General features: G+C 46.6%; 1 protein-coding gene across 2 annotated transcripts; it reads right to left on the bottom strand.

The window, feature by feature from the left end:
* Positions 1–21,392: 21,392 nt before the first annotated feature.
* Positions 21,393–33,442, bottom strand: PITX2 (paired like homeodomain 2). 2 transcript variants are annotated; one of them, XM_082758468.1, is made up of 4 exons: positions 33,336–33,442; positions 31,047–31,102; positions 24,192–24,397; positions 21,393–22,708 (listed from the first exon to the last, which is right to left on the bottom strand). In XM_082758468.1, the coding sequence occupies exons 2-4, from the start codon at positions 31,090–31,092 to the stop codon at positions 22,145–22,147; spliced, it is 816 nt and encodes a 271-aa protein (XP_082614594.1). In that variant the 5' UTR covers positions 31,093–31,102; positions 33,336–33,442; the 3' UTR covers positions 21,393–22,144. The 2 variants fall into 2 exon arrangements, with proteins under 2 accessions (XP_082614594.1, XP_082614595.1); XM_082758469.1 differs by lacking the exon at positions 33,336–33,442 and adding an exon at positions 32,864–32,920.
* Between the last annotated feature and the right edge of the window lie 36,988 nt (positions 33,443–70,430).

The raw sequence follows: 70,430 nt of genomic DNA, 5'->3' as shown, positions 1-70,430 counted from the left end.
TAGTTTGATAGACATGTCCTGATGACACACGTCCTATCCTGGGTGTTGTTTGTTTAACCGTGCCTATTTTCAACATTAACAGCTCTTCACAAGTTATTGAAGAGTTCTTGGCAAAATACTGAAGTATTTTTAAAATTGTTTTAGATGTAGCGCCTTACATAGGAGATTAATGCAACCTATCAAAGACAAATCAGATGGGGAAAATTAGGACAGAAAAGAGTAAGCGCCAGAAAACATATTAGAAAAATAATAGCATTTTTCTATGGGAAAGGTATTGCCCCCCCGAAAAAAAAAACATATATCAAAGTAAAACATAAACTTGTAGTAAAGTAAAAAGTAAATGTAGTAAAAAGTAAAGTAAAAGGTAAAATATTAAAATGTTTACTACTATAATTAGGAGCTATTGCTCAAATACATCTTAACAGGTATCTCGAAAATTATAATCTGTTTTCTGTGTGCACCAGAAAAAAAATGAATATGGTGATCTGGGAAATGTGGTTTGTCTGTGCATTTCCTAATCTCACGGGGTTGTAATAGCTAGAATGATTTTATGGTTAAAAGGATGGAAATAAATAGGATATTCATGCAGAAGCATCATGGAGACAGAAATGAACTTTTTTCCCCCTCGTAAAAGGAAAACAACAACAACAAAAACCATACTCCTTTCTCGAAGACGAGAACATGCAGTGAAAAAGATTTTCCTATTCTCATTTCTCCACAGTGTATTAAGAGCATCCTCTAGTGACGGTAAGCAGTCATTGCATTTAATTATAGCTGCTTTAAGACAGCGTGCTTAACTGTTGGAAATACACCTTAAGAAAATAAAGTTGTCTTAAGGATCTTAGGAATAACACCAGTCATCTATGCAGGCATTTCCAAGTAACACCACGTAAGACTACTTAACCTAGAAAAAATGACAATCGTTAAGCTAAAGTTTGTAATCATGCAAGTCAGATGAATAAACAACAAAAAATAAAATGCCTATAAGATAAGGTTCTATGTTGCTTTTGAAAATTTTGTTTAGCCATTCAATTCCTTAGAAACTGTTCGAAATGCAAGTTATGTTCCAAAAAATGCGGGGCACTACTATAAAGGACCAAGAAGCCAAACACTCAGAACCTCAGACAGTTGTAAAGAACTGGCTTGCACGCCTGTGCTCAACAGGCAAACTGAGCTTGAGAGTGATGGTTTTTACCTCAAGGAGTTGTTTGCAGCCAAAGAAAGTTTTTTAGCAAAAACAGGCAGGTGTTATTTGCAGCGATCAGAAATGCACATAAACTCAGACCATTCTGTGCCAGGTATTTGTTAGCTCTTTCCACTTATATCACCCAATTTCTTAAAAAGATATTACATCTCCTTTCAAGCTTGACTTTCTTTATGAACATAACACGTGTGTGTGTTTCAGGGGGCTTTGGAAAAAAAAGCACCTGCCAATGATGTGACTGGATAACCCACTGCACTCAGCAAAACATGGTGGGGCTGCAGCAGGAGCTGTGCTGCTTGCAGGAACAGCCTCTGGCGTGGCAGAGCCTGGGCTGAGGAGCCGCATCCTCCCCCAGAGGACATCTCCTGTCCAGGACCACGCCACCCAGCTGCCAGTAGCCCTCAACAAAGCGCTTTCAGTCTGAGCTCAGTATTTCCAAAACAGGTTTGTGTTTGTCTTTTTTAATCCATTGCTTTTAAGATTGATATGTTCTTTCATTCCTCGCTGAAAAGAAGTTAAGAAATATTTATTTAACAAACCTTACCACCTGCCTTTAAGTCATTATGTCATTTACAGAAGAACAGCTCAACCATCACTGTCCATGGCTGTTCTCCCACAAGTATGAGTCTGCTTTGACCTCTGAAGAGCCGTTCAGGTGAGCTGAGCTTTGCTGTCAGAAATGGGACCTATGTTCACCACTGTGTTTTCAGCCCTGGCAACTGTGTGAGACTTCTGTGCTGTCATAAAAGGGAGGGTGAAGAGCAAGAGAGAGGCTGGGAGACCAGGACCCGCAGGGGGAAGAGCCCCCAGCCATCATTCACCCATTGCCAGCAGCGCCAGGCAGCTGGCAGGGCCTCGCCATGGTGCCTCGGGGCACTGAAGGAGAAGGGCCCCTCGCTCTGCTCTACAGCAAGGAGGGATGTTGGAGATGAGTTGTGCTGAAGGGCTCATCCTAAAGGAGGGGCGTCGAGTTTGCCCTGTCAGAAAAGCAAGCATGAAGCACGCGGCTGCCAGCACTCTAACATGTCCGCCCTCCCATATCCCTCAGGCCTGCCTCTCCCACCAGGTGGCCTTTCCCTGATGTGGTCCTGGGAGGGCCTGTGGCCTTTTCCAAAACCTTGCTTTATTACCGTTGTGCTGCACAGAATTTTAATTTTTACTCTTTTAAAGAAAAAGCCCCTCCCTGGGAGCATGGCAGAATTTTGGCCTTGCCACTCATGGCAGCGGGCCTCATCTGGTGGCACCTTCTTGACAGGTACCAAAAGGAGAGCTAACTTTGTTTCCTTTCAATGTCTTTTTGCTTCAGGGGTCTTTTGAAGACCCTGCAAAGTTAGTATTTTTTACTTTGAAAGCCACTGGGTGTAGGGAGGTGTCCTGAAGAACTCAGCTCATATTTGGAGCCAGGTCTACTTTAGACTGGATTTTCTTTTTCTAAACAGCCCAGAGCTGAAAGAGGAGAAGGAGATGGTGCTGGCAGTGTTGTTTGTATGAAACTCATCCACAGCAAAAACTTCAGCATTCGGCGAGCTCGTGTGACTCTCCAAAGGTCTGCTGGTTAATTGGCCTGCTCTTTTAGGGAAGGTTTTAACAGTGTAGGAGGCATAAGCCTTTGTAAATAATTTTATCTTAAATGCAGAAGGCCTTATTGAGCAGTCCTTGCTCAGGGAAGGCTCCTTGTAAGCTTGTCTGGAGCAAAAACCAAGCGAGGGGCTGAGGGCTTGCTGGAGCAGCACGGAGGAACTCACCCAGGCCGCCCCCCGCCACGTCTGCCAGGCATCAGTACTACAGCGGTCTCACTAGAGGGAGCAATTTATTTTGAAATATTAGTCAATATTAGCTCAGTGCTTAGCTGGGCCACCAGTGGGTCAAAATTAAGAAGGCTTTTCTGAAGCAAATAGACATTTTAAGATAAAACGACAAGGGGAATGGAGAAATGAAAAGCCAGTTCTAGTTAACAGTCCTGATTTCTGAAACAATGAGTTATGAATGAAAAAAGGTATTTATGCAACATACAGAGATGTTTTTCTGTGTTGCTTTTCCTGCCGAAACATCGACAGTAGAGTTTTTGTCCCTGTTTCCAGTAGAGAACCTTGTTTTCAGGGATTGCAGATCATTTGGGTTGGCACTTACTGTGAAGTTTTGTGCCTTTACTTCAAAACATGCACAGAGCTATTCTCTTTTTTATCATAGGCTGTAAAAGGAAATCAATTCCCAGATGCATCGAGATTTTTAGATGTATTGCTAGCACTCAGGGTCTGTCAACATTTTCACCTTGAATCATTATTTAATGTTGAGTCATAAACACTTTTCGGTAAACATTTATTTAGTGCCTGACAAGGTCTCCCCTCTGAAGCGGGTGGGGGTGGTATTGCTCCAAAAAACAGGATTTTAAAATATTTTTAATGATGTCTTTAGCGGACATGTTCTAAATCTGTCATGATTCAATGCTTGCCTTATTCAAAGTCTATATCTGGGTAAGTTTGTTCTGGACTTGTATGGTGCCTAGCACAGTGAGGTTCTCAGAGACCCGAGGCACCGAGGCGTAAGCAAATAATACAGATTTAATACTGACCGTGTTTATGCAGCCTGACCCCAAGTACCTCTTTGCTCCCGGGTCTTGCTGTCTGCCTTGGCTACACCTTGCCTCTGTGTCAGGACAAAATGTGGGGATGTGGTCTCTCTGCATCTCCAGAATTAAAAACTTTGTGCATCTGGGGGAGTGCAGAAGCTGGCTCTTTGTTTCATGTACTGAGCAAAGAGTCACTGAATACAGAATTTCTGAATGTGTTTGCTTCAGCGTGTTTCGGACGCAGCCTTTAAAAGCCATAAACCTGCCATTCAGTCAGCTGAAGCAGAGCCTTCTCTCTGTGGAGCAGCAGCCGTGTGATAAAATTTGAAGGGCTGGAGTTGAAAAGGTCCACATGTGAGTGGGCGCATTAACATAGCTACCCCCTATGTTGTGTAAAATACGGCATTAGAGCAATGTTATCACTATTAGAAGAAAGTATCAGCACTGAAGTTATGTTTGGTGATGATGGAGGCTCTGTGCTTTACCCAAATAGTGATCAATTTTTATTCTTCAGATCTGAATTGTGCAGCGAACAGACTACAACTACAGCCTCACTGCATTTCAGGAGGCCGTCCACAGGCAGGATGGAGGTATGCGCTCCACACTAGGCGCTAGCAGCATGCTGGTACAGGGAGCATGATGTTATACTTAAGGAAGCTGCGCTTGCGATACAGCAGGATCCTGGATCTAAGGGCCATTTATCACAGCGTAAGGAGCTGAAACAGAGCCTGAGGAAGGGAAGAAGAAAAGAAGGGCAGCGCAATGTTTATCTCCATCACAGCCTAGAAAAATAGCCTTTCTTTTACAGTCATGGACATTTTGCTGTCAAGAGAATCAAATCTCAGTTTTCGCTGGAAGCTTTTAAAAGAATAGCAAACACAAGGAAATGCAGAATTAAGGGCTGCCCCCGAATGTGATTGAATAGTGGGAGAAAATAACTTTTTGTAGTCTTAATCTCTACTAATCCACCATATTTTTAGTCCAGGCTGAGATTTTCTGGTAATACTTCACACACACACACACAAAGTCCTGTTTTTTTCTACTTGCCTTACTCTACAGGTGAATGGAGATTTAATAGATGTGGCGTCAGGCAAGGAGGAAGTAAATCTGACAGACCAAAAGAACGTGACTAATAATCGGTTCATACGGAAAGCCTTTTTGTTAACACTGACGTAACTCCTTTGCTGAGTGAGCAGGGAAAAATCTATTTGGCTCTTTCAGCAGCGCAAGCTTAACTTTAACTACATGAATAATGCCACCAACTGAGTTCAGTGTTAGAAATTTAAAAATATTAGCAGCTTCAGTTAATTGCTCAGGGATCTCCCACTGTTTTGAGAAAATTTCCAGAAAGAAAAATCTGAATACCAAGGGAAGTTTTAAAAAAATTAAATAAAGATGGGCTCAAATTGCCGTCGTGTGTTACCCCCCTCCAGCTTTCCATCATTCCTGGTGACACTAATCACAATGTATATATTTCCATTCTCTTCATTGCATGTGGTCAAACAGTACTGACGTGACCAAACGGTTGGTAGTACATAGGAGAGCATGTCACATGTGAAAATGTCTTTAGCAGCATAGCTCAACTCAGGCAACAGCAACAGCTTGAACTCTGATTTGCTTGATTTCTATTAATGAAAATCCAGAGTGCCTAAAAAAATCAAGTTCTATACGTAAAGTACAAGCATATTTAATATGTAATAAATCCATAACATTTTCTTGTCTATATCATAAGCAACTTCTATTTGGACCAAGGCTTGTTGGGACTAGCAGCAATGTTTACAGGACAAAGTTAGCCCTTAACATAACAAATTTATGATTTTATTCATAATCTAATGTTTCTCATTAATGTGTGTTGCCAGTTCAGTGAAGACTGAGATTCTTAGCATGAAAGACATTTTCATAAAACTTCAGACAGCTCTGTATTTCTGTTAGTTTAAAATGTGTGTTATTGCATGTAGAAACAGAAAAGTTACATTTAAAAAAAATACAGCTTATTGTGTTTTTTACAGTCCTGAATTTAAACACAAATTCTTGCCGTCCCCACACGTGGTTGGGGGGAGAGAGAGGGGTTAAGCTTTCACATTCACCAAACTACACCTAATTCACACGGGCAGAGTGCTCTACAAAACCCACAAAGGCATCAAGTAATCAATTCTTTAGAGGCAAGTGGGTTCATCTATTTCTGTTACAAGAAAAAGTTGTGCTTTGCAGAAAGCCCTTTGCCCTTTGCCATGCGAATTAGCAGTGCACCGCTGGTAATCTAAGTGGATTAAAGAAGGGTAAAGGCTCCTGGCCCATGAAAGCCTGCTCTACAGGTAGATTTTGTACAAGTGGAACTGTGTCGGTTGCGTGGGAGACTTTGGGGGGGGAAGCACTGGGGGGTCTTTTAACTGCATCTACAGCTCCTGGTATCAATTCACTTACAGTGGCAGGAAGGTGCTTGCAATTCATTCCTTTTCCTGGCGAGGAATAATAATACCGGTATGGGGTCTTTATGCGGGTATAATGGCAGACACGACATGGGGGAGAGGGGGAAGGCTGTGCCGCTGCCCTTACGCCCGAGCGGTCGGAGCGATGCAGCTTCTGTGCAGAGCTGGGGCCGAAATGGTGGGTTTCCCAAGAAAGACAAGAGAGGCAGTCTGCAGCTATAACGCACCGGGCTTAAGAGTTTTGCTGGTGAGCATATCTAGGAGCTTGGCATGCGGACTAGATAAATGTTTAAAAATAAGCCTAGTGCCCACGCTGACGAGCTTGTGCCTTCTTGAATATATTTATTTGAAAAAGTAAACGGGTTTATCTGGGAGCCTGCTTCATTTGACTCCGGCTCTCATCAGAGATGTAATGCTGACTTGCCTTTTTCCTTACTCACCTGAATATTTTTGGTATCTGGAACAAAGAAGATAAAGAGGGTTGTACTCTATTAATCACGCTTGTCTTTGTTCTCAAGCTACCTCTCTTCCTTCTATCCCTCCTCCAAGCACACCTCCCTTGCCAAGTCTTTAGCGAAAAAAAGTAATCGCTGCTATATTCTTCCAGGGACTCCAGCACTTACTGGTACAACATGTAATACTTGTGTCTGATTTGTTTTGTTGGTATCTGAATGGGAGCCAGTAGAAAAAAAAAAAAGAAAAAAAAAAATCACATAAAAATGGAATTTTATAAATAACAGATGTGAGCTTTTTTATGAAAAATGTTTGGTTTTGAAAATGTTCAGAGTTTTTAAGGAAAAAAAATCTAATTCTGTTTTCATTTTCTTTTTCTTTCTTTCTTTCTTTTTTTTTTTTTCTTTTGTTCCTGACTCTATTTTCCTGAGGGTAGAGGGTGAATAAAACTTTCCTGGTGAAGAAAAGAAAGGAAAAGTATTGTCTTTGTTTTTAACTTGGTGACATGAGCACAGAGAGGCTAAAGTCAGGAAGTTTCCACAAAACAGGGATAGCTCGGAGGTGACACCCTGTTCTTGGGGTACTCACTGCTACGTGGTACAAATCCTGCTGCTATTATTTACCGGCAACACATCCAGCAATTACTTCCATTGGGTTCAACAGGGCTTCAAGAAAGGATTTTGCAGAAAAATGTGAGGTTCCCTTAGAACCACCACTTCTGCCAGCCTTCAGGAGCTGGATAGCTGACTCCAAAAATTGGGTTCCAAAAACTGGTAGCCTGTCCTGATGTGGGCTGGGGACGTGCCTGGGACCCACATTTGTGCTGTGGAAGTCTAAATCACTCTCAGACCTGAGCATGTAGGCACAGTTCTGGGTACCAAAGGCCTCACAGCAGTCCATCCAGTCCTGATGGGCAAGCCATTCAGCTGAGCTGCTCTCCATGCTCTTTTCCATGCCAATGAGGATGTCCTCTAACTACAAGCGGTGCCCTCACCTGCCCTACCCATGCTGATTGCCCTCTGCTAGTGCTCACAAACTCCAGAGGGGATGCAATCCATTGCGGTCCCTCTTAATGCCATGGAGTCTGGGCTGCCTCCCACGGTCCCCAGCTGGGCACGGCCATCCATCTCAAGCTCTCTGTCATCTTCATGGAGAAAGCGCTCAGCCCTCAATTGCAGCCTGGCCTGGGTATCTTAATCCTCTTGGCACATGCAGCATTACGTGCCCCTTGACCGTGTCTCTCCAGATGCCCACCGCGATCTGCCTCCCTGCTGCGCTCGGCTGGCCTCCTCCCACAAGCAGACGAGTGGCGATGCCGGCGGTCTCTTGGCCGCAAACTCTCCTCAAGATCTTCCAAGCCTGCGCTGGAGAGCTGGGGTTCAAAAGTGCAGTCTCGGGGGCTGTCTGAAGGATTACTGGCTGGGTCCAGAAAGTGAAGCAAGCAGCAGCCCCCAGCTCACCATCATCACGGGGAACCCTCTGGGATGTGCTGCGGCGTTTTGGCTCCGTAACACGTCGATGTGTGTTTCCTACAACAGCCGTAGCCTGATGAGAGCTGGCGGGGGCTACGGCACGTGTAACCTTCAGAGAATTGAGCTGCCCAGCTCTAACGAGGCTCTCCAGAGTACGTCCAAACCAGAATATCACGGTTTTGGCTGACATTATTTAGGAAAGCAAAGGGCATGTTCCTGACACCAGAGTAACCCTGTCAGCAAATTCACGTCCCTGATCCCGAGCACATGCAAGCTAGTGCTCTGCAGTGGGGCGGAGGTGGTTTTCTCCCTTTAGAAAACGAGCCAAATGACAGATTCATTTCATTACCCCTGGAAATAATGGCTGAGCCATTTCTGCTGAATATTTAACCAAAAGATAAATAAATCATCAACCGTAAGATAGACAGCCTTCAGGGATGTTTTTAGGAGGAAGGAAAGCATGGAAAAATGTTGAGTGCCTAAAATAGTCTTTTACAAAAGGAAACTCTGCATTCTTACGGATGCGATGTAGTGCAATGTTTCCCAGTAACCGCGTTTACTATTACAGGCATCTGTGCCACACCTTTTGCCAAAGTACTTCTTCAAGGAAAAGGAAAAATGTTTCCCAAGTAGTGAGTTAAAAATAATCTTGCTCTTCTTAACCCATTAGCAGTTAAGTATGCTTCAGGGTGGGATCTCCCCCCAGCTGCTCAGATCCCTTTGCTCAGAGGACCATCTGCGTGCTGCCTTCCCCTCAGAGACAAATTAAGCTGTCCCTGTCCCATTCTTGTCCTCCCCTTCTCTCAGCTATGGCGAGGGAGTTTTCCAGTCCAGAAACCAACTGAGCTGCAGGTGAAAATACCACTGGCTCCTCTGGTCCTTGGAGGCATCTGAGAGAAGACCCATGGACTGGGTGGACCAGCATCGCCCTTCTCTTCAAGGGGCTTTGAGGGAGCTGTGGCCAGCAGCCCGCTAGGAACGTGGTTCCTGACAGCTATGCCTAATCCACTGCACTATATGATCCCTTAGGATTTGCTGAGCTCCTTGGGGATTACCTGGATTCATTGAGGAAAAGCTTCTCCACAGATCTTCACAATCAGATCTCTTTTTCCTGAATCCTGTCCTGAGGAGGTTCAAGGAGTGGGGGCTCTGGCAGAAGCAGCATCGTTGTGTGAACTAGAAATTGTCGCTGCCTTCTGCATAGGGATGCATTGAGGCAGAAGGTTAAGTGCCATGCTCAGGGCTACAAAGCAACAACATGGTAGAGCAGAAAAAGTAATCTGGCACCCTGACTCCTATTTGTCTGTAGTTTCTATTCTCTCATTCTCTGATGCCTTCAAATCTGTAGTTAACATCACCGTAACGCATTTAGAAATGAAGGGAAAATAAATATTTTTTCCTGTGGGCAGTAAAGATGAGTTGATTTTGCCTAGTTGTAAAATTCAGTTATGTATAAACGATTCTTTATTTTATAATAGCTATTAGAGTGTTTGTTTGCAGGATTTTCTTGGGGTGGAAACTTCAGAAGAAGCATTGCTTTGAGCTAATCATTTAGCAAAGGACAAAGATGCCTTAGATTGCTGACTCGTCCTATAGTTAATGGTTCTCTCAGGCTTTTCTCTGTCAAATGTGGCAACTATGACATCAAATGTTATCTCTGTAAACACATGCCAACTTAAAATAGCACATGGGGGGTGGGAGGGGAGCTCCTTATCCTATATTTTCGCCACGATTATGGTCACCGGCGTGTTCGTCTCACCATGGAAAAAAATAGACTTTGGGATAGCTACGCTTTCCAAAAGTTAATTTTTAAAAACAAATGACTAATCTAACAAACCATTCTGCTTTCAAATTAGCCACCTGAGGGACTCCTCCTCTGAGCATATAAAATATGGAATCCTCATTTCTGGGATGCCAGAGGTGACGCTGTGCTATATTGTTTGCACAGCCTCACCGTGGGCACGGGGACAGCAGGAGCTATTAGAGCTTTTATCCCAAGGACCTTGCGGGACAGCAGACTGGCAGGTCAGAGAACCAGACAGCTTTGTTGATCTGCCACTGATCCGCCGTGTGACCTTGAGCAAGTCTTTTCACTTTTCTCTAGCTCTGCTTCTCCTCCTACAATTTGCCTTATCTATTTAAATGGCAGCCTTTCCGAGCAGGGAATTTCTCACCTTGCCTTGGCTAGCAGTGCTCAGCTGAATGTGAAGCCGCCTTCCTTGGGATTATTGCCTTGCGAAACTAGCACGCTGTGCTACCAATTAGAAGATTTAGTATAAAATCCCAATCAGTTATTTTTTTCAGAGGGATCTCCGTGGTGGTCAGTAAAGTCCCCTTCTCCAGTTATTTCAGCCCTGATGCTCTTCCTATCTAGGAGCTGAAGCTGTGAGGCAGCATCACCAACGCTGCCGCTTTCCAGCGAGATTTTTGGGGGCAGCACAGAGCAGGGCAGGCCATGCTGTGCTGCTGAGCTGCACTCCTCCCAGGAGCAGGTCGAATCCGCTCCCATGCTGGGCTTTATCAAGCAGGACGAGAGGTGCTCCTAATCCTGGCCGTGAGTGAAAGTGTGCCCGGGGAGCCGCCAAGACTTTCCTCTGATGCTGGCAATGGACCTCTGGGCAACGGTGCATGTCTCCAGGATCTATACTCAAAAGCCTCAGATGTTCATTTAGTGGAGCTTTTGTACGTATGGCACCTGTTCCTGGATGTTGGGAAAAGTACAAAGAGAAAACCACACCGAGGTCAGGCTTTTCTTCACTTTTTCTTCACTCCTCACAGCACGTTGTTGGTAGATGTCTCCACGCCAGCAGTCTCCTCAGTCAGGGACTGCCACCGACGGACCAGTGCTGCAGGAAACCTCTGCATTCAGCCTAGATCGATGGTATTAAATGCAGGTCGGAACAGGGAGGCTTTTTGGGGGCTGAACCATGATTTTTGGATGGAAGGTATGCTTCGGTTGAGGGGATAATGTGTGCTGCAGCTAATGTTGACTTTGGCCAAGTGGCTTATTATCCTAACTAGGAGATGTTTGTAAATATGCCCAGAAATATCTAATACATTTCACCAGCCAGGCACAAGCTGTCAGCCTACGGCATATCTATAGCACAGCAGTTTCCTCGGCATTTTTCCTCTAAATTAGACAAATTGCCAGACTGTTTAAGGCAGCAGCACACTGCCCAGACCAGGATTTCTTAACCGAGTCCTGGGAGAAATGCGCCCACCTACCTCACCAGCAAGCTGCGGGTAGCCGAGGCTCACGTCCCAGCAGCATCCTTTTCCCAGCCAAGCACACGCCTCCTCCCTCCATCTGCAAGCTGGGAAGAGTCAGGGTAGGAAAGCTGGGGCTGTGCCTTCCTCTGGCGCGCGCACACGGCAAATCCCAGAGCTTTCTGCCTGCAATCCCCCTGAGTCAGCGAACAGCTGGGTTTCTATCCCAGTCGGGAGGCAGCTCTCGGAGGAACATCTGGCTCCGGTCTCTGTCTTGTCTGCTGCTCCTTCACACATCTACTTCCTTGCAAAGACCTTACTGGGGGGAGCGGGAGGGGAAACCGGCTCGAGGTTCTCTGCACTGCTTAAACAGGACCACCCTGCTGCACTGCAACAAACACAGAAGCAACGCTTCTCTATTTCCTACAAAAATACAGCGCACAAATAAGGTTGATGAGGAGATGCAGTCGCATTTGTCTATTGCCATGCAGCTCCGGCATCTCTGGCACTTAGGGGAAGGTTACGTGCAGGGATGCCGCTCGCCTTCCCTCCAGTTTGAGCTCCCACAGTGTAGAGGAGGGCTGCCTGCGTGGAGAGGGCTGGGTGAAAGCTCAGAGTGTTTTCTGGGGCTGTACGACATGCTGAGCAGGGAAGCTAGCCCAGCCAGCCTCGCAGATGAAGCCCTTGCCTCACGATTTGTCCCAGGAGAAGCTAGTGGCGATCTTTTCAGGGACTCGTACTGCTCAGTGTGAGTAACAGTGGCCGAGTGTCCTCCCCAGCAATTTCCAAATGAGTGCAAACCAAATGAGAGAGGGGAAGAACAAAGGACGCTGCTGTGGGGCAATAGATTTGAGGGAAAAAATTGTGATTTTGTGGTCAGTCAAATATGGAATGTGCTGATGGTTCCTTAAGATTTTTCTAATGGAAAAATCATAAGCTGCAAATAGTTAAATCAGAGTCTCTATTTCTCAGCAAACATCTTAAATTACACATAAAAATCTCTTAAACGCCTCAGCTTAAGGGAGGCCCTGGCTAGCTCGAGATCCTTCGCCTTTTGGGGATTTCGCAGCAGACCACCCACTGGGAAAATGAGAAGTTGGCATCTCCACCACTGTGGCACTTTTTCTGGAGACGAGTCTCCGAAATGCTGCGCTCTTTTCCCCGGGGAGATGAAATGAAAGTGTCTAACTTGGTCTACGTGATTTGACAAAGTAGGGAAGCATAAATCACCCGCGACACGGCTTTCTTTAAACTATTAGGTACTCTATTTACACGCATTTGGACCAAATGTCCTGCTTCACCCTGCTACTTACATGTAATGTAATCAGCCCACACTTGTGCAAATAAGTCTAAAATTTCACGCAGAGACATGCTGTGTGCTGTAGATGCCTTGTCTCAGATAATGAGCGAGTTGTATTAATTATTATAAATCTGTCCCAGCCTATTAAAGTCTTTCCTTAATGATGCTGTAGTGAGGTGGCTGCTTCGTTCTGAGTCAGCTGCTCCTGCAGCTATGCTTACCTTTTTGATCGAAACCTTTTGTGGTGCTTAGTGCAGGTAGGTTATTTCAAGCTGACGGGCCAACAAGCCACTTTGTCTGTAGAGCCTTTTATGAAGATTATGCTCTTACCTGTGTAAAAGCCTGGAGTTGAAAGTGCTAATCTTATGTATGCCAGTAAAAAAAACATTAACTAAAACAAATGCCTGCATTATGCCCAGTAAGTACCCATTGCTAGGTAGAAATTATGGATGCAATGTCCATATAGCGAAATGCTCTTCCTCACCAAGTCAGCCGAGCATTTCACAACCACTCACATGCTTTTATCTTCACACCACGTGGAAAACAATAGTTATTCCAGTTCAGGTGAGAGCAGGCAAAAGTGGTACACGACGGACTACATCTGAACCAGGCTTGCATGCCATATGAATCACACAGTGCTTTCCGGGTGTTTTCCGGGTGCCGATCTGGAAGCATCCCAGATCCATCACCTTAAACACATCTCACTGGCTTCACCTCGTCCTGGTGCCTGAAGCAGGCACCAGCCCTGGCGTCTGGCATTTGGCTGACTCAGCAGATGCACAGCCACTTGGACATCCAGTCTGCTGGGATAAGCTTTAGGAGTTGCTGCTGCGAAGGAGAGGCCAGCAGTCTGCATGTAGGAGGGTCCAGGAGATGTGGTGTGCACACCTGACCCTCTCTTCACGCTGAGGATATGGGGTCACCCCACACTTGCAAGCATCAGGCCCAGCAGCTGGCAAATGTCTTGCTGCATAAGGGACCCAAGCCTGGGGTTGCGCTGCTTGTCCTCAGAGGGAATTGGGGCAGAAGAATTCACTTTTGAGGAAAAGAGAGGTCCCTGCAAGACAGGTCAGTACACTTGCCACTCCTGCAGGAGTGTCTAAACACAGCCTAAAGCATGAAGCGCCCTTTGGGGTCGTGCAGCCTCCCCCAGCAGTGGTGAGGGAGCTGAGCTGCAGAAGAGCACGTTAACCCCAGGGGCCACCCAGCCAGGACCCTGTAGCTAATGCCCTGAGGAGTTAAGTGCTGTCAGAGTAGCGTTATGCACAGAGGACTCTCAGAAGCAGCCTTGAATTCCTCTCTGGGATATCAGTGACTGCTTTCCGTGATTTTATCCTTCCTGCCGGTTTGGCTACGGCCCATGTTGGCAGCCTCAAGCTGGGCGTCTCCTGACGGGCAGAGCTGGGCTTTTCTTTGCCCTGCTGGAGACCGCACCACACCAAGGCCGGCCCCCTGGGCAGGGTCTTTGCAGAGGGAAGGGCCCCACAAATCCCTCTAACACAAACTGTGGCGGGGCTGAACCCCGGGTTTTCATCTCAGGGCCTGCACTGGGCTCTGCGATTCTCCTCATAAAGGTCTGGGTATTCGTGGTGGGCATTCTGCCCACATCTCCCCACACACTCTGCTTTCATGTTTGTATAATCTTAATTTTGCTGTGAGATTACTTGGGTGCCATATAGAGTAACAATAATCAAATGATGAGAATCATCATCACTGTTACAGAAACTGCATCAGGGTCACCAACTCAGTTGCTCCATTTTCCCTTCACAAGGTTATTTTGACCATATTTTTTGAAGAAAGGTAAAGGCTGACATTAAAAAATAATAATTATTTGTAAATCACAATGGATTTGGTGTTATCAGCACAGAATGAGATTCATAATTATCTGTCCTGTCACACAGCGTGCTAAGCTGATCTGGGCAGCATATAGGCTCTTCTTAATATGACCACGCAGTGGCCTCTGTGGCGATGTATTCGACAAAGGTGACAGCCTCTGTGCTAGAGGTCTCACAGGAACCAGAAACAAGACCGCTTTGCCTCTTCCCAAGCTGCTTCACCCTTTCTTCTGACTCCTCCTTTGCCTTTATTTGTCCCACCGGAGGAGAAGAGTGACAGGAGCGCTCCGCGTAACGCGACCTGCTTGCAGCCCAGGCCAGGCTCTGCTCCTCCTCAGCCTGCAGCCATGCTCGGCCTGCTCCTGCCGAGCCCTGTCGGACCCACGAGCCCATGGCTGCCCCTTCTCCCTGCCGAGCAGGAGGAAGGCAGGGCGCTGAGCGCGGCGGCCGTGTAAACACTGCTCGCCGAGGTCCCGGAGCCGCGTTATTTATGTCCCCAGAATTCCCAGCTCCACCGGAGGGGATTTGGGCCGTCTCCAATGGCAGTGTCTGGCCGTCGCAAGAATTAAGCCTCCTATTGTCACAGGGAGAGCTGTTGGAGCTGCGCTCCAGCTTCTGAAGCCTTTTTGTTATGAAGACAGAAAAATGCAACGTTCCCTGTGCCCTAGACAATTAAAAGGAAACACCCTGTAAGACGCTGAGAGCCTGCGACTGTCACTAAGTCAGCCATGAGGCTGCTTCTCAGGGTAATTAATACCCCTTTTTGCTGAAAAAAAAACAAACCCCATGACACCCACGGCTGCCAGTGGGAGCCATTTTGTCCACTCTGTCAGGGGCTGAAGCCTCGCATGGCACCCCAGGTGCCTGGGCCAGAATTTGCAGAAGAGACCAATGCCACCAAGTGTCCCTCTCCATTCCCTCACTTTGACCACAAGGCTATCACTGCCGATGTGTGGGGATGGCTGTCACCCCGATGGCATCATGCCACCATGTTTTGACAGGGCCGTGGCCAGCCACCCCCGCATCGCTTGAGTCCCTGCCCTCATGGCTCAGCCAGCAGTCACAAGCCCCTCAGCCAGGACAAAGGTGTCCCTCAACATCCTCATAAGCCGGGAGAGCAAAGCTCGGCCGAATGCTGGTGTTAACAAAACACGTGGTGCATTTTTATCTCTGGAAAGCTATTTCCTATTTGTAACACTACTTGAAACTGCTTCCAAGTCTTCATTTGATGCTAGCCGTGCTCATAGATTTTATGTGTCTTGTTTTCATTTTCCAAATACGTTTATTAAAAAATGTTCTCAGGGTAACAGTCCTTGTGGTAGGAATTTCTGTTTTGGGGGAAGAATACCAGAGTTGGAGGTTTTTTTGCCAGCAGGATGTGAAAGCTGAAGGAAATAACAATGACTGGGGCTAGAGATTTGTCACAGCGAGTTAGAATGCAAAAATTTACAGTCTGGCCATGAGACAGTCCAGGCTAAAGCCATGAATTTATAGGAAGCATTGCCAAAAGCTGGATATTATTATTTTAATCAAACTCTGTTTTACTTTGCACTAGGAAAAAACAGGAAAAAAAAAAAAAAAAAAAAAAAAAAAAAGTGAATTGCTAGAGATTTGGGCTCTGTGGATAGAGGATAAACTGCAGAAGAGCCACCTCTGTCTCCATGGCTCTTCTCATCCCCACTGAGGGGTGGGAAGCACACACGGCCTTCCCTGGAGACACAACAGGGATCCGGCTGCCCCAAATCTTGGAGGGAGAGTCCCTGCTTGCCTGGCAACTCCTCTCCCACCCCGTGCTGCCAGTTCAGCCTCTGCGGACTTCAAAGGAGTACCATGGGGGCCGGTCCCCTCTCACACCAACATGCCACCCAAGGCATCGCCTCGCTCTTCGTGCCCTGCGTCCAGCAAGGCTGGTGTGGGATTTTGTGCCTGGGAAGACTGGGAATGGCTTTGGAACTAAAGCCTGGGTGCGGGACTTGCAGATCACTGCTCCTCTCCCTGTAATGCAGCCTCGGAAGTGCTCTGTGAGGGTTTGCATAAGGGAAAAGTTTCACGCTTCTTTATGCTTGCATTGTCCCAGTGACCTTAACTGGGGTGTGTGTGCTGTTGATTTTTATTTTATTTTATTTTATTTTATTTTATTTTATTTTATTTTATTTTATTTTATTTTATTTTATTTTAATGGAATGAAAGAAAAGAGTTGCGTTGGCTTTTATCTGTACAGTACAGGGTCTGGATCTGCTGGAAAATTACTTGCGAGACCTCTGGATCTCTATTTGCACAGAAGTAGCCACTTATATTTATTGCTTTACATATGGCCACAATCCAGCAAATCACTCAAGCATGCGAATAACTTTAAGCATGGAAGTAGTCCCCTGCGAGCCCGTGGGACTACCACCGCACTAAATATACACATCAAGTGATGAGCCCGGCTCCACCCTCGTGTTTCCCCGGGCGCTGCCACTGCTCCACACGCACACCCAGCAGGCCGGGGCCTTGCCCAGCGGCTTCCTCCCCGCTTGCCTAAACCTCGGTCACGGCCTTGGGCTGCTGGCGGCATCGATCGCTGCGCGCTCATCGATTTTGACCACTGAGGCTGTGCAACTCCAGATTAAAAAAATAAATAAATCCTTTTTCGTTTTCCCTTTTTTCCTTTTTCCTTTTTTTTTTTTTTAATTTATTTTTTTCCTTTTTTTTTTTTCTTTTCATCCTTTTATAATCTTTTTCTTTTTCTTTTTTTTTTTTTTTTTTCTTTTTTTTTTTTTTCTCTTTCTTTTTTTTTTTTTTTTTTTTATCCTTTTAACCCAGAGAAAACCACCTAACGAATTTGCACCGGGGAGCCCGGCCAAGCCGTATAGGGTCTGACTGCTATATAGGGGCATCTCTTCGTGACCCACACGCACCCAATCGGGCCGAGGGGGATGAGGGGGCAGCCCCTCAGGGCCGTGCCGTGCCGTGCCGGACCGGGGGGCGGCTCTCCCCCTCCCCACGCCCCACCCGGGCCGTGCGGGGCCGGGGTTAAGACCGCAGGAGGGATTTGGGGGGAGGGTGGGAGCGGGGGGATGGGGGTGGCAAATACCCCGTCGCAAGGGCAGGACGCGAAGCGCATACCAAGATTTATAGGTGGACTTTACGGGACGTTTTACTGGAAGCCGGGAGAAGACCCGTTCCTCCCCGCAGCGTGCGGGGCCGCTCCGGCCGGTAGATGTTCACCTCGGGCCGACCGGGTGCAGGGCTGAGAGAAGGGGAAAAACCTCGCCGAGATCTCATGGAAGCAGACAGAGAGGGTTTTAGGGGAGCCCGGTGCGTGTCCGAGTCCGGGTGCGCCCACCGAGCATCCCTCTGGACCGCGGGTGGAGAAGAGCAGGCGGGCTGCTGGGGGCTTTGCTTTGGGGCTTTTAATTTGTTCCTTTAATTTTTCCACCGTCCCTGTCCCCTGTCCCCGTCCCGGTGCCTTGGCCGCGGAGCATCCCCTGCGCTGCCCGGCCGAGCTCCCCAAACCCGACCTCGGAGACCTTCCGAAATAAAAGTGCTAGGAATAAAGGCTTTGCCTGTATTTGGGGAGGATTTTTTTCTACTCCCCTCTATTTTCTTCCTCGAGGAGAAGACGCGGCCGTCCGGAGCGGTTAATTCCGATCCGGGCTCGCAGATAGAAAATTAAAATTTGGCAGCCAGTTAGCCCGGCTTTGGACGGGGCTCCGGAGGTGGAAACCCCTCGTGGGCTGCACTGACCGACCCCCTCGGCCGGGCGCGCAAATTTCAGACGTCCCCCCGCAAAACACGCGTCCCACGGCGGGCGTTGAGCAAGGCAAAGGTGGGCTTCGATCCCAAATCGGCCCCATCCCCATCCCCACCCCTCGGGGGGCTGCTCGGACTCCAGCCCCGCAGCCGCGCATCCCGCGGGACGGGTCCCCGAGCCCTGCCCCGGGCTCCGGTGCGCGCCTCCGTTCCCCCGTTTCCCCGAGGAGGTGGCTTCCCTCCAAAAATGCTGCTGCGTCAATAGCGAGGGGGGTAAAAACTCTTTTATTTCGTAGGTAGAAAAAAAAAAAAAAAAAAAAAAAAAAAAAAGCGCAGGTAGGGCAAGAGCGGGAGGGATTTGGGAAAACACAGGGGCGGCAGGAAAATAAGGCGGAGAGGAGAGAGGGGGAAGGAGGGAGGCAGCGGGCACCGGGGGAACTGCGGCGGGACAGGAGCGGGGCTGCTCCCTGCACACCGCCAGGGTTCAAAGTGCGCCAGGGAGGCGGCCGAAAACAAAAGAGAGCAGCGGGCTCGGCGCCCCGCAGCCCCGCAGCCCCCCGGCTTTGCGGCGGAGGCTGCGCGGGGGTTGCGCAGGGGTTGCGCGCCGGGACGTGGGGATGTGGATTGGGGGCAGACGGCGCAGCGGGAGGCCGGGAGCGGCCTTCCCCGAGGGCCGGGGGGGGTGTCTGGGGGTCTGGGGGGGTTGGGGGATGTAGTTCGAGCCCCCCGCCCCCTGCTTCCCGCAGCGGGCGTTGTGCAGAGTCCCCATTTCGTTGTGTTTTCCACCCCTCCCCTCCAACCTCCGCTCTACGGCCTCCATTGTTCCAGGTTCACACTGCCACCGCTGATAAGGAGGAAAACCCCCGGAAAAAAAAAAAAAAAAAAAAAAAAAAAAAAGGCAAGCAAGAAAGAATGAAAAAAAAAAAAAAAAAACCACCACACAACCCAAGATTTTGATTTACGACCTAATCAAAACATTATATCTTTGGTCAAGTGGCGCAGAAAAATGATGACCCTCAAGGCTTCAGCTAGGGGGAGAAAGAGAAATTCAGATTACACTCGGAGTGATTTATGTCCTCTCTGAGCGGTCACGTTGATTTTTCATCGTTTGAGCCATTACACAGTAGAGTGGAAAACTCTGATCCAATATTTTTTTGGTCCGGAAACGGTACATATATTATTCCAAACATGTATATATATATATATATATATATAAGATATGTATATTCTTCCTCCGTGCGCGCACGTCTTCTAAATATATATACAGGCAGTTTATGGAGCGAGGGGAGGATTATAAATAGCCGATGGCACGGAGAAGAGCGGCGGGGCGAAGGCAAGGAGCCGACACCCCCGGCTTGGGGGGGGCTGCAGGAGGGCACCCGCCTGTCTCCGGCCCGCGGTGTCGTCCCCGGCCCCGGTAGGAGGAGGAGGAGGAGGAGGAGGAAGAGCAGGAGGAGGAGGGGGACATTTTCGCAAGCCCCCGGCACTCACCCTGGCGAGGTGTTGACACGGCGCAGGAAAACCGACGGGAGCGGCGTTCGCCGGGGAGGCGGCGAGGCACGGAGAGGCGGCCTCGGAAGGGGGGGGACACCCCAAATTTCCTCCCCCACCCACCCCCCCCCGCACCCCCCAGCATCGGGGGCTGCAGCTCCAGCGGCACCGCGACCCCGCAGCTCGCACACGGGAAAAGAGCACGGAGAGAGGCGGGGGGCCGGGAAAAATTAAAAAAAAAGAAAAAAAAAAAAGAAAAAAAAAAGAAAAAAAAAAGTAGGAAATAATAAATAAATAAATAGAAGGGAAAACGAGAAGAGAGGAGGTTGGGGACTCCGCTTTTGGGTTGGGGAGAGGTTTCTCTGTGGGCAGCCGCCGGGCCTGACCTCTCCCCCTTTTCCTCTCCCCTCTTTTTTCTCCCCTCTCCGCTCCTCTCCCCGTCCATCCTGGGCCCCCCCGGTGGGCACCCCCCTTCCACCGCCCCTTCCTCCGGGTCTCCCCGGCCTCGGGGGCGAAACCAGCTCCGCAGGGAGGGACGGGGGACAGGGGACAGGGGACAGGGGACGGGGAGGTCCCGCACCCCGCACCCCGCTCCCCGCACCCCATCCGCCCCCGTGCGCCCCGACGGCCCCCGGGAGGCCACGGGGGCTTCGCTCCCGGCCGCCCCCCGCGCACCTCGCCCCGTGCAGTCGCTGCCGGTGTCGCTGCCGGTGTCGATGTCGCTGCCGGTGGTGGTGGCGGTGGTGGTGGCGGTGGCGATGTCCCTGCGGCCGCCCCCCGCCCCCGCCGGCCCCTCCTGGCCGCCCGGCTGCGAGCCGATGGGAGGGCCGAGCAGCAATTCATCTTGATTTGCCTTCATTGTCCGGAGCTGGCGAACTATAATCCTGTATAATTTCACGAACAAGCAGGTTTAGAATTAATGGGTCACTATTATTTAAAACAAAACACGCGAGAGCACGACCTTTCCCTTCAACTACACGCTGCAGCGCCGAGCCGCAGGAAACTCGGGGCTAACCTCTCACCCCCCGCGCTCGGCGGGGCTGCGGTTATTTGGGCTGCTCTTTGTTTCTCTTAATGTCTGCAAGGGGATTTGGAAGCAGAAATGTAATATTACATGAAGGATCTCCCCGCTTCGGGGAGAAGGTGATCGCAGGGGGCGGCCGAGGGGACAGATTATTTCGCACGGGAGCGGTTTGTTTGCAAACTGGCTTTGCTTTTTTCTTTTCTTTCTTCGCCCCCCCCCCCCCCCTTCCCCTCCTCCCTCTCCTTTAATGTAATAAAAGCTTCCTTCACAGCGGGAGAAATTTATGCTCGAGATACAGCAACTTCGGGGCTGGCAGTTCTCGAGGCCGGCGATGTCAAAATAATCCATTTTCTCGGGGCTGCGCAGGGGAGCAGTGGCAGCCCGGCCGCCCGGCGCACACAGGAGGCAGCGCTTCTCGCATGCGACTTCAGCGTGAGTTTTATCTATACATTTATTTTATTTTATTTTATTTTTTTTTCCACGCGAAAACTGCTGCCACTTATTCCCACAACCTAAACCAGTGCCCCTCAATCCGTCTCGGGGAACGAGATCCCGTGGCAGCGACCGGTCAGTCCCTGCAGACGAGTCACGGCTGCGCCCCTCAGAAAGGAAAAAAAAAAAAAATCCAGACAAAAGCGTATGCTGTATATTTTTACTCCCATGAAATAAAACACATTTGTCATGTTCGCTGAAAAGGAAAACAAGAATATTGTACGAAATGTTATACACAGGGCATGTTTTACATTGCAATATCAGAAACATCATTGCATCCACCAGAGGTACTATTCTAAAACTGATATTCACACAATGTTTTTTTTTTGTTTGTTTTTTTTTTAATAATTATATGTTAGAAACATACAGTGCCGCATTTAGTATATACATTCCCTTGCTCGCAAGCGAAAAAATCCTAATCGCTTCTGTGTAACATGCTTTATTTTAAAGCCTAACCTTTTAAAAACACTGTTGTGATATTACTAACAACTGCTTTTATAAAATTAATTTGACATTTCGATATATATACATCCTTTCAGTCATTTTTATGTTAACAATGCTAAACTTAAAAAATAACAAGCTTATAGTAACATTAAAATGTCATATCATATCCAGTCAAACATTTGTCCATATATATATATATATATGTCCTTGTAACTGCTGAAATACTCTTAGCGAAAGATCTCAGAATCTGTAGGAGGTCCTTTGAAAACAAAGGAACTATCTTATTTCAGTGGTTTCCTTTTTTTTTTTTTCCTCCCCCCCCTCCTTTTTCCCTCTCTCTCTTTTTTTTTTTTTCTTCTTTTTTTTTTTTTTCCTCTCTGTTTTCTCCTCCTTTCTCCTCTCTCCAGTGCCCATCACTTTCTAGCGCGTTTCTCAGTCTCTGGGGGGTTTGGGGAGGGATTCCCATGCAGTGTTTTGTGCTGCTGCGTCTCACACGGGTCTGTCCACGGCGTACTGGCACGCACTCAGGTTGGAAGCGGGGTTCTGCACGCTGGCGTAGCCAAAACTGGAGTGCTGCTTGGCTTTAAGTCTCAGACTCGCCAAGCTCGAGTTACATGTGTCCCTATAAACGTACGGAGGTGTCGGAGGAGCATAAGGACAGGCTGGCGTTGGCACGGCAGAATTCAGGGAGGGGTTGCTCAAGTTGTTCAAGTTATTCAGGCTGTTGAGGCTGGAGCCGGGGACCCCGGTGACCGCCGAGGGTACCATGCTTGAAGACATACTCATGGAGGAGATGGAGTTTGGAGGGGAGAACATGCTCTGAGAAGACAGAGGGTTGACATTCATGGAGTTGAAGAAGGGAAAGCTTTTGGTGGAGAGGGAGGCGGAGGTCAGGCCCTTGGCCGCCCAGTTGTTGTAGGAGTAGCCGGGGTACATGTCGTCGTAGGGCTGCATCAGGCCGTTAAACTGGGGGCCGAAGCCGTTTTTGCACAGCTCGGCTTGCTGGTTCCTTTCTCTCTTTCTCCATTTGGCTCGGCGGTTCTTGAACCAAACCTTTGGGAACGGGGGGAGAGGGAAGGGAGATGCGAGACGCGGGTTAGTGGGGAACCATCACCAACCAGCACAGCCCGGGCCGCGTCCCCGCATCTCCGTGCCCTACAGACACGCAGGTGGCCGTGGGCTTCTCCTCCTCCTCCTCCTCTTCCTCCACGGAGCCCGGCATCGCTGCCCCGGCCCCGAGCATCCCCGCACCCGGGGCCGCCGGGCACGGCCGGGCCCCCCGCTCCGCGCCGCGTCTTTCTCTGCTCCTTAGCTTTTTGTTCGTTTCTCTCTCTCTCTCTCTCTTTTTTTTTTTTTTTCCTCCCTTCTTGGCTTATTCCAAACTGCAGTCGTCCAGGGGAAACACAAAAAGTGCAAAAGCGAGGGCAAAACGCCTGGAAAGCGGCGGAATTTTAAGGCAATGTTTCCTATTACGGGGAGGGAGAGGGAAGCCAGCAACTAATAAATCGTTGCTTCAGTTTGTTAAAGCTACAAGTTCCTCCTGAGCGAAAGCTTCCAGAGCCGAAAACCACTTCTAAACAAACTTGTTCGACTGCTCTTTGGCAAAAAGGAAAAAAAAAAAAAAAAAAAAAAAAAAGGGGGAGGAAAAAAAAAAAAAAAAGGAGAAGAAGAAAATCGCCTTTTAACAACGTGCTAAGGAAGATCTAAGGGACCCTCCCCGCAGACAATGGGGGAAACGTGCCCTTTCCCAATCCACATCTGGGTGTCTGATCCGTCGGGCAGCCGCCGGCAGCAGCCTCGCTGTGTGTATTGGAGCCCCCCCGGGTGTTTACACGAGCCCCCCCTGGCCTGGGGGGGGGGTCCCAGGCGGGCCGGGGTTGCCCCGAGCCGACAGCCCCCGGCGCCTGTCCTGCAGCCCTGCTCCAAGCGGAGAGAAGGATTGAGGTGGGATTTCCGAAAATCTGGGGGTTCAGCCCTTTTTTTGTTTTTTAAAAAATATTATTTTAATATGTATATTTTTTCCTCTTCCCTGCAGCGTTTGCACGCGGGCAGGATCTGGCCTGGGGATCTGTGCAGCGCGGCGCTGGGTCCCATAAATCTCGGAGGGGGGAAAGGGCGGCGAGGCGCTCGTCGAATTGTGAAACCAACCGCGGGAGCAAACGCAAGGAAGGGCACGTCGGGAGCGCCTCCGAGTGAAGCGAAAGCCCTTGTGTATTTTACATCTTTTTCTCATTAGAGGCAGCGCAGGTTGCAGCCTGTTCCAAGTCGCTTTCTTGGCTAATGTTTTCATTAGGGTTTCGATCAAAAGGAGCAGGACGCGGCGCACGGCGAGGGCGAAACGTGCAGCGAGCCGGAGTCCAGAGAGAGAGAGAAAGATCCCAATCTGTCTCGCCTTGACAGAAACGTCCCGCTCCGCGCTGCTTTTGTGCAAAGGCTCTGAAGCTGGCGTACAACCCGAAATCGAAAGCAGCTGCAAACGTCTCGGCCCCCTCCCCTTCACCCCCCCGACCCCCGCCGGCCGGAGCCGGGCACTCACCCTAACCCTGGCCTCGGTGAGGTTGGTCCAGACGGCGATCTCCTCCCGGGTGGACATGTCCGGGTAGCGATTCCGCTGGAAGGTGGCCTCCAGCTCCTGCAGCTGCTGGCTGGTGAAGTGAGTCCGCTGCCGCCGCTGCCTCTTCTTCTTGGAGGGGTCCTCGGGCCCCGCATCCTCGCTTTTGCTCTGCTGGCTCTTCTCTTTCTCTGCAAGGGCGAGGAGGAGGAGAAGGGGGGGTGTAGGAAAAAAAAAACACGACGGGACCAAAACCGAGTTCACCTCGGCCCCCGAAGCCTCGCCCCGAGAGAGGCTGGGTAAATGATTAACCCGCGGGGACGGCCTCCGCCGCCGGGCCTCCGCCGTCGGCACCCAAGGGTGGGCTCCCCGCGGGGCGCCAGCAGCCGCCGGGGCCGCCCCGTGGCTCGGTGGCTTGCTCGCCCCCCGGCCCCGGTCACTCGCCCGCCCGAGCCCGCGGTGTTCGCCCGTCTGCGGCCGGACTGCTCGCCCGTCCGTGTCCAAATCACTCGCCCCCGCATCCACACTACTCGGCCGTCTGAATCCAGATTACTCGCCCCCAACATCCACATTACTCGCCCGTTCGTATTCGCACTACTCGCCCCCGCATACACCCTACTAGCCCGTCACAACCCAAATTATTCGCCTCTGCATCCGCTCTACTCGCCCGTCTGTATCCACACTACTCGTCCTCTACACGGACACTACTCGCCCGTCTGTATCCAAATTATTCGCTTCTTCACCCGCACTATTCACACGTTTTTAACCAAATTACTGGCCCTCTGTGTAGAAACTACTTGCCCGTTTGCATCCGCATTACTCGCTTTCTGTATCCAAATTACTCGCCCTCTGCATCCACGCTGCTCGCCCATTTATATCCAAATCACGCGTCCTTCTGTATCCGCATTACTCGCCCATTTGTATCGACATTACTCGCCCGTCTGTATCCACATTACGCCCGTCGGCATCCACATTATTCTCCCATTTGCATCCCAATTACTCGCCTGTCCGCATCCACACTTCTCGACAATTTGTATCCAAATTACTCGCCCGTCTGTATCCACATTACGCCCGTCGGCATCCACATTATTCTCCCATTTGCATCCCAATTACTCGCCTGTCCGCATCCACACTTCTCGACAATTTGTATCCAAATTACTCGCCCGTCTGTATCCACATTACTCGCCCTCTACATGGACACTGCTCGCCCGTCTGTACGCACACCGCTCTCCCCTTGCATCCAAACCACTCGCCCACCCTCGACGTGTCCCCGCCGCCACCCCACACGCCGGGAACCGGGGCTGGGAACCGGGGCTCTGCGAAGGGCTCCCGGGCAGGGGGGCGACTTCGGGGTCGCGGCCGCTCGCCCCCTCTTACCTGCGGCCTCGGGGCTGGAGGTGTCGGAGATGGTGTGCACCTCCAGCCGGTGCTTGGCGGACTCCAGGGAGGAGCGAGCCTGCCCCGGCGCCAGCGCCGTCGCCATGGCCAGCGCGGGCTGGTGGTGGTGGTGGCAAGACGACGAAGAGGAGGAGGAGGAGGAAGGTGAGGAGGAGCACAGCTTAGTCCCGGCTCCCAGGCGCTCCAGGCTTAACGGGTCCTTCATGCAGCTCATCGGCGACAGGACGCCGGATTGGGGGATGACAGGAGGAGGCGTGCGTGCGCCGGGGGGTGTCGGGGGGCAAGGGGGCACCCGCGGCCGCTCGGGGGGCTAGCGGCGGGGCGGCCGGGAGCCCCCGCTGGCGGGGACGGGGGAGAGGACGGGGGGGGGGGACGGACACGGTGGCAAGCTATCGGGGGGCTCCGCTCCGTCGAGAGCCGTCAGGGCGCCCCCGCTGCTCCCCGGCCGGCGGCCCCCGTCCCGCCGCGGGGGCTCGGCGGCGCTCGGCGGGGCGCTCGGCGGGGACCCGCGCCGCGCCGCCCCCAGCCCCGCACCGCATCAGCTCAGCCGCTTCCCTCTTGGCCTGACATCTTAAACCGGCGGCGGCCTTCCCCGCTCGGCACGTCACCCGCGCCCGCCCCTCTCCGCCCCTCCGCGGGGCTCCGCGCCCGCCCCGCTCCGCGCCCCGCCCCGCGCCCCGCCTCGCCCGCGCCCCGCCGGGGGGAGCCGGAGCCCCCCTGGGCATCCCCACGCCGAGCCCCGAGCCCCTCGGGGGGCTGCCGGCCCCCAGAGCCCGGACCCCGTGTGCGCCCCGGCGGGGGATGCGGGGCGAGGAGGGAGAGGCGCTGGACGAGGTGGCCGGGAGGGGGGCGCGGGGCTGGGCGCCCCCGGGTGGGCAGCGCAGCCCCAACCCCGTTCCCATCCTCATCCCTGTCCCCATCCCCATCCCTGTCCCCATTCCCATCCCCATCACCGCACCCGCGCCCGCTGTTTTTCCCCTTTCCCCCTCTCGGTCGCCGACGTCCCCGGGAGATCCGCATCCTCCCCTTCCCTCCTTACTTATCGCCGAATTAGCCGTATTACTTTCGCGGGGGCTGTTAGTAAAGAAGGTTAAATTAATTTACATTCTGCTCATTATCTGGTGTTTAAATGACGTGTTTTTATCCCTGAGATTTGGCAAAGAATCTCTTCCCTCAGACCCCACAGCGTTTCGACGGAGACAATGCTCTTACATTTGTAGTGGATTTTAATCTGATAAGACTCTAATTTGCTTAAGTCTTTTAAATAGGGGGTTTAAAATGATTCTAGCCGTTTTCTTATTGAATTTCCTCTAATTCCCCCAAGATCATAAAGTATATGTGTAAAGTAAATATTTCCTCCCTTTGCACCGGCAGCAGATGACCTATAACTAAGTCAATATGAATCCGGCTCCGCTCCGCACCAGTTGTTTACCAACCGGATCCCCGTTTCTCCTCAGCCTCCCGATCCCGCCGTGCTCCTGCACCCAGAGACCCCCCCCGGGCCCTTCCCCACCGTGTGGGGGCCGCGGGCATCCCCCCGGGCAGGGGGGGAAGCAGGGATGGGGGATCCGGTGCCCCCATCCCTTTCCTTTCTTTCTTTTTGGGGTGCTCAGGTAAGGAGCGCAGCCCCCCCGGCAGCTTTCGAACGAGCCCAATTTCTATTTTTTTTTTCTTGTATTCATACAGCTTTAGTTACTTTGGGAAAAGTAACACGGGGCCCCGGCCTCCCCTTTGGGAGAAGGGCGAAACTCCTCCACCCCGGGCAGGAGGGGAGCCACCCGGCAGCGGTAGTTGTCATGGTGACCATAAATCACGGAAATCCAAAAATACCCACCTATAAGCTCACACGAAGCTTTTATTTCCCGAGTGAAATCATATTTTAAAAGCTGTCAGCCAACCGAAAAACAACCTAATTGTAGTCGCCCAAGTAATATATTAGTGGTAAAGGTTTCAATTAAAACGTCAAAAGTCTTTTTTCTATTTTTTTTTCTATTTTTTTTTAAATTTTTTTTTTCTCTTGCTGGGCTCGGCTCACCCACATACCGACCGGGCCGCGCTTGCTTCTATTCTATTCTATTCTATTCTATTCTATTCTATTCTATTCTATTCTATTCTATTCTATTCTATTCTATTCTATTCTATTCTATTCTATTCTATTCTCCTATCCTATCCTATCCTATCCTATCCTATCCTATCCTATCCTATCCTATCCTATCCTATCCTATCCTATTCCATCCCATCCCATCCCATCCCATCCCATCCCATCCCACCCCACCTTATCCTACCCTACCCTACTTTATCCTACCCTACTCTATCCTACTTTATCCTACCCTACCCTACCCTATGCTACTTTATCTTGTTTTTCCCGAGGGTTTTCCCGAGCTCCCGCCGCCGGTGCCAGCCCTGCCGCCGTGCCGGGGGGTGCGGGGCCGCCCGCAGGTATTTATTTTCCCACTTTTCCTTTATCTACTTATGGGATCATTGTTTCGAGGCGTAATACTCTCCTAAATGGATAAATCGGTTCTTCTGTGGAGTCTCCAGCTAGTCCTGTTGTCTTTTACCTTTGGCTTGTTGTCTTTCGCCTAGCTCGGATTACCGGGTATTCTCCGAGATGAAGAGCCATTAATTACCCATTCAGTCAATATTAGGAAGACTACAGAGCTTTTTACATAGGATTAAGAAGACATCAGATTGTTCCATTAGTATATTCCTACTCACGAATAAGCTTTCGTTATACATTTAGTTTTCCCTGGAGTGAGGCTAACAACTGCTGCATATATTATCCTCAGACGCCGGCGGGGAGAGAGAGAAAAAAAAATAATAATAAAAAAAAAAGAAATTACACGTCGGAAGCGCATCGAATAACTTCTATTTTGCATTTCTATTTTGGCCAAGCTGGGCGCCCACCGGGTCCCTGCTGCACCAGGGCACCGGGCACCTTCTCTCCGGAGGTCTAGCTGAATCAGCGCTGTTTTTTTTTTTTTAATTTAATTTAATTTTATTTTATTTTTTCATTTTTCAAGGCGGTGCTAAGTTAGTGCCTAGCGAGCCCGAGGAACGATTTTGTTTTGTTAAAAGAGTTGAAACAATCAATTCGCGATGCCGGCTGGTGCTCCAAGGCGGTATGTAATTTCAGCGCTTTATCTCGGGAGGCTGCTGCTTCAGCAGTCCCCGCGTTATCGATTTCAGGCAGGGATTCCTCCGGCAGAGCTCGGGCACCCAACGAATTCGGCTTCCACACGCACAACTCCGCGCACACGGCCGTAATTTCAGCCTCCCCCCTTCCCCACCTAAAAGTTGTCGGAATAAAACCCCCAGAAACCTGCCAGCCCGCTGGGTGCTTCCCGAGGCGTAACCGTGCGGGGCCGGGCACCCAGAAACCGATTTTTGGCGACCCTCTCGCCGCAGGATTATTTCCATCCCGCCGCATTTCGGGTGCCCCCCGTTCACAGACGGCCACGGGGCCGCTTCTCCCGCAGCCTCGCCGCACCCCGGGGAGCTCCCACCCCGTTTCTCTCCCTCTTCCCGCAGAAGCGCTGCTTTGTCCCAAAATCTCCCATTTTCCCCGTTATCAGAGATAGCGCCGGCGAGCGGCTGCCCGCCTTGTGCGCCTGTTTTGCGCAATCACCTCCCCGCAGCGGCAATTTCCCAAAAGGTTCGCTGTCAGAAGAGGGCACCCCCCCCCAAATCCCTGCCCGCTTGCCCTGCCCCTATATCGGGCCGACAGACGGACGAGACTTTTTTCCTTTTCCGACGTTAAAGCCGAAGTCCTGGCACTGCGGAATCAACGGGCGCTCCGTAATTAAACGCAAAGCGAAGCAAAGAGGCGAAAAAAAAAAAAAAATCCCAACCAAACAAAAAAAAAAAAATAACAAAACGCGGCTGAACCCTATCGGAATCGGAGGAAAAAAATCGCGATTTTGGTTGTGCCCAGGCGGCTGCAGATCTGCACCCGCACATCGGGAGGCTTTGGGGGCCAGGCAGCCCGGCGTTACTCCAGACTTCTCTCTTAATGAATGGCATTAAAGGTGTTTAGATAGAGATTTCCCCTCCAGCCCGACGGGTAGAAAAGCAGGCTGCCTGATACGGTAACGAGGCAGGAAATTTTACGTGTACGACAATAATCCGGCTTCATAATTGATGGTTAAGAAAATAACCATTTGTTTCTCGGCAGGGGAAGTAAAAGTTACCATGTCAGGGAGCATATGTGGCTATTACTTTTATAAATACTTAGCCGAATAAAGCTGGCGTGGAAGGGCTCATAAATTTATTATATCAGAAAGGTCCCCACTTTCCCATTAGATCGCGCTAAGGGCTTTGATTAAGACCACCTGTTCAGCGGGAGGAGAAGTCAGGGGAGGGTAAAAAGGCCTTTCTTATTTCCAAACCATATATAAAGCGATGTCACCCTTCCTTTCCACATTATTTAACACTTATTACGGGCGGAGGGAAGAACTGCCAGGGCCCGGTAAAGCCTATTTGCGCCCGATTTAATATCACGTATGTTTCCGGGATTAAAAATTATTGGCTCCTAATGCCTCCGCGTTTGGAATTACCCCGGATTTCGCTCGCTAACCTTCCTCTAGCCTCATTTCTTCCCCTTCCCGGGGCTTGCAGAGAGGCTCCCAAACCGCGCCCCGGGTCCCGGCGGGAGGGTGGGACCGGGATGGGACGTGGCTATTCCCCAAACGCCTGCATGTTGTTCGAGCAACAGCGAGCTGTTTGGCCAAACAGGGTTAATGCAGTGTTCTTACGAGGAAGTGTTTAACCACGAGACCAGGAATACGTACATTATTAATTCAGTCTAGTTTCCCGTATTATTAATTCAGGTTAATATATTTTATTTAAACAAAATTACGTTTATCTTGGATTAAACAGTCTCTCGGAATACAGAGCGCTTGTTTTCTTCTTTGTAATGTGTTTGCATTGCTGTTTTGCTTTACCGCCCCTCGGGCTCGCCCACCCGGCTCCCCAAAAAGGGGCGCGGGAGGTGCCTGCGCCAGGGGGGTGCCGACCTCTGGGGCTGGGGAGCTGGGGACCGAAAGGAAGGGCCGAAAACCCCAAACCGGCCGTGCGCGGGGGGGGAGCGCTGATCGCACTTTTTGGGGAGCTGCAGCCGCAGCCCCCCCATCGCCCCCCTTGCGCGGGGCCGCGCAGCTCGGCGCGCAGCGCGGTGCGGGCAGCAGAGGGCGCCGTGGTGCCGCGCAGGAGGGCGCGCAGCGCAGCGGAGCCTCCCGGCCCGCGGAGGGGCGCGGAGGGGCCGCCGAGCAACCACCGGGACCGGGGGGCGGCCGGCTGCACCCCTGGGGACAGGGGGGGGGGACACGGGGGACGGGCTGGCAAGCGGCGGCCGGTGCGCGGCGACGAGCAGCGGAGCATCCCCGCCGCGCTGCGCGCCCCGCTGCGCACCGGGGTCCGCGGTGCAAATGGTGTGGGGCTTACCTAGCTGGACGCAGGCCGAGACAAGCTTACGGCAGTTGGACTCCATTACCCGGTATCTGCAAGAGACGAAGGGCGCTGGGTTGGTAAAAGTGTGCTTTCCTCACTCTCCGTGAAGAAAAAGGCATATACATAAGAAACAACGATAGCAGCAATCACGATAACAGCAATAACGACAATAGCAATAATAATAACAACGATAATAATAGCAATAATAATTATAACAACGACAACAGCAACAATTAGAGTAGTAGCAGCAATCAAGAAGCCCAGCTGCCCAGGAGATGCCTCGCAGCGCGACCCGCGCATCTCCCGAGCGGCCTCTCCCCGCTGGGAAGCAGCTTCGGCCTCCCTCCCTCCGCCTCTCATTTTTGGGGGAGGCGGAGGAGGGTCGCCAGCCCCCCAGCCCGAGGAGCCCTGGCGAGGGTACCGGCGGGGCTCTCTGCCCGGAGGGAGATGCGCGGCCGCGGAGGCTCCGTGCTTGCCCCGGCCGGCGAGGCTTGGGTAGTAAAATCACGGGATTAGCGCCTGATTGAGATGTCTGTTCGGGAGATATTACAAAATTCATTATCGCAGCTCCCTACTAACTCGATATGAAGTAACACAGATGGGATTTTATTAGCCCAGGCTTCAAATGTTTACTTATGGTAATTTCGGGGGAAATTTGCATGGCACCATCATTTCGGCGAGCCTCCTTCTTCGCCTCCTTGCCGACGGGTGAAGCGGGCGCGCTGCTACCCGGCCATGCGAGCGGCCCCGGGCGGCACACGGGGGAGAGGGGGACGGGGAAAAATAATAAGCAACGAAAAAAAGGAAGAAAAGGGGCGGAAAACGGGGAGTCCCGAGAGCCCCGATATGACACAGCGTTTCTACCCGCGGCCTGGGAGCAGCTCGGCTCCCCCGGCAGCCGGGCCTAGCGCAGGAGCCGCGCCCGATTTATTTGGGACGGCGGCGAGAAAAGCGCCGCCCGCCCCTGCTCCGGGACGGCCCCGGCTCCCCGCCGCCCTACAAAACTCCCCGGTCCCCCCGGAGCCCTGCAAAGCTCCCCGGTCCCCCCGCAGGGCACAGCATTGCCCGGCCCCACTGCCACCGCCCGCTCCGGCCTCACCTCCAGGCCCCCTTTATTTGAGATTTTTTTTTTTCTTTTTAATTTGGAAAGCACAGCGCAGAGCGGGGCCGGGAGGAGCGAGAAACATTTTCCTATTGTCTCCTGCCCGGCGCCTCAATTAAAAGCGGCTCCGCTCGCCGCTTTCCATTCCATTTCCATTTCGTGCGCTCCCCGCTCGCAATTCAACGTTTCGGCAGCCCCACACTCGCAGCCCCAGCGAGCGCACACACCCGGCGAGCTTTCCTTTCCCTTTCCTTTTCCCTACCTGTTCCTTTTCCTTTTCTTTATCTTTTCCTTTCCCATTCCTAATCATTTTCTTTTCCCTTCCCGTTCCTATTCCTTTTCATTTTTCCTTCCCATTCCTATTCCTTTTCCTTTCCAATTCCTATCCATTTTCCTTTCCTTTTTCCGTTCCTTTCCCTTTCCCATTTCTTTTCCATTCCTTTCCCGTCCCCTTTCTTTTTCCACTCTTTTCCAATTTCTTTTCCTTTTCCTTTCCCATTCATTTTCCTTTCCCTTTCCTTTCCCATTCCCCTTCCTTTCCCCTTTTCCCTTTTTGCTCGGCCGGCTCCGCTCAGGAACAACCTGCTCGCAGCCCGGCCACTATAAAAACTGCAGGACGCGAACAACAAAGCGGTGCCGCACGAGATTTCTTTCTTTTCTTTTCTTTTTTTTTTTCTTTTCTTCTTTTCACCCCCCTCCTTTTTCGTACCTTTCGCTATTCTTTCGAGGAAAACAAATCAATACACACACAAACACGCCGAGCACCCCCGGCAAATATCTCAGCGGTGCCCGAAATAACGAGGCCGGCGATTTCGGCGCAGGGCTTTGCCCGGGGGGGGGGGGTCGGTTCCGTGCGGGCCCTCCCCGCTCCGCAGCCGGGCCCCGCCGCTCCCCGGGGGCGACAGCGTGCCCAGGCCCCCCCTGAGCCCTCCGAGGGCCGCTTTTTGGGGCTGTGCGTTGCGGGGCCGGCTCCCCACTGCCCGCCCCACCGGAGGAGGCCGTGGCACGGCGGGGACCCGTCCCCGCGCCCTCCTCGCCGGGGTCAAGCGGCACGACGGAGAGGGGTAAAAAAAGCCAAAATTAGGCTCGAGCGGGCCGGCTGCTACCCCCCGAGCCCGGGCAGCCTCCGGGGACGAGCAGCCGTCCCCTCTGCGCCCCCCCACCCCACCCCCTTAACTCACCGGGCCGGCCTCGCTCCGCTGCTGCTGCCGGTGCTGCCGGGGGGGCGGCGGGGCCGCGCCGGGCTCCTGCGCTGGGCTGCGGGGCCGCGGAGCCTCCGCCGCCTCCCTGCCTCCTCCCTGCCTCCTCCCGGCCTCCCTCCCCGGCCTCCCTCCGGCCCCGGCCCCCGCCCCGCCCCCGGCCTGACGTCACGGAGCCTCCTCCGAGGCCGCCAGCCTCCCCCGCGGCGAGGCCCGGCTGCGCGGCGCTGCGCGGGGCGCGCAGGGCGAAGGGGGCAGGAGCAGCAGCAGCAGCAGCAGGAGGAGGAGGAGGAGGAGGAGGAGGAGGAAGAAGAAGAAGAAGGCGAGGAGGCGGCGGAGCAGCGGCCGGAGCAGCGTTCGGTAGGCAGAGGAGACGCGAGGTGAGCGAGGACGGCCGCGGGGATCCCCGCGCCCCCCCCCACACACCTCGCCTGGGGGCTCAAATCACTGCGGGCAAAGCCTCCCCCGGTCCCGGTTCCAGGTGTGTGCGAGGACGAGGTGTCGAGGTGCCCCACAGCTCCCCCTTTTCTTTTAATATTTCTTACTTTTTTTTCTATTTGATGTTATTTTTAACCCCCCCCCCCCCCCCCCCCGGGGTGTCGCCCGTACACGCTCGCTCAGCGCAGAGCCGCAATCCCGCCGCTGCCCCGCGCCTTTCGCCGCGCCTCGTTCACGGACGCCAGCGAGAAAATGCCACGGCTGCTTCTCCCCCCTTCTGCCCCCCAAAAACGACACCGACTTTGCGCCGGGGAGGAAGCCGATTTCGTTTCCGTGCCGCTTTCGATGCCTCCCAACCTAACGAAGCCGGGGCTGTTCGCTGAGAGCCGAGCGAAGCGATCGCTTCTCCCGCAGCGCTTTTCAGCGGGTTTTTGTTCCTAGAGGGACCACCGAGGAAAACAAAAAAGAAAAAGGAAAAAAAAAAAAGGAAAAAAAGGAAATAAAAAGAGAATAATAATAATAAAAAAAAGGAATAAAAAGGGAAAAAAAAAAAAAAAAGGAAAAAAAGAAATCAGGAGCTTTCCCAGTTCGGAGGCTGCACCTGATCCGTTTGAACCCCTCCCGGCCGGGGGTGGCTCGGAGCTGCCGCCGGGCAGGGGCAGGAGCGGGGAGGCTGCCCGAAGGGGCTCCGGGAAGCCTCGCCTCGCTGCCGGCTCCCTCCGGGAAGGGCAAAGAGATTTTACACGCCAAGAGGAGCGGAGGCTTTGGGCTCCCCTCGCCGGCCGCGCAAACGTGAAATGGGAGTTTTCAGTGGGGATGGGGATGGGGGCTGGGGGGGGGGGGAGGAAATAAATGAATTAAGCGTGTCCTTGGCTGCCCGCGTTTCTGTCCTTGGGGCCGCTCCGCCGAGCCAAATCCATTTTCCCGGCGCTTTCTGCAGAAGGCGAGGGAGCGGGCGGCATTCCCGGCTCCTGCCGGGCTGTTCCCGAGAACTGGCAACGACTTGCGCGGGTGCGCAGCCCCCTCGGGGCGCATCGCCCCCCGCCCCGCTGCGCGCCCGCGGAGCCCAAGTGAGAGCAGCTGGTGGGCAATGCAAATGGCTCCCGGGGAAAACATCAGCCGGGGAGGGGGTGGATTTTCATCGCCTCCAAGAGCGTGTGGAAGGAGCTGGACATACGTTCCACGCTCCTAATCCTTCTTTTACATTTTTAGTCATACTCCTATTAAACAACTAATTAATGCCCGGAGTCACCGGGGAATACATTAGCCATGCTGCCGGGGAAGATGGGGGTCCAGGGTGGCTGGAAACCGCGGAGCCGACTTAATACCCGGATTTCCATTTTCCTCCCCCCTTCTGTCGAGGCGATAAATGTGATCGCAGCCGGCCGGCCGAGCGGAGGCCGCGGTGTCGGTATTTAGAGCCCGGCCCCCCCCCGGCCCCGACACCCCCGAGGGGCTGGCACCCGCTCCGGCCTCCCTCCTTCCCCGGCCTCCCTCCGTCCTGCCCGGCCCTCCCGGCGGGGTTTTGCCCCGGGAACGGGGGAAATGGAAGGGAATAAAATAAAGAAAAAAAAAATTAAGAAAGGAAAGAAACGGGCCACCCACCCAAAGCAGGCAGGCGCTGCCCGGCCGGAGCGCCGCGTTTCAGGCATCCCTCGGCATCTTCCAGCGGCCGAGGGAGCGGAGGACAGGGGAGTTATCCCGGGCAGTGCGGGGCAGCTCCCCACCAGTTACTTTCTTCATTCCCGGACCGTGATCGCAGCCCTCGCAAGCAGCCCTTTCCCTCTGCCCCCTTCAGCCTCCCCTCCCACCCCTCCGAGCTCCTTATCTGACGGCGGAGGAGTAGGTAAATACCTACAGCTCGCCGCGTTTAACGCGCTCAGACATTATCGATCTGCCGGGCTGCCCGCAGGTTTTCTCCCTGCCCAGATCTGGTTTCCGACCCGCTCGTCCGGACGGCCGATAATTGTTAAAAAAATTAAGGGTTTCATGCGGACCCACCGATTTGCATATAAATTAAAAAGACCGCGCCTGGCGGATTTTATAATCGTTTCGAAATTAGCGCTTAACCACTTGAGCTAAAGGAACATATAAACGTCCGTATTGAGTCCCCTAATGAGTCCCCTAATTAAAAGGTCCCGGGTTTTGCTGCCGCTCGTTAGCAGGCTGCTTCAACCGGGGCGCACCGGGAGCGAGGACGGGGTGCGAACCGGAGCGGGGCGATCCCCGTTAGCACGCAGCACCCCAAGCTCCGCACCGCGACTCCTGCGTTTGTTTGTCCTCGCTTCGATCCCTCACCCCTCTCCCGTTATTATATATATATTATATATATTATTTTTTTTTTCCCGAAGGAGAGGGAAGAAGAGGCAGCGGCGGCACCGCAAGGCTGCTCGGCGCCCCTGCTCTCCGGGGCCAGCCCGGTGCCGGTGTCCCCGGGTGGCAGCCGCACGGCGACAGATCTGCGAGCAGAGAGCTTACCTCCGGCATGAGACCAGCAAGAAAAGGCAGCTCCTCGGCGAGAGGCAGTGCGAAGGCGAGAGAAGTTCAGGGAAGAAGAAAAAAAAAAAAAATAGAAAGAGCGGCGGTGCGAAAATCTGTAGCCTCGGGGGCTAGCCGGCAGCCCCTTTCATTTCAAGCGCTTATTGATTTGCTGTTGTCATCTTTGGCGACGCAGAAGGACACTTGAAAGAATTTCTGATGGGGCTCTGATCTGAGAAACGAGGTGACCTGACCGGGCTCTCACCAAATTCTTAATTACCGCATCAACTGCCTTAAAAATAAAAACGGAGCGGGGGGAGGGAAGGGAAGAAGAAGGGGGGTGGTGTGTGTGCGGGGGGAGAATCTTTGACAGCAGCACAGTTTGCTCACCGAGAACTTTTTTTAACCATTCAGAAACTCCCCTCGCCTCCCGCTGCCACCGCAGCCTTGCATCCGTCGCCCCCTTCCCCCGCAGCCCCGAGCCGGGGTCCCAAGGGTGCGGGGTCCCAGGGGTGCGGGGGGAGGGGAGGTTGCACCCGTCCCCCCCGGGCTGCAGGAGGCAGGTCGGATGCAGTGGGGTGAGGACTAAAAAGAGGGAGAGGTCAGGACACGGGGTGCGTGTGCGTGTCTGCAGGGGGTATCACTGAAACTGGATGTATAGGGCTTGAGGAGGAGAGCCAAAAGGACGACTGGGATGAGGGAATCGACACGAAAAACCTGTTACCGACGGCACCAGAACGAGCATCGTGCTCAGTGTTGCTTGTACGCAGACATACAGCGCTGACAGATGTCAGCAGGGCTCTTCAGCAGGGCTGGAGAGAAATACGCTGCCTTTGTCCCACATGGTGTGCACACACAGGCACATTCCTTCTTCTTCCTGCTCTGGCTGCTGTTTCTCCAGGACAATGCAAACCATCCTTTCTGGGCATCTTCCCCCTCCCTCACTCCTTTTTTTTTTTTTTTTTTTTTTTCCCTTCTCTGTTTCATATGTGTTTGCTTTTTATTTCAGTGTAAGGAAGCTGTGGGATGGGATTAGCACCTACCTTGGCCTCTCTCATTCTGTCCACCCCACAGCAGCATCCAGACCCAGGCTGGGAATGCTTGGCTGGCTTTTGTTTAGTGCTTTGGCTACCCTTGTTAGTTTTGTGGGGGCACTGTCCTTTCTCAGCAAATGCCAGTCCAACCAGTTCATGTCTCCCCTCTGAGCAGGGCTGGGAACTTCCCTGTTGTCGGTGTGTGCCACCCATCGGTGTGTGTCCCCCTCCAGTGGGTCAGCTGCTGAGCTATGGCAACCAGAATTGCCTGGTTGGACCCAAGCCTTACATTCTCTGTTGAGCCTCAGCTCCTCAAAGTCTGGTTTGTACGGAGGCAACACTTATCAATAAGGATTAGGCGGCCTAGCACTAGTTTTCAAGCCTCATTGTATGGCTTCAGTCATTTGTGACAGGACTTTTCAGCCCATAGCTTGCTCATATCCCGTGTCCAGCACAGTATACTTAACATGTCTGTCTGCTCCCTACGTGTCTGACTCTGCAATACTGTCACTGGACTTCCTTGTCAATAGTGTCATGTTGTAGCCCAGGGAATGAATGAAACTACTCCTTGTTATTTTATAGGAGCTGGATCCAAATTTGGGGGATTTGGGAGCTTAGCAGAGAAACCCTAGGAGGGGTGCCACTTAGAGTTTTTTTTGACGTGGCTTTCTATGCTGCTTTGAACATCTCTTCCAAAGCTTACAGAAACCTGGGATCTCTCTGTAGTTGCTAAATTCATTTTCATCCATACTTGGTAAAATTAGACCTTCTGCTAAGCGCTGCAGGTGTAGGCTGAAGGGGATGTCACATTTTTCAAAAAACAGGTATAGCGCAACAGAGCTGCTACTGTTGGAGTGTCCCAGCTTACCGGCCTCTCTCTTGCTCTTGTCCGGAAAGCATGCAGATGTCACACCTTCTGTCTGCCACGGCGTGCAGGGACTCATTCCTCATGCTGTGAGTGCTCGCAGTATTTGTGCTCACCCTCTTCAGGGAGCCTCTGTCACGCTTGTCACATAACTGCTTCTCCTGTACTTTTCTTGATTTTTTTTTGGTGCCATTCCATCCCACAAGCTGCAAAATGTTCAACCTAAAGTTGAGTTTTGCAGTGTGTGGTACCTGGCTGTGGGCTGTAAATGCTTCTGAAGGAGAAGAGGGAAAGTGATGATCCCTAATCATCCAAATATTATTTTGAGATAATATTATAAGAGACTATTTCTTCTTACTTTTATTTTCTTTATTGGGTGTGAAGTAACTATGAAGAAGCACACTGAAGAAGATGAGGTATATCTGCATCATTTACACCTTGCTCTCCTCTCATACAGTTTTGTGTTCATCCAGTGTGATGATCTGTGTCCAGTCTGTTTGTGGCCTTTGGTGTCTGCTGAACCGTATGTTGCTGTGGCCAAAAAGGTAGATGTGAACAGTAAGTATCCACCTCATTTCATGTTGTCCCTCACAGCAAATAATCTTCTCTTCTTTCTACTTTCCAACACCTTCAAGTTGCCACTAGTCTATGGTTTTTGTGTAAAACGACTTAGGGCTGAAGAATACGTCAGAAATCTTCCATCTCTCACCACAGATTTTTTCTCCCCACACACACAATTTCTTGCTGAAGAGTCAGACAAGCCCAAGCAAATAACATCAAAATAAAATTCTCAAAAATGAGTTGATTTGCTAAGAGAGTTAAGATTTTTTTTTTTTTTTCCTTTAGCAAAAGTAGAAACTGTCCTTATAAAACACCCACCTCGAACTTAGCCTTGGTCACTGAGATCACTGCGGTAGTGCTCCAACTGCAGCTTAAACCACACACTGTAAAGTACTGAGGGTCTTCTCTGTCTGTGGCCACGTTCCCTTCCCTTGCTTCACCTCCCACCAGCTGTGGAGGGAAAAAGCTGGCATTTCAGGTTGCACACCCTTTTCTGCCGAAATAGCCTCTGTGCTGGAAGGTGACAGGTGGTGTGGCATGGATGTGGCCACCTGCACTGTCAAGATGGCACGTCCATGAGGGAAATGGCACTGGGCATCCTTGAAAGCCATTCTGTGGCTGTGGTAGGGCAAGACAATGTGTAGGTTGCCCCCCAGACACAGTCTCTTCGGGGTGTCTCTGCCTGGTGTGCGTCACCACAGACCCTCAGGGGTGTCACTATAGGGCCATAGTCTCTCAGGCGCACATACTCCCCATTCACCATGGAGGCCCCAGAGTACGTCTCCCACCCCATGGCTGCAATCTTTTATTGGTAAAAATGTTTGGAAAGGGGTGCTGTGTGCATTTGAGACATTCTGAAGTATCAGAGCAGAAGATTTTGAAGCACAATGGCCAGGTCCCACTGCCCGTCTGGAACCAGCCATGACCAGCCTGGGCTGGCTCATGATCACCTCATGGGCAGCTGCCTGGCAAATCTGCCACCACCATGGCGCCACCGCCAGCACCTCGCTGCCACTGCAGCCGCCGTGCCTCCTCACGGGGAAACGGGTGCGGGCATGCCATTGCCGAACAGTTTCCTGCTGGGTGTGACAGAGAAGAGCAGCACCCAGCACTGGCCTGGCCTAGTGCCTCGGCCTTCCCCAAAAAGCCCCGAAAAGGTTAAAATATTAAGCGGTGATTGGGGAAATCGCTCGTGTAAGGGCAAATGCGGTGGCATCCAGAGGGTTGTTCTCTGTCTGGGAGCTCGGCCAAGCCCGCTTACTCGCTGTAACGTAGCGTGTCAAAGAGCTGGCTCCTTATTAGACAGCGCTTTTAAAAAGTGTTTCGCTTGGAAAAGTAGTGGTAAATTCTCTTCACCAGTTCAACACTGCTTCATTTTTTTTCTTCCCCGTTTACTACTTTTATATGAAGCAGTTCTGGCATCCCCCATCAGAGAAAATGTTAAATGCTTTTAGAAAAATATTTGTTCTGATGGAATTTATGATGTGATCTGTTATTCAAATTTATGGTTAGCTTAACATGGTAGGTTAGATAAAATGGCTCCTGATGACATTGTGGCAATCACATAAAGCCATACTTTTAGGCATGTTTGGACAGCTTATCAAAATGTGTTTGGAAACAGAATGTAGGTATAATAAAATGCAGGGTAAAGTTGGAAAGATATCCTGGTTAAAAAAAAAAAAAAAAAAAGAAAAAAAAAAAAAGAAAAAAAAAAAAACACTAGCAAAACACCCAAGCCATAAACTGAAAGACAAGTTTATAGGTAGACTATAGGAGTGTCTTCGTTTCCCCCAGGCAGAAAGACATTGACTCGAAGAGGACAGATAAAGGGTTCTTAGTGCTCCTTTTTGGCAAGCATCGAGAAAAACAAACCAAACAACAACAACAACAACAAAACCCCATGACCCAAACTTTTGGTGTGTCCAAACCACTTGAGTAGACAAGGAAGGGGAAGAGGAGAACCCCTGAGCAGGTTTCTCTCCCCTCAGGAGCCTTGCCTCCCAGGACAGCGAGGTGCCAACATTACCCTGCCCTCCTGAGCACACGTGAGGTCCATTACAATGTGTAGCCCACTCTTTTCCTGCTGCATTTGCTGGCGGTATTGGTGCAGCCTTGTGAGGACAGCCTGCCATGTAAAACACTTCTCCACTCAGCCAGGCCATCCCCGATCCGCCGACCGTAACTAACTATGCTCCGTGGATTATCGAGGAATGTGTGTTTATGGAGTCGCTCGCGGTAACTGCAGCCATCGATCTCACGACTGAACTCTTTCCACACGGGCGTATCTCACTTTTTCCGTCTGCTGTCTACTGCCCTTATTTTGCAGGCTTTTCCAGTCCTGGACTGGGTTTACTCATGCCACCATTTCTGGGGATAAGAGTCACGCTGCCTTCCTGTGTTTAGTGCTGCGCTCCTTAAATGACCATATTCCCCATGTACCCTTTGGGGAGAAAAGAAAGAGGCCTTTTAAATTTGGCAGACAAAAATTGCAGGGGTCATAAGGAGATCTTTCTGCAGCTGATTTCTCTGTCTCTGCCTGCTCCTGGGCAGTTATAGCTGATTCTGGTTATTGTTTCCCCTCCTGATTTCTGAGACCAAACATTTTCACACAGCCCATTTGACTTTAATTTATTTTCCTTTTTGCCTCAGAGCACTGGGAACACAGGGGCGATGAATACTTTGTGGCAACCACCTCGCCATGAAATGAAAGCCCAAATTAAAGCAGGGAGGCTCGGAAAACATTGCGTAGTAAGAACAGCCAGGAAGTTATTTCTGTCCTCTTAGATTTTAAAAGCTACTGAACATACCTGTGATTATAAGTGAGCTGTAGGTCAATAAAAATGTCTGTTAGTGCTTTCATTATAATCTCAGTTGTTGGGAGTTTACATAGCACAAACATTTGCTTTGTGGTAAAAGTACAGCATGTAAGCCTTTTGATCTACAAGCAGTGAAAAAAATAACTTTTTTTTTGCTTTGTTTTCATTCCCCCCAAACACTCTTTACAAACTGAGTTACAGCAGGAGCAATCTGATGTTTGAGCTATAAAACATGGCATGAATATAGATGATACTGGCCACTCCCACTTTGCTTGGTTTGGGGGAAAAATCCTTTTAAAAGGCACGATAAGATCTCTTCTGAGTACGCTCAGTAGCAGACTGCACTGTCTCTGCAAAGAGATGGGAAGCCTGAAAAATAGGCTTCTCCTTTTGTCAAGCCGTGCGATGAGTAATAGGCTGAGGCACTGAGGCACTCCCTCTGCTGCTCTGAGACCTACAAGAGGGCAGAGAGAGGCTCAAGATACGGTGAGTGTGAAGATTCTGAGATTCTTCAGTTCACACAGGGTGAGAGAGCAAAAAAAAAAAAAAAAGTCTCAAGTTGCATTTCATTATTATTTTTATTTTTCAGTTAAAAAGGCTCCTCTTCTCCCATGAAAAAGGAAGGCAGCCCACTTGTGGCTTCTCCAGGCCTTCCCAAAGAAATCAGCAATGAAATGTTGAACAGCTGGGCTCCTTCTTGGCACTTCATAGACAAGGGGGTGAGAGGAAAAAAGATTTCCAGATACTAAAGCAGGAACTGCAGCTGCTACCATGGCAGAAGTTTTCCTGGGAACAAGCAGGTAGGCAGCTTAGTAGTGACTGGGCAGGCTGAAAGAGTGGCAGTGAGCAGAGAAATGGGTGTGATACGCAGCAGCATTGCTGTCTGCCAAACTCTGGCTCTTCCCGGTACCCGAAAAGGCCCAGCAATGTCAGCTTATGTGCAGCAGAGGCAGTACCTGCCCAGTCTGTATCAAATGTCAGGCTGTTTCTTTAGGAAGCCTGTCTGTGCGTTTTTCCTAATCTCCTGAAGCACAATGAAACACAAAACGTTCCACTTCGGGACTGCTTGTCATGCCTGCTGAGCTATGGTACAAACAGTAAATAATCCTGTATTTGCAGATGATATGAAGATATAAAGGGAAGGCGTATTTAGGTCACTTAAGCATTCCTTAAGTTTTTTGTGCTTGACTTAGAAGGATGAACTACGGAGTTGATTATGATCTTCCTGTCCCAGTGTCCTGCCAGAGGACGTGGTTTTTGAGCCTCTTTCCTTGTCTCTCTGGTCTCTCTCTCCCACACCAGCTCTCCAGACTCTGGGTCTCACACATCTACTCCAGCTTCCCATTTGGGGAATGTTTACACATAGTTTCTATGAGGATTAGAATTTAGCCTGATGTATTTTCCTATGGAAAACTCACCCCAGTGCAGAGCCAGACCTCCCCCAAAACGCTAGGTCTTACTTAAGAATTGTTGATATGCTGAAACTTCTCAAGATTTGACACGTTTTTATTTATGTATAATTTTTCAATATAGGAAAAATACTTTGCAAAATATTTTGTCTTCTTCTGATAAATGTCAGGCTTATCAAAGGTTGACTTTTTTTCCTCTTAGAATGCTCTTTTAGCACACAGACACATTGTCTTCTTGCTTAAAATTTAGTATTTTTACCGGCAACCAAAAAGAATGGTCTTGCAACAGGCAGTTTAAGGGAACTGTAAATAGAGAAAAATACACCCATCAGTAATCAACAGCACCATTTCTGTAACTCTTAACACCTGCTGACCCAGTCAGGTGTTGGATCTTGAAATACCAGCTCTGAGAGAACTATTTTTGTTGGAGGATGAGGATTTCTTCATTTTGAGAAGTTGAGGGCTTAAACAGGTTCTGTTCTACCCTTAAAATATTATTATTATATTATACCAATATATTTCATTTTTTTTCTTTGTTTTTAGTGATTAGAATTCTCTGCTTTTTCCTTCTCTTTTATATCCTAAAGCCTAGTGAGAGCATGCATAGGTAAGGGTGTATATATATTTACCTGGAAGACCTGATACTCCTGAAGAATTTGATGTTTGCTGGAAGTTTCTTCTTTTCCCCTTGAGGTAGTTTAGTTTCTTGCACATCCTAATAACAAACAGAACAAGGTTTTGAGTTTATAACCAGAAAAGAACTTTAAAACTAAGTAACTCAGTTGAAGAAGTTATGCTGTGGATATTATAAATTAATAGTGCTGATGTCTAGCCCTGCATCTCTCTCAAAGTTGACAACTTTGTGTGGATGGCCAAGGTAGTTCATGTCTCTTAATAGCTGCATTGTGTAAACTAGGGGAGACTAAAGCATTTTTGCTGGTGGGATGCGAACTGTGTCTTCTGGATAGCAAATGTGACAAAAAGGGAATTAGGATGCACTACGTGTACATGGAGTAGGCTGGGTTAGCCTACTGTCAACGGGATTTTACCTATGGAAGATGTATTAGGTAAAAATCTGCAGACTGTTCTTAGCTAAGTATATTTCTACTGTGCTTAAAACTTCTGCTTCTCTGTAGTCTCAAGACCTTCCTTGGCACTAGGTTTGGCAACTTCTGTCTATAACTGAAAGACCAAGTTTCTGCTTTTATGTTATTTCACTAGCTCTCTAGGTGGCATAAAGTTTTCAAGGGAAAGTGGCACCAGGTGTTTTTAGGATGTTTTTATTTCTGCTCTTTAGTGCAATGTTTAGTACAACATTTAGTACAATGGCCTTCTGTTTTACCTGACTTTTTTTTTTTTTTTTTTTTTTGTTGCAAGAAAGGAAGGCAAATATACTTTCCTTTTTCATGCCTCCGTTCTGCCTGTATTATTAAGGCCTCTGATACTAAACTGAGTTCATTCAGATTGTAGTATTTCTTATCTAACAGTGTTAATACTTTGACTAGATGTAAATGAATTCGTAAGAGACTTGTACAGTATTCTTATAACAGCAAGTAACTGGAAACAGTTCATCTGCTGTATCTCTTCTTGTTATATCCTTGTTTTAAATATGTTGAGCTCATCTCTGCTGTTCTCTTCCTAAAGGTTAGACAGGCCTAGTTTTAGAAGTAATGTGATTTTTTTTTTTTTAAAAAAACAAAATAAATATGAATTTTAGTGTATTAGGGAATTTTAAGCTTATGGAAGCAGGCTAGGATTTTAAAAAGATATTTAGCAAAACTTAGCATTTTAAATCATTGAGCTGTTATGTTTGTTAGGAGTATTATACAATAGATTCAATTCCAAGTATTTTGCAAATATTTTCTTGAGATTAAAACACATCTGCATGTTCTTCTTGAATAAAAGGAACTGAAAAACTTCTAATTCAACCCACAGTTTGAAAGTCATTTTGTTTGATGTGTAAGCTAAAATATCAATTGGGTATCTGGAGGCTGCTGCATCTTTGATGGGTGTTTGTTAAAAGCACCTGTAATATTAAAATGTACCCTTCAGTTCTGCACACAGCCTGACCTGATGGGAAGGAATGACATGTATCAATAAGAATACGTGTAGAAGAGTCAAAATTTGAGTACTATCTGCAGCTGTGCTAAGTGGTTGGTGCTCCTACTAGTGTCAATAAAATAAAGCTGTGGTGGGAGGGCACAACTATAGAATTTATTCTTCCTACTCAGATGACTGTGATAACAGTGCTACTTTTACTTTGCAATCCTGGAAGCTAATACTTTCTTCTATCTGCAAAATATTTTTTTTTAGTAGAAACTGAACTCTGTAATCAGAGAAGAATGTGACTTGGAGGCAAAAATGCAAGATCATGGTTAGAACGCTGATCTCCTCCCACCCTACTTCCACACCCACTTTCCTTTTGCCCTAGTGTATGTGACCAATATTAGGCAGATTCAATGGGGACTTATAGGTTTCTGTTAATATTTATTAAGTGAGCGTACTCTTATCATTGTTGTTTGAAGTCTTGCATCATTTCTAGTGCACCAAGACAGAGCTTCCTTGGTTCTTCTGCTGATAGAAGCTGTCAATTGTTGTGCAGAACCAGGACACTTGCAGATCCCACAGCTGAAGGCTGCCATATACTTCCAGCATGTTCTTGTCTGCTTGAAGAAGTTCACAGCTGGTTAGTTGAATGATTGCTTCTAGTAAAAATGGAAGGATTTCCCTCCTTTGTTCTGCAGATGCTATTTGCTCTAGTGAGCTAGCAGAGTGGGAGAATAGGATGATGAGGCACAAAGTGGAGAAAAATATTAATTGAAGACCCCCAAATGCCGTGTTTGGAGGCTTGTGTAAGTCATAATTCAAAATCAGAGGAGGATTCATGTTTTCTTTTCTGAAGCAGAGTTTCCTGCCATACTCACAATTTGATACTTATAAGAGAAGTGAAATGACCCCCCTCCCACTCCCCATAGTACCTGAATAATTGATGTGACGCAGTTTTAAAAATAGTTTTCCTCATTCGGAGATTGTTCTTTGCTACTCATGAAAGCCAAGCATTTTGTACTGGCTCAAAGAAGATGCCTAAAATTCCTAGTTGCCTTTGAAAGTCTTTGGTTTTTCAGGCAAATTTTATGATTATCAAGAGATGTTGTATTTTCACAGAGTATTCTCGTTCATTTTGCAAGCATCTGTTTTTAAAAATAATTATCAACTAGAAGAAAATAGTAGTTAATGGCTTAGTTTCTTGGCCAGGACAAAGGCTTGTTTCCTTTTGTTATTAGTTCTGTGTCATCACAAAAAGTAGGCTAACTTTATTGTGAGTTTGTCTTTTTTTTTTTTTTTCTTGACATATTGGGATGAATAGCTCAACATAACAAATTATTCTATGTGCTTTAGTTTCAAGTTTTTCATGTAGAATCCAAGTTCTAGCATCAGGATTCAATTAAATGATAGTTTGATTTGACTGAAAAATTAATGGTCCAGAACAGAAACCCTCTAGTATTTTTTTTGAAGTTCTTATTTTCAGTACTTCTGTTTTAAATAAAGATCTGGACTCAGCCCAGTAACATAAAGCTACATGTTCTCTCATCAGCTAAACATACATAATGATTAAATTTAACAGTGATTGTTTGCTTATTGCTCCTTTTGGCTGCATAGGTATCTTTTTGCATACATAAAACTAATTCCCTGGCTATAAGTGGCACTGTACTGAGTTGCTGTGAAAAGTTTGTTGCTACTGTCTGTTGCCCTTTTCAGGAAATAATGATTTGCCAAGTACAAATCATACTCTATAATTATATGTCATCTTCAATGACAGCTTGAACATTCAACTCCTGTTTACGCTCGAATCAGACATATTGATTTTTCATTTTAATGATAAACAGATTGGCATGTAATACATTTGATGATACATCTGCTTAAAACGTGTTAAGATCCCTGAAGGGAAAAAAAAAAAAAGGAGTTCCAATGTAGGCTATTGGAGGCATTCAGGCTGAACATAAAATGAGGATGCATGCTACTCTAGGTAATGCACACCAAAAGAGTGCAGTTCCTTTAATCTGGTATCCATGCAGGCATATTTATAATTTGCTTTTCTGGTTTGCAGTCTGTCTTTTGGCCATGAAAGTGTTTTTGCAGCCAAGAATACTAGGGGAATTAAGAGGGGAGGAAAAATAAAAGCAAATTACTGGGGCTTTATTTGAAAAATGGTTTTGATTTTGAATTTTGATTTGTTCTCATCAGAATTTACTGCAATTTAAAATGGGCCTTGTCCAAACTGTGCAATTTAACCTCTTGTTACCTGTGCATTTCCTTCTGAGTATTTCTGGCATTGTTTTATTGAGCTGTATGCATGCACCTTAACATTTCACAGTAGTGTGTACAATACTTAACTGTATTAAAAATCTCTCTACTGAACAGGTGCTCTTACAGCATCTTACAGCATCTTAAAGCATGCATCTTTATCTAACTTTCCCTATGGTAAGTATTAAGTAAACATAATTTAAGATTTCTTTAGAGTATAAACAGATACTTTAAAACACATTTGATCTGAAAATCTCCTGTGGACCTGCATGTGAAACCGAGAACTTGGCTTTATTGTATACTACCTGAATATTACATAAAATCCCACTATCCACTTTTGGTTTGAGCACGTCCTGGGATGTAAGCTGTATGATTATCAGGTCTGGCAGCAGGTACAAGACAGAAATAGGCATGTGTTCACAGGGTGTATTTACAAAGGCAAACAACTCGCTAGGGTTTTCAGTGCTTTGGATAGAGCAGTTTTGACCAGAAAATAAACTGGCGTCCTTGGAGGGGAGAATGCAGAAAACCCACCCAAATTGTACTGGTAAACCTAGTTTTCACTGAGACAATAAATATGTACAATAAGGACAGCACATGATTTCTGTTCTGTAATTTGCAAAATACAGGTTTGAAGACTAGAGAATCTTGAGATGTGTCCTTCTCTGTGCTTCTTGTCACGGAGAACACCATGACACTTATCAATCAGTAAGGCCAACAGATATGCTCTGACTTGAAGTATTATTGTGCATGATGATTTTTAAGGCTGCTTCCTCCTTTGGACTTGCATAATTTGGCACCTAAAGGCAAGTGGTTTGGAGACCCGTACCACAGATAGATGTCCTCTTTACTTTTTTTAATAAGCGTGAATGGTTTCAAAGCAACACCAGTCATTTTGCTGCTCAAAGTGGGGTAAGCCCTCTATACCTGACTTTCTGTATTCCCTATCACCTGTTCCCTGTCAGTCTCTTTAGTAGGCACTTCATAGACTGGCCTTGGTATATAGGACCCTTAAGTCTGTTCTTCAACACAAAGGTGATGTGTCGATTGCTCTGAGGGATCCAAGGGTACCAAATGTCCTCAGTTTGTTGCTGATGTAATTCTTTTTTGACCCTGTGCTCTTCTGTCTGCATTCTGCCAACCCTGTTCTTTCAGTTCTTCCTCAGTTTTCTTTGATCTCATTCCCTTGTATTTTCAGGATGCTGCTCTTATAAGTACATCTATATTTGATCATGCCAAAGGTACGTCTCTGGACAGGTTCTATGCTCGTTGAGCGTGGCCCATCACAACGCTACTTCCATCAGTGAGGACGAGAAGAGGTGAAGACTCGATAGATTCAGTGTGTTCCTGAGCTTCATTTGACTGCTCCTGTGCAAAGCCTGGGAAGCGCAGTATCCGTGTTTGCCTAAAAAACTTGTAAATTGAGTATTGGTTAGTTGATGTCAGTAGAAAAGGCATAGAGGGTGTTCTAAGAAATGTAGAGATCTACAGGTGGTTTGCTTTTGCAATAGAAAGGTTCTTCCTTGAATAGAAAAATGTCCTACACTTTCAAAAAACCTACTGTTGAAGGGAAATATAAAGCAGCAAGGAGCTGCCTGTTAGACTTGGCTATACTGCTGGCCCTAGCCAGCAGTTCAGCACAGCAACACATCCAGAGCATAAACCCTGGTCCTGTGGGTGAAACTCCTGTAGGAGTCATGTGGAGAAAAGCTATATGAAGACTCAGCTTTCCAGGTGGCTGTGCCCTGGAGTTAATTGTTAATGTTTGCTCATGTTCTTGACTTTTTGTTTGGAAGTTGACAGGTCTGATTCAGGAAGGCTTTCACCAAGCCTCTTTTATTTTTCACGTGTGCCAGTGGGATCCCTCATCACAGATTGTGCAAGGGGAAGCGTTGTGTGCGGCCCTACCTGAGAGACAATTCCCACTCATCTTCTGTTTCTTGGCTTTCCTGTCCACACTTCTAAAACAGTGCTCTAAAACATAACTCTGTCCCATTCTCATGGAAGATCAGGGTCACAATTCTTCTCCAGCCCTCTGGGGAGGGTGCTGTTAGGCACTCTGGTGCAGGATGAGTGTGGAGCCCCATGTAGGTCCCTGCTCCAGACAAGGGCTGGATTGGATTGGATATTGTTACCTATTATAGTGACTATTCTGTAGTGCTGCATTTTTTTAATTTATTAGACTGAAAGACACTTGTAAAATCCTTGTGTTGTCAGTTTGACATGTAATGTATGCAAACTCACTGTAGCTTCTAAAATACATAAGCAGGAGCAAGTTGTCTCTCCCAAGGAAATATAACTTTCCCACTGGTCAGGCAGCTGACTTGGGGAGGGGTAGAAAATAGACAAGATTTTAGGCATGTAAGCCTTCCTTCATGCTTGACCAATGCACAACAGATCCTTTAGGCACACAGGTTTGCTATGGGATGCTTTTATTCTGCAGTAGTATAGGCTTTTTCATGTAAATTAATGATTTCAAGTGTATAAAATATCAGATGGTATCTTAAACTTGTCATTAGTAAGATGTACGTCAAGTTATCTCACTAATGAGAAAATTAAGATGTGTTACTAGAGACCTAGCCACCGTGGCATTATTTATGTTGACTGAAAGAGCATAAGAGTTTGAAATGCACTGGGGAGATGCAGAGGGAAAGGAGAACTTACACAGCTACCTACTGAAAGAAGTGGAGTCTTGGCTACTCATTGGGTTTTAAGTGGTTCTTAGGCATAAGAGAAACATTTTGATTTTATCCTTAAAAATTTAAAATAAAATCCAATTTCTATGGTTTGGCTTTAGGCAGTTCAGCAGCTGTTTTGACTTGGATTTGCATCCTGCCCCAAACAGCAGCATTTGGAGTTGCCATTTAAAATAGCGGTTCTTATTTTTCCTGCTGTGAAAGCGTTTCAGTTCCTGGGAGCTCCTTAGTGGGTGGATGCCTGCCTGCTGATACAAGGTAGAGGCCTAGTGCCACATGTGAATAGTAAAGAGTCTATATTTTTTATGAACCTGCCTTTGCTAGACACAACTGAAGAGTAGGACAGGAGCCACCTGGCAATGTCCCCACTACATCCCAGGGCACTGACACCTCCCAGCAGAGACAGAGGGGAGGAAGGCTGGCATCATAACAGACTGCCTGGTGCAGGAGCATGTGGGCATTGCTGGGGGAAGCTGTTGCCTAGAGGACAGCTCCAAAACCAATGGAAGGAGATAACTTGGCTGGATTCGTTTAACATGCAGCAGAGATCAGGGTCTCCTTGGCAGACCCTTTCTCCTCTTCTCTTCAGCAGAACCCACAAATGTAATAGAAGTGGGCTGCTGCCAGGAAAGGAAAAATGGATGTTTGCAAAGGGCACTCAAAACTGGCAGAACCTAAACAGCACAAACTAGTTGAGCTGAGCCCTCCCTTCATCTCCCGCTGATTTTAATAGGATTGAGTTACTTGACTAGTTCCTATAGTCAGATTACATGTGGGTATTTATAATTATTATCCCTGATTTTTTTTTCCACCCCTCCTCACATTTGCTTGCACTTTTTCTCTAGTTATGTTGCAAACTCTGCACAGGAGCGGGGAAAACAGGGTTAGATGTTTCTTGGTTATGCTAATGGAGCTAATGTCTGGAAGGTAGCTTGTCATTGTACTTCAAAGACTCAGTGAGAGTGCAGAGATGAGGGTGGCTGGGTTTGGGCACTCGGGTGCTCTTCAACTGCCCCTCTTCTCCCCCAGACTCACGGAGTGAGCAGCCCTAGCCCCAGTCTCGCTGGCAGTCCCTTAGGGCGCCATACTGTGGAGCGGGTACACCCTTCCTCCCTTGTTTGTCTGAATTTGTAGCTGAGGCTGAACACCCGGAAAGCAGAGCCTTGATGCTGGATTGGAGTGCCACTGGATGGTGGTGCATTTGAAATCTGAATCCAAACGTTGCTGCTTGTATCCTTTTCTACTCAAAGATGCCTGCCCGTGTGTCTGTTTGCTCCCACTGCCTAATTCAGCAGCTGTGAGCTGCAGGCAGTAGCACACGTGCACTTGGCTAAAATAACCAGCCAGCCTGTCCCTCTGCTCTTGCCAGAGTCTCATGTTGATGAAGGGAGTTTTTAGGATCAGATCTGGCTTCTCAATTTACCTTATTCCTTTGCCCAAGACCTGCAGGAAGGCCTTGTCAGGGTGGCCTGCCTTCTTATTTGTTTCCATATTGGGTTTAAAAATAGTAATTCAAGGAACTTATTACAGCGTCTAAATGGTTCTTATTTGAACCTTAAAATAATACTGTTGATTAGGAAAATCTCTTTTGGGAAGAGGCTTTAGTTTTTCTTCTGAAAGTTCTTATTTTTATTTTTTTTTTAAATATATTGTAGTATTATTTGAGTTCATATGACCATTACTGTACGAAGTGAGGGCTTTTGTTCTTCAGTTGCCCCGTGCAGACTTCTAGGGCAGGTAGCTGGAAATGCAGCTTGTCTGCTGTTCTCTCAAAATCCATCCCATATATGTGAATGGTGCCAGTGTGAATTCTTTTGAATGCAAATTGCATCTCTTAAAGAGACGCTGGTCCTATCCCCAGACAAAAATAAACTCCTTCGTGTCTGTGGGCACATCTCAGAAGTATGTTCCAGGCTGAGTGTTCATACACCAAGATTCACCCTGAATCTAATTTTTATGGTTGAGTTGTAAGCCCCTGGAAAAACTGGTTTTAAAATAGGCATGTTGAAAGACCCTCAAGTTTAGGACCAGGCACAGCTATAATTTTACAGGCATTAGGCGTCTGAAATAACTTTGTCTAAAGATTATGCTGGGATTTGTCCCCCATTTTCTAGAAAATACTTAACATTGAACTGTATTTTATGCACACAGAAAGACTTATTTCATAAGATAAGGAGCTCAGAGATTTACATTCCAATATTCAACGATGCTATTGCTAAGTGCTTTTTCACTCTCATAATAGAGTTATCATAAACTATAACTGAAGTTAAATTTATGGAAAAAATCTATGTGGAATCTTGATTCTATGTATTTAGGCGGAAAGTGTCCCAAATGTAACTTAAAACAACAACAACAAACAAACACTGCTTCTAGTAACTGAGGCTCTCATAACTTGCCTTGCTTATTATTTAATCAATTACCTTAACTAACATTTTTATCTACAAATGCTGTATGTGTGTGAGGAAGATTCACTGGGGCTACATCTTGTACATTGGGAGGAAGTAAATGGAGAGTCCTGCTCCCACAAAGCAGGAAAAAACTTGCAGTGTGTTTGGGTGCAGTGGAAGAAATTCTCCTGACAAGCTGGAATGAAGGCAGGGTCCGCAAGGAGGTTGTGTTCCAGTGGAAGGATGTGTGTCCAATTCCTACATCAGCCAGCTGTTGAGATGTGCACTCCCTTGACATAAGGAACAGCAATACATCACTGTCAGAATGTCATGCTGGCTTTTAGGCATTGGTTTTATATTGTTTGGATGTCTTGCAGTGACCAAAGTTCTCCTGTATAGGGCAGTTTTTTAAAAGAAGTTTTATTCCCAACTTGTCTTCAAACAGTGCTATGTCTGCAATTCCTGAGTAAAAATCTGGTTCCTCAGTAATGTGAACAACGTATTTGGCAGAAAAGACAGCGAAATGCTCTTTTGCAGTCTGTAAATGATAGTGAATGGAGATCACATCATCTGACACAGGACCCTGAGCACGAGTTAAATATTGTGATTGACTCAGTTGAGTAGCATCTCACTGGACGGCATCCTCAGGGAGTGTAATTGGCGAAGATGATATGCCAAATACAGGCCCAAAGATTGCTGGCTGTGCTGGGATGTTTGGAATTTATTTTCAGATGGATGTCTTTACTATGGACTTAATTACCAAATGCCATTATGTGCACCTGACTTTTATTTGAAAAGTTCAAGAGTATGTGTTCATGTGGTGGAGGAGAGGTAATGTGGGTGATCCTGTAAGGGTCTCAGTGCAAGTTAACCTTTTACCTTAATCTGCCTTATTTTCACCTAGTTGCTGCTCTGGAAGTAACTGCTAGTAGCTGGGATGTTCTAGGTCATTAAAAAAAAAAAAAAAAACACACACACAAACAATAATTAGTTGCTAAGATTAAGTTATTCAGATCATTGTGCTGTTGAATATTGGTCACAGATCTCCTGTTATTTGGACAGGCTGCTGTTACAGCAAGGAAATATCCAAAGGAAAGCTCTCATTAGCCAAATACTTAAGTGAAGTGTGAGCTGAACCACACATGAATTCACCAGTGTAAAGTATCGTAGCGATAACACAATCCACTGAAGAGTCAGGCATTGCCATCATTCTTGTTGGTGATTAATCATTTACCAAATTAGAGAGCAAATGTGGATCACTGCTTCTACCAGCAAAACAAGCGTGCAGTGGCTGAAGGCGTTATCTACCTGTCTGTGGGAGGCAAGCTGAGGAGTAGGAGGAAGGGAGGAAATCAGTGATCCTTAAGAGGTTGTGTAGCTGTTTTTTCACATTGGGTATAAACAAAACAGCATCTAAGGGCTCCCGCACTAGTCTGCCTTATCAATAGAAATGTTACAGGTCTTGGAAGACTTACTGGATCAAGTTGTTCATGCAGAAAACTAAACCTCCTTACTTAAAGGCTAGGTGTTACACGTGTTATTTGCATTTTTACATACACATTTAAAAAGTATTTATCTCTTCCATAAATAATTACCATCTCAGTCTAAAATCACTTGCTTGGGCAAAGTAAGAAAATGTCTTTTCTTTAAGCTCTTCCCTTCTCCTATCCCATTTTTGTCAAATGCCACTGTCTCCATATTCTCATCCTGATCAGAAAACTGCCTTTTATGAAGCCCTTGGGTAAAATCTTGGTGGTTCAGAAGATGTCCAAGTTCTCCTGCAAAGGACAGTTTCAACTCATTCCCATGGAAAATGGTTTAAGTAAACAAGGTTGAGATGGATATCTTGGTGTTCAAATCTGTAGAGTTTCTTATGCGTGATGACTTTCTCAGCCTAATAGGCTTTGGATGCGGATACCTTGTGTGACTATTTTGCTGGTGAACTGTTTCACAGCTGGTTTTCTTTTCACACCTGCTTTTATATCTTCCTCCTGAGATTAGAATTATCTGCAGGGAACTCTAGATCAGGTGAAGCTGAAATCTGAAAAAGTGTACAAAAAATGATGGGTTTGTAAACATGATAGTGGTGACATCAAGATGCAATTAGATGTATATTTTGAAGAACCCGTGTACAGATGGTCACTTCGGACAAACAGACTGTTTGGGGAGGTATATAAACTTAAGCAGAAGTAGTATGAAACAAATCTTGGGTAGTGTAGGTATGTGATTCATTTATCAACTTTATGGAAGCATGTTAATTAGTGGAAAGGTAAGCAGGAGGTGGTGGTAATGCTATACATAATTTACTTTCCTTAAAAAAAAATGAATGTTGTAAATCCTATTTATAAGGGAATCCAAAAGATTTGGGTTGAATTGCACAGACACTTCAGTTCACGGTCTGTTATTTATCTCCTGTAGTCTCAAATAATGAGTAATAGGGGTGCTAGAGACCAGCTGTCTTGGAGGTGCTCAGGAGACTGCTTTATTCTAACTGCGAATTGTTTCATTTCCTGAATGATACAAACTGATGATTTCTTGTCACTTTTTTAGGCATGTCTAAATAAGTGCAGGAAATCGTTCTGCAAACCATAATGTTATGATACATTTTCTATCAACAGCTGAAAACATTTCTGGGTAAGCACAAGTCTCTGAAGTCCTAGAGGTTTTGAGGAATGCCAGAATTGACACTAATCAAATTTACTACTGCAGATTTTTCAAGATACTGTATGTGGTTGAGGAAAATAATTTGGATTGAAGGGGAGCTAGATGGAAAGATTTGCAAAAATGAACTTGAAGTAAGGTTGTGCATGCTTTTTCCAGTAGAAATAGGAATTTTGAGATGAGCTTGTATAATTGAAGTTAAAAAAGTTACTAATGGGTTGCTTTACATGATGGATGATGATGATGGATGAGTAGCCAAGAATGGCAGTCTAATTCAAATACGAATTTGTACCTCTAATGTTAACATGACCTAAAATCTTAATCTAATGTCTAAAGAAAATAAACCTTGTATGTGTTTTATATCTTTGTTCAAGAATAGGTTGAAACTGTATTTTTGAGGTATTCAATGTAGAAGTTTTTCTTTTTTTTTTTTTTTTTTTTTTTCTTACAAACTAAGAAACCTCCAGTAAATACAAGGTGCATGAACAGATATTTACCTGTTTATTTAGGTATTAATCAAAGGGAAATATGTCATTTTTGTCTTTAATACATCTCTTTTCTCTTTAATGCACTGAGCATTCATTTTTGTCACAAATGTTGTAAAATTAACATAGCTGTTGTATGGAACTATAACTACCACATTTAAACAGAGGTAGGGAAAGTTCTCTGTAGATTGCTAAAAATAAACTTAACTTCAGTTGTTCTGGAGGAGAATATGCTTGCTGAAAGATGTATTTTATATTATTTGAACGTCTTTTATTGGCTTGAAAAATTATCTGCTACTTTGTGTCCCACAAGGAAGTGGTTATTGCTATAGTATGCTTTGTTTAGAGGGCACGGTAGACACTGTTGGCAAAAATGCAAGCCCTATTTTTTTTCCTAAATCCTGAGGTAAGAAAGAACAGAATTTCAAAAACAAAGTGCCGATAGTTCCCTTAACATCAACTCTACTGAGCATCTTCCTGCTTGCAATCCAACTGCTATCAATTCCAAGCCTAGAAAGGCTTGCAGAGCCTGGCAAATGCCTGAAATAAAGCCAGCAAATCTCTGTGCAGCAGCAGGGATGCAGGAGCAATCTTTAAACCTCCTGCACCTGCCATATGTGTCCAGTGGCTGCAGATCTGGCTACGAAAATCTTGCTGGATACCTGTGGGAGGGCTAGGCACACTTGTGCTCCTGCTGTACATTATTACATCTGTGTCAACATAACATATCTGTTGCTAGATTTACATGGCGTTACTGACAAAACATACTCTGTTTGTGCTGCTCATCAAAGGCCTCCTATCTTTTTTTTTTTTTGTGGATGGAGCCTTTTGCAAGACTGCAGGAAAGATGGGCCGCCAGGTCTCCAGCTTAGTTACCTTGCAGTGCGAAGTAGCTGTAATATTGGCTTAACCCATGACAGGGAGACTCCTCTGTTGACAGAAGGTCACCAGAGTGGCACTCCTACTGCCTGACAATGCTTCTGCCTTCCTGAGCAAAAGTGAGCAGGCTGCGATGTTTCAACGTGCTGGGAACTCCTGGCTGCCAGAGCAGCTCCAAGTCCATATGAAGCAAGGTGTGAGCTATTGTGCCTGGGATCAGCCCAATGATAAAGGAAAGCAAATGTGAATACAATGAAGAACTCCTGCTGCTGCTTGAGCCTTCCTCCTGTGAGGAAGCACAAAAAGCACATACAGCTTAGACTTAGGGGCCAACTTCTCTACAGCAGGGGTCTTGCTGTATAATTTGGGATATGATGGGGATGAGTGGGAATAAGGGTAAAGGTGGGAAGAACTCATATCCACTGTCTCATACACCTAGTTCAGGCACATACAGAATTGGCTGTTTTCTTTCATTTTGTATGTTATGTTTTGGTTCCTGATTGTAGATAGTCTATCCTATCTATCTGAATATAAGCTGTAAAAAGGAATGTGTCATTATAAGGCAGAGCAGCCATCGGATCCCTAATGCAGAGACTTGGTAACAGTTATTGAGTGAAGAACCAGAGAGGCAAAGCTTCCCTGAGAGCCTCATCTGAGATCTGAATTTACGCTGATTTGAACAGTGATTCTTCTGGTCATCTTAAGCACTGTTGACCTGTCTTTGGCAATACTGCCACATTATCTTCAAACCCTGAGAGACATTCCCTCCCTCCAGTGCTGTAGCAGCAACTCCTTCAGCACCATCAGATGGGAGAATGCGGAGACATGGCTGGTGAAATGAGCCAAAGGGTTTTTGGTGAAGGGGGAAAGAAGCATTAATATAAAAGAAACAAGCAATCCTCTAATGTGTTGGTTTATTTGTCCCCTCCCTAATCAAAGAGTAATTCCAAAAGCTTCATGCATTTCATATAGCTTGGGGCCTGGTTTAATTTCAAAGATAAAATAAATTTATCCTGGGTGTGCTGTGTGTGTTTTTTTTTTTTTTTTTTTTTTTATTTCCCCCCTGTGAGCCCTAACATGGGCTGTGAACTTGGGAGACCAGTAGCTTATTCCTGAGCAGGAATTTTGAGTGGCAAAAATCAGCAAGATGTGGAGACTTAAAATGAATATTATTAACCTGACTGAAGTCAGGGCTTTGTAAATGCGTGGAGGCTGTCTGAGGATCTTGGACAGATGTTTCAGATGTTAAAACAGGATAGGCTTTGCCCATCCTGACAATCTGTCATTGTGCGTCTGTTCAATAGGCAAATAAGAGGCAACGCCAGCTTTTTTCATGTAAATCTCCAGGGATTTTCCTCTAGGGTTCTGAGCTCTGGCAAAAAGCTGTCTGTGAGAATAATTAAGAAGAAAAAAAAAAAAACACCCTACAACATTTAAGCAAAATTCTGGTGTGTACATACAAGTGTATGCGCATCTTTGAATTCAGTTTCAGTGCTTACAATTAGGAAAATGAAACTACTCCCTTGAAAAATACCTTATGAAATTAGTTATTATGAGCGGTGTAAAGTGCACATGCTTTTGTACTGGGAATTGATGTCTATCCAGTATGCTTTACGTGTATTTGTTGAAGGATACAATGCACTTGTATTATTGCACTGATTTCATTCTTGGATGATTTCCCCTTTGGCATACTAGTGACAGTCTTTCATTGGTTATTCATTTATATTATTGATTAACACCTACTGGACCAATTTATTAGTCCCTCTGAATCCATTTTAAGTATCAGGATTTTCTAATGGAGAAATATCTCTTACAGAATACTAACATCTAACTTGTAAAATGTTCACAGGCTTAATTTATTGAACCATGTATAACATAAAACAACGCTCAACAAATAGGCATCCTTTTGTTGTAAGCCTTCAATGTGATGGCTTTTGCTGTATGGAAGTGTTACCTGGAGCACAAGTGAAAGCTGTGTTCTCCTGAAAGACTCGTGGGACTTTGCCCCTCGCTTAGGGGTGTTAGCCTTCCTCCAGGGAAATAACTTCTTTCATTTTTTTGGGGGGTCTTCCTGCAGAAATGAGTATAGGCTGTCTTGCTTGTTGCATGTGGGAGAGTGTGGGGATTGGCTCTGTCCTCCTCTTGGGAAAAAAGAAGGAACCAAGAAAAACAAGACAGTGCCTTTTCTTTCTCCTGGAACTAGCTACATGGAGAATAGTATGAGTATGTGGTGCAGTAAGGGAATTCTCCAGGAAAACTTGTGCCAAGGCATTGTAGCTTTGGGACATGAATATCCAAGCTGTATTCTCAGAGACTCTGTATGGGCTGAAAAGTACTCTGGTTCAGCAGCGTGCATTCCCTAGTATACTTCTCAGGGAAATCTTTTTGCATTGCTCTGTATATTTAAAAAGTTACCAAAAAACCTCATGTGTGATTTGCACATGCCAAAATTACTGATTAAAGGCTCAGATCCTGAATGATGGTGAAACTCTACAAGCCTACAAAGCTCAGAAAAATATCTTTGTTCACTACATCTATTAGCTCGCTTGGCCGATGTTTTCCAGTCACTGGCCATCTGGTTTGTTTTCCACGTTAGCTGCTGAAACTTGTTTCACTTACAGTTTTCTAACTTTGCTATGGCTGATAATTGGCATGCTATTGATGACTGATGGATGTTTGCTTACCAGGTGGCTGTGCAATGCCTGGAGCAGGACCAGGTATGTGAAGGGAGGAAAGTGAGGGATCAAAAAAATAAGGTATGAAAAGGGCCACTGTCCTGAACTTCAGCTAGTTCCCTCCAGAACCAACTAATACTGGAAACTGTCTCTTTCTGAGTTAAAATCTCTCAGAAAGGTCTGAGACTGCTCTCAGACCTTTCTGACCTGAAGTACTTTAAAGCGACAACAACAAAAATAGTATATCTCTTTATTTGGTAAAAGTTAAGTAGAAATATTAAAATGCAGTAACTTTTTTAATACTATTTCTCCAATAGTTCCTAGTGCTCCTCCCAGTAGACAACACAGGAATGGGACTTTTACCAGGGGAACATAAAACTGGAGCGAGTTCACAGTAAGGCTATGATTTAAGATGCAAACAGATGTTGGCCAGTGACGTGGCTGCAGAAGATGAACAGGTGATGAATCAGGAGAGCTTTGCATAGTACAAAGGGTAAATGTCAGTGCAAGTTGTCCTGTTTCTTTTCTTTAAAGACACCTCATTTGGGATGTGCTCTTCTTACTGAGTGAAATGCAATGACTTTTCTGACGTGGTAACTACTTTGAAACTGGGTAAAGCATAGGCTGCAATTATAAACTAGAATTTACCCAAGCTGAGCATGCACTTCATGGCTTTATGTTGCTTTGAAGCCAGACACTTCATGCTTAATACATTTCATGAAATCAAAAATCAATATTTAAGTAACTGCAAGCATAACAGAAAAGTTGCCTGAACTTGAACTTAAATTTTATTTTTTTCAGTGCCATCTTCAGACAATGCAATGGAGTTATGTAGCTCAGTGAGATTTGCAAAACAGGGTATATTTATACCATGATGTTTCCTAACCTTCATGTTCAGCCTCTTTGAAAACACCATTTCTTGCTGCCTGTGGGGTCCAAATGTTGCTTAGAGAAATTTGAGGCCCTAGACACAGGGAGGAAAAGGGCTGGATTAATAAATGTCCATAGGCTGTGGAAAGAATTTGATGCTGACTAGTGCTTTCCTCATGGGCCCCCTTCTGCAGTGAGAAACTGCATTTCACGGGGTATTTGCAGAAAGCTCCAGCAGAGCTGCTCCACAGAGTGAGGCGGTCTGGAGCACAACACGAACAAGAAACGTTATGCCTAGCGTGGAGTAGAGGGGCTCCCTGGAGATGGTGTCTGCTGCACCTTCTAGCAGCCTGTGGATTATTTCCTCATGGAGAGCTTGGTGCATCCCACTCATCTCTCCCAAGTGTGTGCTCAGGTTATTTTCTTCCTCTTCTCCCTTCAGCTATTCCCCATTCAGTTCCTGCCATGGGCTGAGGGTGCAAAAGAAATGGCAGGAAGGTTGCCTGGTGGATGCAGAGTGTTTTATACATGGGTTTTGTACAAGACCCTAAGAAGCTAGAAGGCCTGGTTCCCCTTATCGCAGTGCTTTTGGTAAGGGAGTATAAACACAGGCTCTTAGTAAGTGAATTAATTCTTATGTGCAAGTGACTATATTGTTATTAGGATTTATTAATGTTTCAGAGCCTTGCCACAAGTTAACCTTACAGTTCCTTCTTGTTCACTTTTTCCTCTGCTAGAGGGAAAGAGTGCAAGGAATGGAAGTACAGTATGCTGAACTAAGTTTTCATTTGGTTTTAATTATTTGCTCCATCTATTCTAAAGCATCTTGTGGGACATCCATTCAGTGGATGGCAGGTTGTTTGTGGGGTGGATCTCTGCTGGTGGAAGAAGAACTGGCTTAGGACATCCATTTATTACAAATGATTTGCCCTTGCGTGGTCATTGTGCCATTTGTAGGTTCCTGGATGGATCTCTGAAGAGATCCAAGTTGCCAAATACATGTCCATGCATGCTTTTACCATTTTGTCCTTTAAAACCAGAGTCCCTCCAAAGGTCTGGTGTGGAGTCTAGCCTCGCAAGCAGGTGAATTGACACCAGGAAGGTGGTGGAAACTTGCAGAGGCTGGGTAGCTGTGACTGCAGAGGGCTGCAGCTGAGAGGCAGAACTGCTCGCAGCCTGTTTACCTGTGAAAAAGCAACTTGGGGCTGTGAATTTACTCCGTGATCCAACAGTCCGTCCTGCCAGATCTGTGCACCACCAGATCTCTGCTAATACTAATTAGGTTTGGATCAGCGTGAGCGCTGGGCTGTGCTGCTGGGAGCCAGGCGCAGCACATGGTGTGCTGCCGCCACCAGCACGGTGCCAGCTGCGGGAGCGGGATGATACCTGATCCGGCATGAAGCGCAGGCTGGTGTAGACAGATGACACCTGATCTTGCCTCGTCTGCTGGGACAGCTACTCCTTGAACATTTTTAACAAATCTGAGATGACAAAGTGAGTTTTTACTGGCTGTGTCATGGCTTCAGAGTTCCTGATGCAGTGGTAAGCATCTTAAAGCTGTATTATCCAGCTCACAAAACCATGCCTTTAAGCACCCTCTCTCAAACATCTGTATGTGCCGAGGGGGTGTTTAGAGAATATGACTCACAGGAGATTAAAACAAATGTAAAAAGGCAAATTTTAGTCTGTCTGGAGATTTCTACTCCTTAGTTGACAGGTAGTCTTGTGCCACAAGCCTGATCCTGTGAGTGCTGAGGAGTGAGTATAGTCTTGTTGGCTTCAGTGAGCACTTAAGTTATCAGGCTTACGCTTGTTAGCTATTGCTGTGATTTGGGTGCTAAGCCAAAGAAAAAGTTTTCCATGGTAGTGGGGTAAGCCTTATAGACACCAGTTATTTTAATTTAATTGGGATTCAGCTGGAGTTGAACTGTAAGTAATATCCTCTTAAGGGCTATCCACAAATTCCTTTCAAAGTTGGATTGAGATCTAAAGCAATAAGAGGGATTTTTTTGATACATGTTGCTGTTGGTGTCCTTTTTTGTCTGTCATCTAAAGGAGAATTTGACTGCCGTGTTTAATAAACAGCAGCCTGTGTGTGTGTCTGTCTGGGAGCAGATCCTGGGACTTTTTTTTTTTTTAAGGTGCAGTTCTGTGTTAATAACACAGAAGTGTGGCCTGTCTTCTCGTAGCACTAAAAGTGAGATAATCCCTGTGTAAGAAATCAGTAAGTATGGTCTGCTTAATCTAGTCCCAGTGTGAAACTGTTGACATTTGTTCTTTTTTTCTATCATTATGTGACTGGGCCTGTTTTGTGCTGGATTAGGCACAAATCTCCTATGCAGCACATTTGGCATGTTACTAGTAGTTTAACTTCATTAATAATGTATGAAGGAAATGTAATCCATGACAAGGAAGGAAAGAAAAGTATTTTTACAGCTACCAAATCCTCTGGAATGGCTAATTATTCAAGATTTTATGTTTGATGTTATAGTTTACAATTGAGCTCCCTTCACAGAATTAGAAAAAGAAAAATACACACACACAAATATAGTGGCACTATACAAAAAACTGCTCTTTGACATTTGAGCTTGCATATACTGGTTTAGAAGGCATCGAGTAGATCTACAAAAATGTAGATTGTAACGAGAAAGAGCTTTATCTTAAATGTTATAGGCTATGCTGTATTCTTGCCTCAATGAAAACAAACTTAGCCAACATAGCAGGCTTCTTGTGTTGTTTGTGGGTAAAGAAAAAATGTAGGCACTGAATTACATTGACTTTCATATAAGAAAGGATGCATTGTTTGTGTGCATCAGCTAAGTAGCATAGTTACTAGTTTACTGTTTGTTCTGAAATAATTTCTTAGTCAAATTCAGTAACATGCTTGGTCTTCCTTCTTACCTGCAAGTCAGTCCTGAACAGCCCCAATGTTTGTGGTGGTTGAAATGTTGCAACGTGGCCCAGGGAAGCTAAACCAGCCCCAAAGTAGCGGTCACTCGCAGCTACTTTTGTGCTCTGCACTCCTGTCACATTTGTGCTATCAGAGCAACAGCTGGGGAGACTTTTTCAACAAAGATGAGTGTCAGATAATCCTGATGAGATTCCACATCCAACATCTTTTGTAATTATGTCACATTCAGCTGTAATGGAATAATTCAAGCTGAAAGGACAAGCTTTGATCCTTTCTTAAACCTTTCCCTGTGGACTGGCTATCTAAAAGATTTAAAGATATTTCTGTTACAAGATCTAGTGTTTCCTCAGAGAAGTCATGTTTCTGAAACAGCAAGATCTGTAAGAGCAATTTTATTTGCCAAACACATTTCTCAAAGCATTTTTGTTAAATAAAGATGTCAATAAGAAGATGCTCTTCCATAACCAACGAGGAAGCTAGAATTCATTTTAATATTCTTTAACTCAACCGGGCGTGCAGAACATGGACTTTATTTGATAATGAATCACAGCACTGTAATCTATAAATATTGGTGTATAGATGTATTTGTGCTGAAGCAAATACAAACTCCTTTTGGCAAAGATCATACGTATTGGGGATATCTATTTAGTGAATTAAATGTTTCTGAAGATCTATTCTTTACAGATAATTAGTTTACACTAGGATTTTTGGAATAAGATTTAGTGGCCAGTCTCTCATTGAATTTCAATACAGTTTCAGTACCTTATGCCACTAGGCTCTTTTGGAAAACTTAATTAACTTGAAAAGGTGTTTAGGCATGCAAAAAAATGTATTTTAAATATTTTTTTTCCTATATCAGAGCAATATTTTACATTCCTTAATGTTGCAAAAAAAAAAATAGCCGGTGCCATATTCCATTTCCACATGGATCGATGTGGCTCTGTATGGAAACAAATGGAGAAGCTCTTTGCCTGGGGTGCCTTTGGCCTCAGTTTGGAGGACAGAGTTTGGATCCCTAATCTTTCTGTGTGTCAGATTTATGCCAATGTAAATCCCTTGACTTCGGTGGATGTTTTTCATTCATTTCCTGGCCTCCACTGGAAAGGGAACTGTTTCTTAAGGTTTTCACACATGGACTACATTAAGGGGTCACATTCAGATGATACTCTTCTGGCATTTCCATCAGCCAGGGGTCAATAAAGTGCTATCTGTGTTAAGAATATAGGGTTGGGCATGTGTTTAGTCAGCTCCAAATTTCCCATCTGTCAGACATGAGAAATTCAGTGTCTGTTCGTGCATGCCTGTTTGCTTAGGGTCCGAGAATCAGTGTGGCAGGGGTCACTTCTAAGGGCTGTGCTGGCGCAGTCCTTTGGTATGCCTCCCAAATAACCCGGTGCGTGCCTCGTTCCTGCGTACTGGTGTTTAATGCTCACTGATCTTTATGGTCCCGAATTTGTGAGGCCTGTGATAGGTGACCTCTTTAGAGGTGTGCAAATGGGAGAGACCTGCTTCCACACAGCATTATAGTCTCCTTTCTTTCCTCCAAGTTTCTGCTACAGATGTGGAAAGTTATTAATTTTGCCTTAGCTTGAGTTTTGTTAATAAATAAAATTAATAACCAAGGTCCTGGGAGAATGTTTTTCTCTCTTTCCCAGGATCTATTTCAGTTTATCTGCAAGCTAATAAATGGTAGTGACTAATGATTGGTATGAACAAACCTCAGGAGCATCAATTCAGAAAGCAACCTTGAGTTTGGACATTTATCCGAGTTAGCTGTGTCTCATGAGTGATCAATCTGGCCTGAAAGCTTGAAGGATTTCTTCCTCCATTTTACTGGTTGAGACGTACTGTTCTGCCTGTGGTTCAGGAGGGTAAAATTCTGCGATGTAATAGACCATGTTGGGCTGTGCCTCTGAGGATGGATGCGGAGAAGGCAAAAGTTTTTAACTGTTTTGTATCCATCATCACTGAATGGGTCAACTGCATGCTGCTACCCAGTGCAGTTAATACTTTATAATACAGTTAAATCACTCTGTTGAATGCAGATGCAGTTAAAATCACTGTGAAAAGGGGCAATGCTTATGTGTGAATAGGAAAGTAAGATTTGGATTTTTTCATGTAATCTGGCCTAGTCTTTGACCATGAAATGATTTATTCAATTCTAAGTAAGTATCTCTCAAATTTGTTGAGGGTGGTTTGAGACACTGAAAAGGGGCAATACTCACTTAATACTTGAAATAGAGAGGATTGGCAAAAGGAGAGAAGCAGGGGACCTTGTGGACTAGTCATACTGACTGTAGTCTCTTGCAAAATTTTGGAACAAATTAATGTGCAGTTTGGAAGTATCTAGGAAATAATGGATGAAGAGCAGCCAAAAATATCTCAAGAACAAATCACATTTAATGCAACCCCCTTCCATGGCGGGGCAATGTATCTGTGGATAGAGGCAAAGCAATAAATCCTCCTGTATCCTGGTTTCAGAAAGGCTTTTAAAAGTCTTACACAACACTTTCATAATGAATTCAAGACATGTGAGCTAGGTGAAGCTATTGTAAGGTAGGTACAAAATCAGTTGGGCAATGGTATCACAGAATAGTTACCAGTGATTTGTGGCCTCAGCGGAAGGTTGTATCAAACAGGCTTTCTCAGGGGTCTGTTTGGAGCCTGCTTCTGTTTGAAGACTTCCTTGATGACTTGGCTTTTTATTTTTCAAGGCTACAATGAACTGAAAACGGGAAGAGCTGCAATTTTGTTTGATGGTGGAATTAGAATTCTAAGTGTTTTTGTAAATGAGGAATAATCTAAAAAGTATAGGATGAATTCAAGGGAGTGGAGTGCTTATTTGGTGGTAATTGCCTATGCAAGTATGGATGAGAAGCAGCAGAGTAAGCAGAGGTTCTGCAGAGGAAGATCCAATGCTTAAAGTGAGTCACAAGAGAAACACGATACAACTGCGTTGTGCTATTGCCAAAATTTGAACATGGCTGTTACAGGGTGGACTTTAGGTTTTCATCTTGACACTGTAAGTCTTCATCTGGAATGCCATAGTTTCAAGCATTGCATCTCAAGAAAGAATTGGACCAGTTGCAGGGAGACCAAAGGAAAGCACTGGGAGTCATTAGATACTTAGGAAGATGATCCATGAGAGATGACTGAGTTCTTGAGCTTGAGGAAGAGAGTAATAAGGGTGGAAAAAAATAATATTCAAACTTATTTTAAAAGCAAATTAATGGCCTTCCTGGTGAGTAGGGCTAGTAGCAATGGGCTTGAATGCTAGGAAGATGGATACGGGGTACATTTTGGATGACTTATTTTGATGGAAAAGATATGAAACTGGAATATCCTGTTGGGAGCCCATACAGTCTCTTTCCTTGGAGAACATAGAGAAGAGGCTAAGTAAGCTTCTGTGAAGAATGATTAAAGCATGCTTGTTTCTGTGCTGGAAGTCAGAAGCTGCAGTCCATCCTCTATAATAAAATGCTGTAGACATGCAATGTTGTCAGTAAAGCTGGAACTGGGGTGTTGGTATACAAGTGGCAAGGGCACCCACTTTACAACCTTTTCTGGAGTCTCCTTTGTGTATGACTGTTGAAAAGTCAGTTCTTCAGACAATGAAATACAAGATAGGCTGCTTGGGTGGATTTTCAGGGATTTGCTCTTGTAACTTTTGAGTGCGTCAGTCAACGTAAAAGTTAGTCTTAGCTTTAGTAAAAGCTTTCATTAAAACTCAGGTGCTGGTGTAATCACAAGGGAAATCCAGATTTGGATAGAGTAGGTAAAGTGTCACTGAAGACAGGAGGTGTAATTGCAGTTGGGCAAAATCAAAACAAACGTAACCTGTTTGGTGAATGCACAGAAGTGTCATTTTGGCAGCAAGCTGTTCATTGCATGTGTGGATGTTGGGGGGTAGCTGCCTGTGTGTGTATTTCCTGTGCTAAATCACTTTCTTTATAGATAATGTACTGCCCAGTGGGAAACTAGCTCAAGTAATTTTACCTTTTATTAGAAAATAGAGCTTTAATAAAATCCAGCCCTTCTAAGGGGGTAAGGGAAGACTGCTATGTGTTAGCTAACCATAGATTACTTCAGGTTAACAGGCAAAGCCCATAGGACATGTGATGTTGCAAAATTCTGGTGTAGGTGAGGAGACTACTCAGGGGTAAGAAAATCTCCATACCTATTGGCAGGTTACAGGGTTATTGTAGCAGTAAGACAAAAGCTTCTGGTCTCATTACTATTTCTGCATCCTATTTACCTGCTGGTACTTTTAGAATAAGATGTTTATTGTAATTGTAGTGCTTACACTCAGTCTAAATGGGAAGCTTTTGGAAATATTTGTGATGGGCAATGGAATTACCAAAGTAAGTGAAGTTACAAGGCTAAGAAATACTCTGGTTGCTTAAAATTGTTGTTATATTGTAGCATTATATGTTTTTCGTGGAAGAATGTAAGATATTTGAAGTGCTTAATCCCCTTTGAACTAGGACAGAAATTAAATTCTCTCAAAGCTCAATTGCAGATTTAATAACATTTTACCCAAAGATAGCTAATGCATATGTTCTGTTGCAAAATGGTGAGTAAGATGTGGGGCATGATGACCCAGTGATGCAAATGACTTTCTCCTTGGTTCTCCAAGGGGAATCTAGCATATGCTAATACTGTATACTAAAAGCTATCTGTTATTGCTGTGGTTTAAAGAAGAGAGATCCATACCTTAGAAGCCAGTATCTTTTGTGGAAATATGAAAAGTTGCTATATCATCTGATTTGGAGAGGTTTTTTTTTTTTTTTTTTTTTTTTTCTGAAAGAAGTTTTAAAGCCTATGGTTAAAATGAGAACATAAGCAACTGTTTTCTGTCTTCAGATTGGTAACCAGAGTTATCTGCTTAGCAGAGATGGTTTTAGCTTTTCTTTTAAATGGAGCTAAAACTCTGGCTAGATTTTGAAAAGCTCTGAGTTGATCAGCTTTTTATTTTGTGCATTTGGCTCCAACATTTATGTTTATACCTGATCACTGGAATGAGCAAGTCCTGCAAGGTGCTGTAGTGTGAGGTATAGTGCTGCTTTAAGGGCAGCCTCTTTCCATTAGATACATGTATCATGTTATTTTTACTCTTCAGTATGAAGACCAGGATTTTTTTGCAAATTAAATGTCTTAGTTTTACTGTATTTAAAATACTACTATGTGATTTCAAGGCACTTGTAAAGGTCAGTGTGCTACTAGCACTTGACTGTTTTTGAAAGTAATGAAAACCGGTGATCTCTGAGCATTTAATGAGATGCTCTGTTTGCATCCTTAGATGCGACGAAATCCGCAATTATAAGAATACAGAGTTCTGTGAATCCTTTAAAAATGCTGTGTGATTCCAGACGTCTACCCTGTGAGGAGTAAAGCCTTGTAACTAACAGTGATAATACAATGTAAAAGATGTTTCGCAAAATGTGGGAACTAGCCCAAGTATCTAAAATACATCTAGGGTGGATGTCAAACTGGCATACCATGTTAATGTTAATTTTGAATTTATTAGATAATTCCTCTAGAAATTTACACCTATTTATATATTTTTAGTTGCCTAACTTCTCTTCTGATGCAAATCCTCTTGTGGCCTATCTTATTAATAATATTAGCATGTAAACCTATGCTTCTGAAATCTGAAAGTACAGAAATGGCAATCCTATTTCTCATGAGCGTTGAGCTATGGGTCCTAATTTCAAAGCAATGTAAGCTGTTTTTTTTGTTCCAATTCCTCAGATTAATTTTGCAGATTAGTAACTAGAATTAGTGGAGTTTAACTGTCTTCTAACTTGCCTTGTGAATAAATGCAGCTTCAGGCTCATGCACGCTAAAGTGTTTTTCTTAAGCACGTGCTGCTCGTCACAGAAAGATGTGACTTTTTTTTTTTTTTTTTTTTTTATAAATAAAAAGCCATTGGTATAACTCAGTATGGAGAAAGCTACCTTAATTGAGGTGTTCTGTATTTATCCTTTCTTTTTGACCTGAGGAAATAAATAGTCAATCTCCTTTTAGAAGAGCACACTATTTGTCCAAGGTGCACTGGTATTTCCTATCTCATCTGCGTCCAGGAAGAAGAACAACTTATTTCTGTTTAAATCATCTAAGAATTAGCAGTCATCTCAGAAGAGTCAAATTTACATCATTGCTGTAGCTGCTGCTAACTTATGTCAAGTCTTTATACACCATTGTGTGGTTCCTAAATAAGCTGTATTTGCAGTGAAGCTTAGCTAACCACTGTGTGACCTTCTGTTCCTACTTGTGTGCGCATAATAGAAGAAAGTTCCTCTGTTGCTCTTAAAGTCTACATTTGCATAATTTCACATTTCTCAGTGAGAGCTCTGTCAGCTTAGTGGCTACAAAATCTCCCTTTTCACTTTGCTCAGTTGAAGTATTTCATGGGTATCAAAAATAATGGTGTTAGCCGTCAATTTCTTTCTTATGGATCATCCTAGATAAAAAAAATAAATTACATTTTAGGTTTGTAAAGATGATGTTACATTAAAGTTTTAGGTGATTACCATAGAATATGCAGGTAAAAGGTAGCCTTAGAGCAAGAATCAGCCTACTGACTGACAAAAGCTTTGATTTCGACTCCTACCCCTCCCCGCCAGCCACATAAGCTACTTCTCCCCATGTGTTAGAAAGCTGAATCCTTTCTTCAAGAAATGGAACTAATCATATCCCTTCCAGCTCCACTGTATCTTCCTAAAGCCTATCCATCTTTAGTTTCTCCTGGCTCCCCTTCTTTGCTTCACAGTGCTGAATGCTTTCTGAAGTGTAGGAATTTCTTTCTAACTTGTCCAGACTTTTTTTTTTTTTTTTTCCAAGGGTGCTTCAGACAGATGCATAAACGAATGTGTTGTGGGGAAGAATAAGCAAATATCCAATGTCTCTATGCATGTTTTCAGTTTTATATAGAGCTAAATATGCTACAGGCTTTCCCCAACAATACAACACTTAGCCAAAGGTTTATAAAGAAGTTTAAGCATAGTTTAACTGAGAGGTTCCTGTGGCTGAAATAAAAGTAAAGTAGTTTTCCATAGCCCTGGATTGTCCTCAACATTGTGTTTATTTTGCTTAGCAGTGAAACTATACATGTAATTTGTGTTAGTGTCTTTGTTAACATCAGAGTTAACACCTACTGAAATGAAAAAAGTTAACATCACACGCGAATTCCTGAGTCTCCATACAAGGGGAAGTGTGCCCATACTCTAGGCTCTGATTATAGGACAGAAGATGTTGTGAAAGACTCACTTTTTTTTTTCTCTCTGTTTCCTTCCTGGTTGAATTACTAAGCATCTTTACAAACGTATTTTCTTGCATGACTTCCCCTGTTCCACATGCACCAAAAGCAAGTGAGGCTTCATGTTGTCAATGTCAAGCTGTACAGTTCAAGCAAGTGCATGTTTCTTCTGCTTGAAGAACGGTCATCATTCCTTCTATCCCTATCTTTTCATGATTTAGCACATTCTAGGCAAAAAGGAGCTAGAAAGTTTTTCTTACACCTTTCCACATGAGGCAACTCATAAGATTTTACACCACTCTTTCTGGAGTAATTTCCTTTCAATCTCCACTAAATACAGTGGCAAGAA

Source organism: Aythya marila (assembly GCF_965140915.1).
Source record: "Aythya marila genome assembly, chromosome: 4".
Classification (NCBI taxonomy): Eukaryota; Metazoa; Chordata; class Aves; order Anseriformes; family Anatidae; genus Aythya; species Aythya marila.
Note: the sequence above shows the minus strand (reverse complement) of the source record. Positions and strands in the feature narration are given on the sequence as shown.

Coding starts and splice junctions, on each gene's coding strand:
- PITX2 (XM_082758468.1), bottom strand. CDS start 31,092: ATGGAGTCCAACTGCCGTAAGCTTGTCTCGGCCTGCGTCCAGCTAG. Junction 24,398..31,046: donor CTCGGCCTGCGTCCAGCTAG/GTAAGCCCCACA, acceptor TCGCCCTTGCAG/AGAAAGAGAAGAGCCAGCAG. Junction 22,709..24,191: donor TCACCGAGGCCAGGGTTAGG/GTGAGTGCCCGG, acceptor CCGTTCCCAAAG/GTTTGGTTCAAGAACCGCCG.